The sequence below is a fragment of the Melanostigma gelatinosum genome (assembly GCF_949748355.1).
Source record: "Melanostigma gelatinosum genome assembly, chromosome: 10".
NCBI classification, from domain to species: domain Eukaryota; kingdom Metazoa; phylum Chordata; class Actinopteri; order Perciformes; family Zoarcidae; genus Melanostigma; species Melanostigma gelatinosum.
The window spans coordinates 24,208,958-24,280,567 of NC_136643.1; the positions used below are offsets into that span (position 1 = coordinate 24,208,958).

The 71,610-nt window shown below is 45.0% G+C and overlaps 8 protein-coding genes across 9 annotated transcripts in view; 3 read left to right on the forward strand and 5 right to left on the reverse strand.

Moving 5' to 3' along the window:
- Positions 1-15,959: 15,959 nt before the first annotated feature.
- Positions 15,960-17,281, reverse strand: LOC306783222 (trace amine-associated receptor 13c-like; the record flags this gene model as incomplete). Its single annotated transcript, XM_079276788.1, has 2 exons — positions 15,960-16,776; positions 17,070-17,281. 2 exons carry the CDS (start codon positions 17,279-17,281, stop codon positions 15,960-15,962), a joined length of 1,029 nt encoding a protein of 342 aa, XP_079132914.1.
- Positions 17,282-22,133: 4,852 nt separating this feature from the next.
- Positions 22,134-23,297, reverse strand: LOC306783553 (trace amine-associated receptor 13c-like; the record flags this gene model as incomplete). The annotated part of the gene is made up of 2 exons (XM_079277261.1): positions 22,134-22,950; positions 23,125-23,297. 2 exons carry the CDS (start codon positions 23,295-23,297, stop codon positions 22,134-22,136), a joined length of 990 nt encoding a protein of 329 aa, XP_079133387.1.
- A 4,155-nt stretch (positions 23,298-27,452) lies between these two features.
- On the reverse strand, positions 27,453-33,997 carry LOC306783554 (trace amine-associated receptor 13c-like; the record flags this gene model as incomplete). Its single annotated transcript, XM_079277262.1, has 2 exons — positions 27,453-28,269; positions 33,825-33,997. The coding sequence occupies 2 exons, from the start codon at positions 33,995-33,997 to the stop codon at positions 27,453-27,455; spliced, it is 990 nt and encodes a 329-aa protein (XP_079133388.1).
- Positions 32,985-33,669, reverse strand: LOC306783045 (trace amine-associated receptor 13c-like; the record flags this gene model as incomplete). The annotated part of the gene is made up of 2 exons (XM_079276578.1): positions 32,985-32,999; positions 33,109-33,669. 2 exons carry the CDS (start codon positions 33,667-33,669, stop codon positions 32,985-32,987), a joined length of 576 nt encoding a protein of 191 aa, XP_079132704.1.
- A 2,630-nt stretch (positions 33,998-36,627) lies between the features above and the next one.
- On the forward strand, positions 36,628-37,838 carry LOC306783439 (trace amine-associated receptor 13c-like; the record flags this gene model as incomplete). Its single annotated transcript, XM_079277083.1, has 2 exons — positions 36,628-36,794; positions 37,019-37,838. 2 exons carry the CDS (start codon positions 36,628-36,630, stop codon positions 37,836-37,838), a joined length of 987 nt encoding a protein of 328 aa, XP_079133209.1.
- Positions 37,839-50,827: 12,989 nt separating this feature from the next.
- Positions 50,828-52,087, forward strand: LOC306783555 (trace amine-associated receptor 13c-like; the record flags this gene model as incomplete). The annotated part of the gene is made up of 2 exons (XM_079277263.1): positions 50,828-50,997; positions 51,268-52,087. 2 exons carry the CDS (start codon positions 50,828-50,830, stop codon positions 52,085-52,087), a joined length of 990 nt encoding a protein of 329 aa, XP_079133389.1.
- Positions 52,088-54,493: 2,406 nt separating this feature from the next.
- On the reverse strand, positions 54,494-55,913 carry LOC306783556 (trace amine-associated receptor 13c-like; the record flags this gene model as incomplete). Its single annotated transcript, XM_079277264.1, has 2 exons — positions 54,494-55,313; positions 55,738-55,913. 2 exons carry the CDS (start codon positions 55,911-55,913, stop codon positions 54,494-54,496), a joined length of 996 nt encoding a protein of 331 aa, XP_079133390.1.
- Positions 55,914-64,099: 8,186 nt separating this feature from the next.
- Positions 64,100-71,610, forward strand: part of LOC306783906 (uncharacterized protein) — a 9,725-nt gene continuing 2,214 nt past the window's right edge. The window contains exons 1-7 of one of the 2 annotated variants that reach the window (XM_079277747.1): positions 64,100-64,220; positions 68,393-68,855; positions 69,219-69,368; positions 70,027-70,313; positions 70,806-70,946; positions 71,047-71,134; positions 71,476-71,610. The exon at positions 71,476-71,610 is cut by the window's right edge and continues 50 nt beyond it. In XM_079277747.1, coding sequence (XP_079133873.1) covers positions 68,435-68,855; positions 69,219-69,368; positions 70,027-70,313; positions 70,806-70,946; positions 71,047-71,134; positions 71,476-71,610 — 1,222 coding nt within the window. In that variant the 5' untranslated portion in view covers positions 64,100-64,220; positions 68,393-68,434. Of the gene's footprint in view, positions 64,221-67,028; positions 67,273-68,392; positions 68,856-69,218; positions 69,369-70,026; positions 70,314-70,805; positions 70,947-71,046; positions 71,135-71,475 lie in introns of those variants that run through there. The other variant, XM_079277746.1, reaches the window with a different exon arrangement.

Genomic DNA, 71,610 nt, shown 5'->3' on the forward strand with positions numbered 1-71,610 from the left:
CTGGCCGCAGAAATAGAAGCGGGGGCAATAACTATACAGAAGAATGTAAAAGCCACCAACCGCTACAAAGAAAGTGAAAAAGAGCGAGAAGCCATAGCGGCATGGATAGCCGAACAACCAAGTTACAACGCGGTTCCCGGCGAAGATCAGCTCAGCACCAACGAGACCGAGGTCTCCGTGCACTCCCAGTCAGGGGGGTCCTCGGGGTCCGACAGTGGGGACAAACAGGATAGCGGCAGCAACGGGGAGATCTCAGAGGAGGACGAACCGAGGGACGACTCAACGCTGGATAGGAGCGCCGAGTACCAACTGCTCCCGCCCTCCATGGGATCCGGGACTCCCGCTGCCGCTGCAGTAAAAAAGGTCCTGCAGGACTACAACGGCCCAGTACCGGGAAGGCACAAAAAAGCTCAGGGTAAGACAAGACACGTTCACTCCCCGAACCCAGAAGACCATCTTCAAAAGTTGAAAAAGATGCCCGAGGGGACCAAGAAATATGCGAACCAGACAGGGTTAACCGCATATAACCACTTCGGAGAGCCTTGGGACATAGACAGCCATGGACTGGTTGTCTTAACCAACTCACATCTAAAGCCTCATATCTCCCGGTTCAGAAAGAATCTGGTAAGAGAGGCAGGCAGCCTCTACAAAGAAGAACTTGAGGTGCGCCTCCCGGGATGCAGACAAAGACAGGAGGAGGTGGTGGTTACGAGCGGCGGAGAATCGAGACATTATGCGGTGCTACACGTACCGATCGAAGGATATGAGGATGGCGAAGATCAAGACGCCTATCGGGACAGCATAGAGGAGGCATTAGAAAAAGGTGTCACCCGAGCAAGTGAATTGTCCTTCAAAAGAGTCGTTATATGTAACGACGGCGCCAGGTCCGGCAACCTACCATGGGAGGTAGCAGAAGAAGCGGCAATGAGGATTCTGCACCTCCTGATGAACGCTCCTCACGGGTGGAACAAAATCCGCGAGTTGGTGATAGTCACCTCGGTGGCCCAATACCAAGAGAGAAAAGAGAGAATACTGAGACCCCTCTTCAAAACAGAGGGGCCAAACAACTGGAGGGCAGGACCGCCGGAATACAAGGACGAGAACGCCCCAGTTGCGAAAGCAGTTCTGCCACGGCTCCCGCAATCAGTAAGATTGAAGAGAGAAACCAGGACCGAGCAGAGGAGCTACGAGGAATCAACACCCGGTCCTTCAGCACGAGAGGAGCGACGTCCACAGGTCAGCTCAAGCCAGGAAAAACCACAAAAGGAAAGAAGAACTCCAATCCCCTCTCCCCGGACAGTAGCGGTGCAGACAGAAGAGGAAACCCCCGTGCCAACCAAACCTCCACGAGGGTTCCCCAGCCCAGCAGAGTCCGTCGGCGTGCAGACAATGAGCTACTCCGGAGGCGGAGAAGCGCACATGATAAGGTTCGAAAGTCCAGGCGGGAGCAGGGAAAGTCCCAGGGCTCCACAAAGAACGCCAGAACCAGTTCAGCCGGCTTCGCCGTCAGCAGAACCAGAACGAGAGGCGCAGGAAGAAGCCGCAGATGTAAGTTCAGATGAAGAAGAAACAGCGCCAAGCCTGACCTCCATCGAATACGAGGCTCCGGGAGGAATGACCGACCTGAGAATAGGAAGCAGAAAAGGCAAGAAGAACGCGCTGCCCCTAGTTTCAGTGTGCACGGCTTCGCTGAAATTCCCCCGAGACGATCGTTACGGGCCCATGACCACCAAAGACGGAAGAAAAGCCTATGCTCCAGAGGTCGGTCAAACAAATTATGATGTTCCAGAAATATGGCTGCACGACCTCGAAGGAATGAAAGGAACAATGGTCTACGCGACAAAAAGAGAATGGGCGAATTTTCTAATGACCCCGACCTACGGCTCCCTCGCAACAGCCACGGAGCTGACGGGTAACTTTCGCACAGGCTTTGTGACAATCGTGTACGACGTCATGTTGCGACGCCTGAAGAAAGCAGCCTACAAGCTGGCAGCGGAGGAAGACAAAGCGCGGAGGCAAGACATCTCGGGCAGCGAGGACGAACAGCCACCTCAAGGGCAGGGCCTCGCACGAAGCAGCTGCCTCGCCACCGCTGAAGAAGATGACTGCATAACAAAGATGCGGGCTTCCACCCAGAGCTTTGGTGAGTTCAAAAAGATCAAGGCGATGGTGACAAACCGAGACCCAAAAGAATCGGTGCAAGAATATCTGACGCAGAAATGGCTTATGGTAAAAGCTAGCTCCACAAACGATGAGGCGAAAAGATTGTGGCTGGCCCATGTGACGGACCAACCGATGGGTCCCGAAGAAACCGCGGAACAGCACTACCGAAGATTAGTGTTGGAAGACTGCGAAGACGAGGAGTCACACATCGACAAGGCAAGAAAAAGCTTAGACAAAGGGCAAACTCTCACCCAGGCATGGTACGCCTTGCGACAGGCGATTCCGCCGGAAAGAAGTGTGCAAGTCCTTAGGAAGCTGACCAAGGGCCTAATGAATGACATCGATTTTGTGACCCTAAACATCAGCAAAAGTACCACCGAACAAATCCAAGAAACAGTAAGAAAATGGGATTTGAAGAAAAAACACTTGGAAGACAAAAGAGAAAAAGGAAACCAGCCGAAGCCGCCGGCTCCCAGGCCCTCGTATGACAACGCAAGGCCCACCGAGGGACCCGGTCCTTCACAGACACAGAGAAGGCAGTCGGGAGGATTCCAGAGGAGTCCACAAAACTACGAGCGTGAGCCGGGATTCCGGAGGGGTTCTCAAGGCTACCAAGGCTACCCGCGAGAGCAAGGACCTCAGCGGGGTCCACAAGGAAGCCAGAGGGAGCAGCAAGCTCCAAGGCAAGAAGGCTTCCAGAGGCAGGGCGTTTACCACAGGGCCCAGCCGGATCAACAACAGGAGGGGCCACGGCCCCCGCCAGCCAACAAGAGCGGTTTTCTCTCTTCCGAGGATTACAACAAGCTGACGACAGAACAGAAACAGGCCCTTCGTGCCTCCCGCCTAGAAGCTGGGAGCGAAGGGCAGAGAAAGTAATGGCTAAGCGGGCGCGGGTCACAGTGGATCATGCCTACTGGGTGGGGGACGACATATACACCGACGTGGATGGAATCCCCTATCAGGTAGATACTGGTGCAGAAGTGTCGATGACCCGTAAATGCCTTGAAACAAAAGGACACCTGACTGTTCAACTAGCCGACGGAACCATCAAAAAGATTCCGTTTGGCGTCTGGAAAGGAGTTGTATGGGCTCTAGGACCCTACAATTTAATGACAATAACAGACTTAAAAGAGCTGCATAGCAGCCCAGGAAATCGAACCCCAATACAACAGCGACTCAGAGTCCTCGGGGCAAAACTAATCCAGATGGGATCATTATCACCGGAGTGGTACAAACCAGTGAACATTCCAGAAGTGACCAAGCAACAAATCGAAGACAGCGACCTTTCTCCGGAGGGAAAAGAAACGCTAGAAGACATACTTTCCAAAGCCGGAGTGGCTAGGTTCAAAAATGACTGTGGAGACATGGGTGCGAAATACACCCACACCATAGAAGGGGGTGTACACCCGCCAGTTCGCCAATACCCCCTGAATCCAGGGGCCGTTGCAGAAATGGACCTGATAGTCACGGAGCTCAGTGAACTAGGAGTGGTGCGCGAGGAGCCAAATCCCATCACAAACAGCCCAATACAGGCAGTCAAGAAGCCTGAGTCATCGGGAGGAGGATGGAGACCTGTTATCAACTTTAAGGCCCTCAACCGCAGGACTGTCGCCAATCGAGCCAGCCTGATCAACCCACAAGGGACGCTGAAGACACTAAGACTAAAAAGGTACAAATCCTGCATAGATCTGGCAAACGGATTTTTCTCGTTGAGGCTAGCCAAAGCCTCCCAGGGCAAGACAGCGTTCACCCACAAAGGTAAAGCGTACGTCTGGGAACGGCTACCGCAAGGCTACAAAAACTCTCCGAATGTTTTCCAGTCAGCCGTAATGGATATACTTGACGGCCTAGAGACAACAATCTACATCGATGATGTATTCATTGCGGATGACACCGAAGAAGAACATCTGCAAAAATTGAGAAAAGTCGTAGAACGACTAACAGCAGCAGGCTTGAAATTGAATCTGAAAAAATGCCAATTTGGACGATTCCAAGTGAACTACCTGGGATTCCAGGTCTCCAACGACCTGGGACTCTCAGACGGATTCCGGGAAAAAGTGGAGCAGATCGACCCGCCAACCTCGCTGAACGAACTACAGCAGGTGCTGGGGCTCTGCAACTACGTTAGGGACCATGTCCCTAGCTACCAGAAGTATGCAAGACCACTGTATGTAAAACTACGAAAAGAAAAGCCAGAAGATGCCCACAAGAAGTGGGAATGGACCGCAACGGATCAAAACAATTTGGAAAACCTCCAGACAGCCATTAAAGACGCTTTGCGGCTGGAGCCACGAAGCCTTACAACCAAGCTGGTGGCAGAGGTCAGTTGCAACGACGACGACGCAGTGGTAAAAGTGTGCAACGAGGGCGGGGGAATAGTCACATTGTGGAGCTACACCCTGTCCTCCGTGGAAAAGAAATATCCAGCAGAAGAGAAGGAGTTGGCAGTTCTGGCAAGGTATTGGAGCACCCTGAAAGACCTTGCTCAGGGGCAGGGCATCAGGGTCCTCACGCAAAGCCAGGTCCATCGATTCCTAAGAAAAGCCACGGTAGAGAGCACGAAGGCGACGAACGCGAGATGGGGACGTTGGGAAGACATCCTGCTGGACCCAGACCTCGAAATCGGCCCTGCACAACCCGTGAGTAAGAAAAAGACGACTCGGGACGAGAAGCCAGCCGAACCGATAGAGTGGACTCTATACACCGACGGCTCGCGAAAAGGACAAGACGACAAAGCCTACTGGGGCTTCATTCTCAAGCACAATGAGAAGGAGCGCTTCAGACAACGAGGCCAAATCCCCGGCAGTGCTCAGACCGGGGAAGTGACAGCAATATTGGAAGGTTTGCTCGAGTTGGAGCGAAGAAAGGTGAAAAGAGCTAGAGTCATAACTGATAGTTATTACTGTGCTCAGGCCCTTAACGAAGACCTGTCCATATGGGAAGAAAATGGTTTTGAGAGTGCTAAAAACAAGAAAGTAGCTCACGAAAACCTATGGAGAAAAATAGCCGAATTGCGGCTAACAATGGAGCTCGAAGTGGTGCACCAGAGGGCCCACACGCGAGCAGGAACTCATTGGCAAGGAAACGAAGAAGTGGATCGTTTCGTCCAGATGAGACAAATTGTCTTTGTTGGGATCGAGAAGTGGGAAGATTTGCCCAAAGGACGGGTAGTCCCAGAAGAGAACGTGAAGGAGGTGGTGCAAGCAGTGCATGGAGCACTTGGACATGCAGGCACCGTTCCAACGCGAAGGGAACTGGAAAAGCAGCGACTCTGGATTCCTGAAAAAGAAGTCCGCAGAATCCTTCAAGACTGTGAGTTGTGTGGTCGATACAACGCAGGAAGGAGAGGACAAAGAGTGGGAGGACTCACCATCAAAAGTACCGTACCCTGGGGTTCTATCTGCATGGATGTGGCAGGCCCCTTAGGGGTACCGGGTAAATGTGGAGAAAAGTACCTGTTGGTGCTTGTGGACTCCATGTCAGGGTATGTAACCACAAAAGCAGTAAGAAAAGCTAATGGCAACAGTGTTGTTAGCATGCTGGACCAAGTCTGTGGCTATTTAGGGTTACCTAAAGAGCTCAGGACTGACAACGGAACGCATTTTCGCAACGCTAAAGTGGACCAGTGGTGCCAACAGCATGGGGTAATGAGGATCTACTCTCCCCCATACACCCCCCAGGCTAACGGGGTGGTGGAAAGGACCATTGGCTTGGTAAAAAGTTGGATTGGGAAAAATGCCAACTCGAGAGAATGGAGCACTAAGACCCTGGAAATCGCCAAAACCCTGAACGACCGCTACCGAAGTGACAGGCCCTCCCCTGCGGAGGAGCTGATGCGCCGCCCCTTCACATCACAGGAAGTGGGGCGGGGCTCCGAAGATAAAGAGCCCAAGCTTGAGCAAAAAGTGCCACTTCGAGTAGGACAGCGCGTCTGGATCAAGGCTCAGGTCGGTGCTTCTAACTCTGCAGTCAAAGCCAAGTACGATAAATCAGACATAATTGTCAAGATATTGGACAGTAATACTGTTCAACTCAAGAAGAAAGGAATCCAAGGAGTAGGGCAGCTGAAGCCAGTTCCGTACTAGGAGAAAACCAGGAACTCAAAAATGGCCACCCACATACAAGCTTTACCACCCTTTGTCAGAGTGGCCAATGTCAAAGGGGTGGTTAACATGAGAAGGAGTACTACGGGGCTCTGGGCAGGAAGAGCCATGAAGAAGTTGGAGTATGCAAAAAAGGGCTTTCTCTCAGAAGAGAATGAAGTCTTAACATGGAAAGAAATCAAGAATGATTGTGTGGTCTGCCTGCTGCCGACCACCCTTAACCTCACATGGCAGGGACCCGGAAACAAGAAACCACACCGGGTCTCTGGACGAAGAAAGGAATTTGACCGTATGACCCACAAACCAGTGAAGGTTTTGGATGCATATGTGTGCGGTTTTTGTCGTATAGCGCTTTTACCAAGGATGCACTTCGTCATCCAGTGGGATCTGCGGGGGACAAAGCTGAACCTTAAGGACTGTGTCTGCCAATGGGATGGACACAGGCTGCTCCTCTGTGCGTCTTGCTCCGTACTCCAGCTGAATGGACTGCTGGTGCAAGCTGGAGCAGCCGACGGATGGCAGGTGAGAAAGTTTCTTCAGCCGATACAAACCCTGGCACCCGCCTCGTGGGAAGGTGAGGGTGCTGCCGTTCCTGTTGATCTATCACAAGCAGCGACTGGGGGACCTTCGGCACCATCTATGGGCCTACTCGACGGCGACCCACAAGAAGCAAGTGGAAACCGTAGTGAAGTCCCCATGAGATCCTGGTGGGAGTCAGTGCAAAGGAACTGGCCATACAGCCCAGGCCAGGCCGAAGTTATCAACCCGCCCCTGTCTTCCGTACAGATCCCAGCGGCCTTCAGGGTCTTTCGCAGCCCTGATGACCCAGGGTACACAGCCACCGCAGCAAACCTACCCGATTGCCGCTTGGAGATGGCAACACGAGAGGGGTGGCTGGGGCCCTGGGAATTAACAACCTGGCGCGAGTTAATTGAGGAGGTGTTTTGTGATCCTGATGTGCCAATACGTGAGCTTGCCCCGGTACCAACAGAAGCTGGTGCTCGCGGCACGAATCTCCAGTATTCCACCACAGATCTGGACGCCTTCCACCACACCGGTGCCAGGACCAAGGAAAAGAGTAAGATTTTCACGGTCACCCCAGAGGGATGGCGCAGAAACGGTGCTATGCAAATACCGGGCTCCTGGGCGTCCAGAGCGCCAACGCCTACATGGGAGACCCGCACAATGCGCGTCATGGTGACGCTGAAAACCGTGATGGTTCCATTCGACGGTGTGTACTCCGTCGGGGTGGAGCTGACCAGAACGGATGAGGCGGAGCCTCCTCCAAACCCACGCGCAGACGCAAAAGGTTTGACCGCTTGGGCACGGAAGTCATTTCGCAAACTGCAGCGGGGTGGAAAGCCTCGCAGTAGCAGCACTTAGAAAAGTATAGCTGCTGGAAGAAACGGAACTTGATTGTCAACATGTCGCTGCCAAACCCACCAAACAAAGATTGCAGGGACCTATCAATAGTCTCTCAGTCTCTCCTCGCACAAAGAAGGCCATATCTGCAATTGCCGAACGAAAATGTCTTTTTGGACAGACCCCAACGCGATTTTGCCTACCGAAAAGGCCTCTGTGGATCCGGCGCCTATTTCTGCAGCAATGGCGAATATAGGCGCTCGATTGACCTGTCAATACCCGGGAAGGCGGAATTGCTGACTGCTTTTCGCACAGGATGGCAACTCCAATATGACAGAGTCAATCGGACCCATCCGTGGCTGCTGCAGCCAGTCCTCCCTTGTCCTGACCAATCCCCCTGGATCCTGAATACCGTTTTCATCTCAGTTATGGGTCTGCGGTTGAAGTTGCGCTGGGGTCCTAACTATGCTGATTATTTGCAAAACGACTATGTTGATCTTTCACTGGGTGAAAATGTGATCTGGACCACCAGCCCGGTCATGCGGCGTCTCATAGCGCTCCACGTGAAAAACAGCGCGCGCTGTGTAATTGAGAACCAAGACATAGAGCTGCGTATGGTTCATTACCGCCTGCCAGGCCTTGGCCCACCGAACCCGGACCCATGCCTGACCATGAGGGAATTGCCTCCTTCCAGATTACGGACTACGGGGTTTGGCCGGCTTAACCTTCACGAACCCTTGGCAGCATGGGCTAAAGTAACGGAGCTCCAGACGGACGACGGTCAGCCGTTATACGCATCTCTTGCCAAAGTCCGGATCCTTATCGACCCAGTGGACAGACAGATCTACGCATGGCTGCGGCAAAATAATGCTGTGCACGAGGGTTGCTTTGCACCCCCCCCCTGCTCCCCCTCCTTAATCGTCACCTACTACCAGTGGGTGTGGCGGGGGTTGGACTTAGCCATTGGCAGATACCCATCGGTGCTATATCACCAGCTACTGAAGGGCAGGATTAGTCAGTGCGATCCTGACTCTCCCCCGCGCCTCAGCTCCGGATGCCTAGCTCCTCTTCCAGAGGTGCTACCGACCAGAGCACTGCAGAATCCGAAACCATGGATCTCCCACTACTTCATGGGAGAGTTCATGAATTTAGGCGATCCTCAACCTTTACCCCCGTCTCTTTAAGACGCCCCGGCAAGCGACTGGACCAATCAAGTGAACGACCTCGGAATGGAAAACGACTATGGCTTTGCTTAATGGCTAAAGTAGTAGCAGTATTAACAGGACTATGCCTTGTCCTGGCTATACTGTACTACTATGGTAGTATCCCATGGGCCCTCACTCATGTGAGGGTGTCCTACACTACCACAAAGAAGTTCGACCAGACATGCTGGACGGTCGACTCTGGAACGATCGTTCTCTCTCAACTCGCTGGACAGAAGCGCGCCTCGCCCTGGTTGGACCTTGAGGTTGGCTCTAATGCAACCCGTCAAGTCCAAGAAGGGGGTGGGACGGCTCCGAACCTGACAGCTACTATCACCGCGTGGATGACTATCTGGGAACAGAAAATCAACGATTCGAAGATCAACGACACGGGTGAAGAAACAGACTGGGCAGGCGAATTCCAGAAGGAAATAGAGAATTCGACATGGAGGATAGATGAAGTATCTACGCTAGGAGCGGAGATGAAGATTACGGTAATGATGAAGAAAGCACAAGAAGACAAACGGGCACAGTGTAATTGGATCTACCCCGAAAACGGTGTCCCAGGCTGGTACTGTTCATGGGCATGTGTCTCATGGTCAGAGCAAGGGAACGAGGGATACTGGAAACCCGAGGTAACCTATGCAGCGAGCCACCGCAATGATACGTGTTTGATGATTTTACCGGCAGACGGAATGTTCTGGGGACACTACAATCTCACCTGTGAGGCCACACAACCGCGGCGAAAACCACGACGGGTTAAAGTTAAAGTGAGGCCAGTGAGGCCTCTAGGTAACTCCACACTAGGTAACACCACCGACTGCCACAACATCACCAGCCGAGCCGTGAATGTCACGCAGGTGGAAGAAGAGGAAGAAGACGAAGTACAACCTACGGCTTCAGAGACAGCTCCAGAGGAAAAAGAAGAGCAGCCGCAGCCGCCGCCGGTATTCAAGTCAAGTGACAGTCTTCGGAGAAATCGGAGCAGGAAATGGACGAAGCACTGTAAAACCAGCAAGCTCCCTCTCCTAGATAAGTGCTTCTGGAATGTGTTCTTTTATTGCGAAGGTCAGAATTACTTCGTAATAACTCCGGTAAACAAACCACAGTATCAGGCTCATAAGTTCATCTATCTACCCGAACCTAATGCCCGGCACGAGGCCTGGCTCAACAACACCCTGCCGTGGATATGGATAACCGAGCTGAAGCATTTCAAAGGAGCCTTCACGGAGGGATACTCCCGAGCCAGCTACGGCCTTTTGGGACCACGGACAACCGACATGTATGTACAAAAGCTGCCGAAACCCGAGGATTTGATGACAGCCCCAAGAGGGGATTTCCAAAAGATTGACACTTGTGTGACCAACAAAATGTTCATCGCTCTGAACGGAACGGAGTATCTAGCCGACGGCGCCTCCCCGAGATGTACGCTCTGGCAAGAGTGGTATCGGGCTTGGGGAACGTGGCTATATGACTGCACAGGCCTGAAGACGAACAAGACGATCAAAGGAACCCTGCAGGCATGGAAAGAGGCCCACACCCGGGACGACAGTTCAACCTGGTGGGGCCTACAGAAGGATGAAGTGTTAGAATGGGTGGTGCCATGTCTAACTCAAACCGACAACTACTGGGTGAAGTATCAGTACCTGGCCACAGTGTACTCGAAAGAAAGAGACATCTGGCCTGGGGTTTGGAGCCGACCAGAACCATATGTGGGCCCACGGCCCTGGAAGATGGAATGCAATCGAGGAAACACGACCTGCAACATCAGCCTGGCCGGGGGACATTGTGAGACTGTGCCAGGATGGGAAGACCATTGCCAGACCCACTATGGAGCAGAATATGAAACCCACGTGCAAGAAGTAACCTGGGTGAAGGCTAAAGACGGGAAATGGAGACGGTCAGGGCCTCTGACTAGCAGCTGTACCAACTTAATCCTGGGCCATCGCATGAAAGACCGAGTGAACGTGAACGGCCAAATCATTCCCCCAGTAACCGACCCTACAGTCTTTCTAGCTGAGGGCCACGCCTTCAGGAAAAGCCTCTGCGAGGGTAAAGAAGACAAAGGATTTGAATGGGTAGGAGCTAACCGCCTCTACGGGAACGGAACCTGCTACGAGCCAGAAGAACACTGGCTGAGTTGCGGGAGCGGCCGACGAGAACACGAGTGCAGTTGGATCGAACTAACGGGCGCCTCCATAGCCGGGACCGCAACCATCGTAGTGGAAGAAGTGGCAGGGAAGATTGGAGAAGGATTCTCGGTCATAAAGGGATGGATGGGGAGTTTGTTCTCCTGGCTTTGGCCTTATTTGTTGATGATAATTGGAATTGTCATCTTGGGCCTGATAATCTGTGCCGCCATTAAGGGCGGGGTAGCAGCCACTGTTGCCTCGTGCTTTAAGGGGAAGTTGAAGGAAAAAGGAGAAGTGAAGAAGGGACTCCTCCCACGAAGGAAGGAGGAGTCCACCCACCTATAAAGGGTGAACAACTGGAGCGCCATAGCCATTGCAGACCCGGAACCTGAACCAAGAGCCTCTTACTGAAATAAGAGCGAATAAAACCTAAGAAAGCCAAGATGACCAACATGACCAACACCACAACCCTTGCACCTCCCGGCATGAACACCACTTCTCACCCAGGCATGACCACCTTCGGAGTGAGTATGACCAACACCACAACTATTGTGACTCCAGGCATGACCACCTTCGGAATGAGTATAACTGAAGCATTACAGAACTCCTCCGACACAGCACGCAGATGCAGGCCATTTATTCGCTTAACCGACCTGGACTTTTGGGTCCTTGAGATCATATGGTTCTTCTACTGTTGCATGGGCGAATGGTCCATGAATCAGCCGCTAAGAATACTGGCCCTGGCTGTAGGGTGTCTGAAAACAGCGATTGAAAACATCTATCGAGGATCGCTGTGGCTTACCCTGACATGGTTCGCTACATACCTCCTGGGGAGAATCCACATCGACTCTACTCGCTGCGGTCTAGTAAAAGGTGGAATGGTGATCATCTGGCTGATAATCGACGTCGCTGCAGTTTTCTACAACCCCCTGAAGATGGTCTCGGCAATCGTCGAGGCCTTTCTGGCGGTTACAGCCCTGGCGTATCTCGTGGTCATGACCATGGCTATGAAAGAAAGAGGAAGAGGGCGTTGGCTCCACAAGATCGGCGCCATTGCTCTTTGGGGCATAGGTTGGGGCATAACTGTCGCCATCTACTGGTTGGGATCTGAATCATCAATCGGGATAGCAGCCTGGCTCATGCTGTATGAGCCTTTGTTTCCAAGAAGGGTTAGGCCTACAAGCCCAGGCCTAACACCTCCTCCAATGGTGTTGGCATCTCCATGGCTGCATTCTCTGGCTCTGCGGCGCTCTGCAAAGCGCTCCAATACTGAGAGGGGGCCTTAAAAAAGAATGAAAATAAGACCACCCCCTGCTTGCTAAGCTTAGCTTGTAAAAATGCGCTGAAAAATGTAATGATTAATGAAGTCTTTGTGTTCAACAACATTCAGGAGGAGGTCTGCTGTGTCCGCTGTGGGATTCCTCCGGAGCTAATGTTGCACCTGTGGGAGGTAAACCAAGCCCTATGGTGCACCCAATGCTACCTGGGGCAATTCCCGGTAGGAGCAGCCAGCGGCCTCTTCTGCAAAGGAAGTACCCCTTATATGCCTGCGATGAATGTAGTCGACTGTATGGAATTAGAGGCTAAAGCAAAACCAGTGTGGACTTCCGCTGGGAGAACCCCACCAGAGGTCCTGCTCTATGCTGATGGTGTATACTGCCCAGTGTACACAAAAATATGGGCATATCCTGATGGCATCCGGGTGTCCAGCACCCACCTCACCGATGGCCGCTTCGTCGTCATTGGACCACGCCTGCCCGCCCTGCAGTATCCACTACCAACTCCAGAAGAAGACGACGACACGGCAAGCATCCCGGGTGTGGAACACCGAGACGTGGGTAGCCAGACGATGCTCGCAGGAGTAGTACCAAATCTAATGGGGATGTGGGGATACGACGAGGACTGCGGAGAGCTGGTGGAGGTAATCCCTGAAGGATTGATAGTTCCAGGCGAGGATGAGGACAAAGCATCAACCAGCCCCGTCCCTACTCCGGCCTCCCTCTCCCCTGACAGCATTCTGAACCAGAATGTGTTGGCCCTGGTGCTGAGCCTGGACGAGCAGATGAAGGATGCCATAGATGACGAGGAAGATGACAACGCCCTCCTGGATTTCCAGCCACCAGGTATGGAAGGCCTGGTGGTGCTCGACAGCTGGCAACACGAATCCGAGCCGGAAGACGACGTTCTCATCATCACCGCCGAGGACGACGATGAGTTCCTAGAGGATTACTTGGGGCACAATGCGGCAGCTTGAGACCTCAAGAAGGGGGTGTCAAGAAGAGTTGACCTCTCAGCGCTGCCTCGGTAACATGTCGACACATTCAAGGGAGAGAAGTCAGGCTATAAGAGCGCAAAGCATATATTCAACGTTGAAATGTAATCAAACAGAGAAAATGTATGAATAAATATAACGAAATGTTCTAATCAATTGTGTAACAAATGTTTAACTGCATAGAAGTGATTTAAACAAATGTAATGAATGTTTCTGTGTGTTCTGTGTGAGGTTGGAGCTGAAATGAAATGTATTGGGCAAGAATGACATTGCTGTAATCAAGACCAGATGTTGGGTGTAGTCAAAAGAAAGTTCTGGAAACTGATGCAATAGTTGAGTCATACCGGCAATGTTCGGCTTAACGCCCTTTCCAGAGGGAGGGGGGATGAGTAATGGACCAAACAGGTGGGGGCTGATCACAGCCCATATGAGGAATATAAGGACATGCTTGCAAAGAGCAAAGCTGGGATTTCATCGCGGATGCCGTACCAAGCGCATCGGAAGAAGATACTAAAGCCTGCAGCTGATGTATTGAGGACTTCGTCTCTGTTCACGGAAAAGAGACCTCTGTTCGTGGACATTGAGATTGAAAGACGAAGGTTCTAACTCTCCCCACCGCTCGCCTCTTAACATCTGGACAACTGAGAAAGCCGCAGCTGCCTGAGAAAGACTTTGTACTGAGTTTTGAGAACAGCTGAACGGGCTCCGTTGCGGAGCGGGAGGATCGAGGGTCAGGCCTGACCTTCGCTCCTAACAACTCTAAAAGAACTCTTTTCATCGCACCATTGGACATCCAGCTCCAACCGAGCCGTCTCGGCGACTAAAACTAATGAGTATAATCGAAGAAGATAATTAAATAGACTAATCATGTGTAGTGACATTTTATGTGAGCTGTAGCTGTAACCCTTGCAAAACTAACTAATATAACCTGCAATAAATATCTAATCTGCATTTAAAGTGAAATCCTCAAGTGCATTAATTTGCCGAAGTAGTAATGAGTTCCTCGTGACAGTAAAAAGTTAAAGCTATTGTATGTCTAACAACTGAGTTCTGAAAGGTTATCCTAGAGACCGAATCCACTTAACAACCCCTTACGGTTTTAGCAAGAATTAATCCTAGCCGTTAAAACCTAACCTGGCATTTACCAAGAGCGCGGATCCATAAGAGGGAAGCTGCCATAACCGACGCGACTGGTGTGAGCGCCCGGGGCCAGGACTGGTCTCTCGGCCGAGCGCGCTCTGACCGGAGGAAGCAGGGTAGACGTCGGGAGTAACGGCAGTTAGCGGAGCCAGGCGAGTTCCCTCGCCAGAACACCAGCTCGAGAATCTTTTAATAGAGAGCTGAGTCAGTAATTAGCCCCGTATCGGGCCAGAAGTACCCAGGATCTAACACCATGTAGAGTGCCTTTGAGTACCTTTTAAAGCGCTATACAATTAAAATATATTATTATTATCATATTTCTATAATTCAGGCAAACTCAAGCACAAAGATGAACTAGAGAAGGTGTATGTCATTTTCGTAAATTCTTTGTATACATGTTGGCAAAGTGACAGAGAACGGACCAGCAGTGAAAACAGAGATTGAGAGAAAACAGTCGTGTGCATTTGCTTTTACTTCAACATTGTTTAAAAACATTGTCAACATTTATTTTCAGATGTCTTCATGCTTTTCAAACATCTTAAATGCACATATTTAGATTAGGGAAATCATTTTTTCCTCGGGGCATGCCCCCAAACCCGCTTGTAAGCTCAGTTTTTGGACCTCTGTATTTCTGTGTAAAGCTTTGAGCTCGGGTTTATTGTGTAAGCAATGAAATAAAATACAGAAATAGCTTCTATTGAGAACCACACAAACATAATATGAAATCTGATTGATATTTGTGTAGAGCGAGGACTGTTACAATTTGGTAGGTCAGCTAAGGCAAAGTTGATAGCCTTCTGGTCTGCAGGACAAAGGAGAGCAAAGGTGACCAAAACTCCACTTGTAATGAAAAGATGTGCAGATTAGAGTGTGACAGGGAAAGAGAGACAGAGTTAATGTATCTGTGTGTTTCTGTGACAGAGGAAGGGGGAGAGGGAGGCAGGCTCACATTTTGGTTGTCCTCCAACAGCGGCAGATCAAAAATGATAAATATTTAGTGTTATTTTCAGAGTCAAGGTACATTGGAGTGATTTTGTAAACTTGCATACGAGAGAACAGATTTTATTCCTTCACACACTGTATGGGCTAACCAAACTGAGGAAAAGTAAGTACATGTGCTGAACACAGTTTCACAACTATCTGAAAGAGATAATCAATAAAAAGGTCGACCAATGAAAACATTTTTGCAGACCATTTGTAAAATCTGTAAAAGGCCCCTTGACATGATGCTGCAGGCTCCTTTTTCCAAAGAGAAAAGAGAGAGATGCATTAAAGTCACGCAGTTTAACTAAAGACCTGTTGGATCCAAGAAAACAGTATTTCTATATCAGTGCAAAGATTCTTTAACTTATTTGTTGTATGTTGGCCTTACAGGAGTCAGAAAACACATTTTCTGGAGTAGAGTAGTAGTAGATTTCAGTGTTGCATTGAAACAGTCCACAATGTAAAGACACATGTATGATCTGCATGTAATAGTGTTCATACAGAGGTCACTGTACCAAGACTTTTACATCTGTTACTAAATGCTCACCACCATGACCAAGTACATTTTTCTGTCTTATTACAGCCACCATGCAGTGTTTCTCTACAGCATGTTGGTCTCACATGAGCCAGGCTGCAGTATCTTAAGAGTAACAATGAGCCTGATGCATTTTCTAAACCAGGGGTAGAAAAAGGCATAGATCACAGGGTTAAGACAGGAGTTGAAGTAGAACATACATGTTACAAAGGTAGCAGATGAGGCATTGATTAAGGTGTCCTGGCCAGTGATTGAAACACAATAATATGGGCAGAGGCACACTAGAAAGACGACAATAACAACACCAAGAGTCCTGGCTGCTTTCAATTCAGATTTTTTAGCAGTTACACTGACTGAACACTTGAGAGTCAAAGCTGCAGTATGAGACCGCATGGCACGAGCATGAGACACGGCCACCACAAATACTCTCATATACAGAACTATGATGACAGTGACAGGACCAATAAAAGTCAAAAAAAGATCTGCAAGTCCAGCAATGTAGTTCATGACATAGACACACTCTCCAAAGCAGGAATTATACCTGCCTGGTTGTTCCAGTTTATCCTTCATCAGCAGACTGTCAAACAAAACAGAACATATCCAACACAGACAAACACAGATCTTAACTCTGTTTTGTGTGACTTTGTTGGGATAATGTAGAGGATCACAAATAGCCACATATCGGTCAACTGATATGAGCACCATGGTTCCTACTGATGCAGAAGTAATGATGTATTCTAGATACTGATACAGAATACACATGAGGTCACCGAAGGACCAGCAGCCGTCTATGAGCATAATTTGATAGAACACGAGGAAGCCCACGAAGAAATCTGAGACAGCCAGAGAGAGGAGGAGGAGGTTTGTAGGTGTGTGGAGCTGCCTGAAGAAATAAGAGAACAACATGCTTATCATTAATGGTAGTAAATTTATAATTATATATATATATTTATATATATATATATATATATATATATATATATATATATATATATATATATATATATATATATATATATATATATATATATATATATTATATTAAGAGATAAAAGCATTGACTGAAACACAAAATCATATTTCCTTTACAGTCTGAGATCTGATATTTAGTTTTGTTCCATTAATCATTGCTTTCTGTACAGTTACCACTTTTATAAATTGATAAAACATGAATACTTGAAGTGGGAGATGGAGATGATGACGAGCAGGTTGAGAGTCACAGTGAGCAGAGAGATGGAGGAGAGTAAAATGTAAGTGAGCATAGATACAGAGTGAGGACGCATGGTCTTCCTGCAGGAGGAGTTGAGGAGTTCTGGAAAGCAAAGTTCGGCTTCTTCAAAGCTGTTCATTGTCAGAAAGAGGAGACAAGATGCTGCTGTGCTCGTCATACAACTGAATAATCTCTTTTCATCCTCCAGATCCCTCCTTGCTCTTTTACTCTGGTGACAACTTTCTCTTCGTGGGAGTGACTAAACTTCACCATTACTGTTTCATCTACCTTCATTGGGCTTTTCCCTGTATTTCACCTCCCCCTTCTCTTTTTAACTTTTTTTTCGAAACAATTACAAGTTCCATCATGCTCTGCAACGGGGAACAGCAAGGCACATCACAACACAGCCAAAGTTTCCTTTTTAGGACAGTTGTCTAGACGTTATGGTTTTCACACTACATGACTCACCAAAACGACGTGACATGGCCATAATCATGCTTAACGCATGTTCAAATATTAGCCTGTTTTAAACACTTAGCATGCTAGATATGTGAAATTAGTCTGCAATGCCCTCGCGAGCCTCCCGGCTCACATCTTTAAACAGTTCACGCTTTGCAATGAAGCACTGTGTGCAAGTGCTGAGCCAACACAGATTTACCTCTTACCTTGGGTTTTTGTTGGGGAGCTCCAAAAACTGTGCACAAGTTGAAAATCAGGGCTGAAGTGATGTGGTGTGTAGTAGTTGAAAACCAGGTGTCACATGATGCTAAAGTGTGCATTGGTATCAGATGCTGAGGAATACTGACCACGCTTCTATATTTGAGAAATTGGGAATGAGAACGGGTTTGCTCCCTCATTGCCAGTTTGTGTGATTCTCGTGTAACTTGGTTTTTGCCAATGACTCCTCTCCAAGCCGAGTCTGGAGGTTTTGTTGAACCTTAAAGCCTGCCGGCAGTCTTCTTGTGTAGTGCCTTCTGTGATTCTGGCCTCTTGTTCTGTGTCCCGAGATGCTACACCTATGTGAGCCAACAGAACCACATAATCTGCAAAGAGAAGAAAAGCAAGGTCAACAAAGTGGACACTCTCTTAACCCTGGCTGCACCTTGAGATCCTATCCATGAAGATCACGAACAGAATGGTTAACAAGACACAACCCGGGTGAAGCCCAACACCCACTGAAATCGTGTTTGACATTGTTTCAAGAATACGTTTTGGGAATTATTTTAAAACATCTCACTGATTCTGAAAGTCTCAGATCTTCAGGCAGGGACTTCCATAGTTGAGGGGCAATGATTGCAAAAGCTCACTTAGGGACTTAGGTACAGCCAGCAGAGCCTTGCCTGTGGATCTTAGGCTGTGCTCTGCTCATAGGGCGGTAGCAATTCAACAATTTAACTGGGAGCTGAACCGGGAATTGCTTTAAAAGTGAAATCTTAAAATGTATTTTAAATCCTGCTAGTAACATGTGCAGGGAGGCTAAAACGGGGCTTGGGTGATATTTTTACCTGTTAGTTATCAGTCGAGTAGCTAAAGGCGTGAGATAGTTTAGGATTAACCCTCAATACAGTGCATGTTAATAATCTAACCGGGATGAAATAAAAGTCTTCTCAAATTCAGGTCAACAGTGGAGAGACCAGATTTTTGAAATGCTCCTCAACGGATTTAAACATGATTGAATGAATTTTGTAATTTGTTTTCTAACAGAAAGATCAAATTTGACATTCAGAATTAAATTGAACAATCACCAGTATCAGCTTTGCGTAAAAGATCAGTTGTTACTTTAATGAGAGCAGTTTTAGTGCTGTGACGTGATGGGAAACATTATTACAATTTTAAAACTTTTCTAAGACTTTTGATAAGAAATTTAAAATCCAGAGGGTCAACGCTTCTTCATGCTTGAAGCAGGAAGGAATACAGCCAGTGGACAGAGAGTTATTTAGAATAGATTTTACAAACAAAGACCATGCTAATAACGATGTTGAAGTAAGAGGGATGGACTTCGGAGCGAAAGGTGGTTGAGGGAGGAAGGGATGAGGGTTGTGGGATGAAGCGATAGGGGTCGTGGGATGAAGGGATGTAGGGTAGGGGATGAAGGGATGAGGGTCGTGGAATGAAGGGTAAGGGATGAAAAAGGATGAGGGTCGTGGGATGATGGGATGTAGGCAAAGGAGGAGGGGAAAGAGGGTCGTGGAATGATGGATGGAGAAGAGAAATGATGGGCCGCTGACGTCCGATGACTAGTAGGAACTGGAGGAGTGGAGACTCTGGAGTGGGGGCCGTCTCTTTGAAAGCTCGGATTATGCAGTACTCAACGGAGGAAGGACAACGGAGAGGTACCGGTAGTCAGGGCGGGTGGGAAGGACTTTGGAGGCGCTGGTGATGTCAATCATAGGCTACCAGGCTCTTTGACCTGTGAGGCAGATGAGTGATGTAGCGTGATCGATTGTTGTGTAGTGCATGGAGTGGTCCGGGCTGGGAATTAGGCTTTTGATGCTTGGGACGGTGGAGCCCTGGGGTAATGAGAGGTCTATGATGAGTCTCTCTTCCTTGAATATTTCCTAGTAGCTACGCCGAATGGACTGATCAAGAAAATTGGGAAACATGGGCGAGTGAGTTGACCGATCAATAATGCGTCGTGGACTACCTGGGCCGGTGGTTTATCGACTGTGTTGGGCTCTGAGATGGCTGATTGCACATTTTTAAATGTCTAGGAGGATTCTATCAACCTGCAAACCTGGGTGGAAGCCAGAGGTGAAACCTTGTCTGAGGAGCATTAACGTTAATTGGGTATTGTGATACTTTCACGGGTTGTGCTTGGTTGGATTGTGGGGACAGGTTGGTGTGCCGTGGCGGATATGGAGGAATCAGCAGCTAGAGGTGTTGCATCCTAGGTCGTCTGAGTTATACAAACCATCCTACCGCCCTGGTAGAGGAACAGCCTTCGGTTGGCTGGGTGGTGGCTGGTTTAGGATTGATGCATGGTGGGGGGACTAGAGGCAGGCTGCAGTCAATGGTGGGCTTTGTTTACTAGGAGCTGAGGTAAAAGGCAAGGGGGCTGTGAGGTTGCATGTGGTGGCCAGCTGGGGTGGCGCGCCCCGAAGCTCACAATTCGGGGAAGAGAAAACCCAACTATTTAACTTAGGGTCTGGTGTTCCCCAGTATGTTCCCTGATTGAACTTCTGCAAGTGACCAGCAGCTTCGAATGCAAATTTAACATGATGTGTCTAAAAAGAACAACAAGGCCAGGTCAAGAATCAGCAAAAAGTAGTCGTCCAACTTGGGCCTGTAGTCTGGGAAGGCAGAGCAGATGATGTCATGGTACAGGGAGAAAGAGGACTCAGCCCTTCACAACCTAGCACCTTCATACCTTTCGGACCTCCTGCACCAACGCACTCCCACCCACAACATCAGATCCACTGACGCCAATCTCCTTACCCCCCCTACTCTGTCAACGTATCGGACCTTGGGGGACAGGGCCTCCTCCGTTGATACACCTCCCTCTGGAACTCTTTTCACCAGCACCTCAGAAATGATCCATCCCTCGTCACTTTCAAAACTGCACTTAAAACTCATCTATTTAAATCTGCTTCTAACCTGTGATGCTAGTTATGTATGTTTTTGTTCAGTTTATTACTGTTATAATGTAATCTCTCTGACATTTTATATTGTTATTGCTTTTATTGTTTCTGTCTTTGCCATGTAGAGTGCCTTTGAGTACCTTTTAAAGCGCTATACAATTAAAATATATTATTATTATCATATTTCTATAATTCAGGCAAACTCAAGCACAAAGATGAACTAGAGAAGGTGTATGTCATTTTCGTAAATTCTTTGTATACATGTTGGCAAAGTGACAGAGAACGGACCAGCAGTGAAAACAGAGATTGAGAGAAAACAGTCGTGTGCATTTGCTTTTACTTCAACACTTTTTAAAAACATTGTCAACATTTATTTTCAGATTTCTTCATGCTTTTCAAACATCTTAAATGCACATATTTAGATCAGGGAAATCATTTTTTCCCTCGGGACATGCCCCCAAACCCGCTTGTAAGCTTAGTTTTTGGACCTCTGTATTTCTGTGTAAAGCTTTGAGCTCGGATTTATTGTGTAACCAATGAAATAAAATACAGAAATAGCTTCTATTGAGAACCACACAAACATAATATGAAATCTGATTGATATTTGTGTAGAGCGAGGACTGTTACAATTTGGTAGGTCAGCTAAGGCAAAGTTGATAGCCTTCTGGTCTGCAGGACAAAGGAGAGCAAAGGTGACCAAAACTCCACTTGTAATGAAAAGATGTGCAGATTAGAGTGTGACAGGGAAAGAGAGACAGAGTTAATGTATCTGTGTGTTTCTGTGACAGAGGAAGGGGGAGAGGGAGGCAGGCTCACATTTTGGTTGTCCTCCAACAGCGGCAGATCAAAAATGATAAATATTTAGTGTTATTTTCAGAGTCAAGGTACATTGGAGTGATTTTGTAAACTTGCATACGAGAGAACAGATTTTATTCCTTCACACACTGTATGGGCTAACCAAACTGAGGAAAAGTAAGTACATGTGCTGAACACAGTTTCACAACTATCTGAAAGAGATAATCAATAAAAAGGTCGACCAATTAAAACATTTTTGCAGACCATTTGTAAAATCTGTAAAAGGCCCCTTGACATGATGCTGCAGGCTCCTTTTTCCAAAGAGAAAAGAGAGAGATGCATTGAAGTCACGCAGTTTAACTAAAGACCTGTTGGATCCAAGAAAACAGTATTTATATATCAGTGCAAAGATTCTTTAACTTATTTGTTGTATGTTGGCCTTACAGGAGTCAGAAAACACATTTTCTGGAGTAGAGTAGTAGTAGATTTCAGTGTTGCATTGAAACAGTACACAATGTAAAGACACATGTATGATCTGCATGTAATAGTGTTCATACAGAGGTCACTGTACCAAGACTTTTACATCTGTTACTAAATTCTCACCACCATGACCAAGTACATTTTTCTGTCTTATTACAGCCACCATGCAGTGTTTCTCTACAGCATGTTGGTCTCACATGAGCCAGGCTGCAGTATCTTAAGAGTAACAATGAGCCTGATGCATTTTCTAAACCAGGGGTAGAAAAAGGCATAGATCACAGGGTTAAGACAGGAGTTGAAATAGAACAGACATATTATAAAGGTAGCAGATGAGGCATTGATTAAGGTGTCCTGGCCTGTGATTGAAAGACAAAAAGATGGGCAGAGGCACACTAGAAAGACGACAATAACAACACCAAGAGTCCTGGCTGCTTTCAATTCAGATTTGTTAGCAGTTACACTGACTGAACGCTTGAGAGTCAAAGCTGCTGTCTGAGACCGCATGGCACGAGCATGAGACACAGACACCACAAATACTCTCATATACAGAACTATGATGACAGTGACAGGACCAATAAAGGACACAAAAATATCTGCAAGTCCAGCAATGTAGTTCATGACATAGACACACTCTCCAAAGCAGGAATTATACCTGCCTGGTTGTTCCAGATTATCCTTCAGCAGCAGACTGTCAAACAAAGCAGAACATATCCAACACAGACAAACACAGATCTTAACTCTGTTTTGTGTGACTTTGTTGGGATAATGTAGAGGATCACAAATAGCCACATATCGGTCAACTGATATGAGCACCATGGTTCCTACTGAGGCAGAGGTAATGATGTATCCTAGATACTGATACAGAATACACATGAAGTCACCGAGCAACCAGCAGCCGTCTATGAGCATAATTTGATAGAACATGAGGAAGCCCACAAAGAAATCTGAGACAGCCAGAGAGAGGAGGAGGAGGTTGGTGGGTGTGTGGAGCTGCCTGAAGAAATCAGAGAACAACATGCTTATCATTATTGGTAGTCAATCTATGTTATATTAAGAGATAAAATCATTGACTGAATCAGAAAAACATTTCCTTTAGAGTCTGAGATCTGATATTTTGTTTTGTTCTATATCATCAATCATTTCTTGTACAGTTACCAAACATGAATACTTGAAGTGTGAGATGGAGATGATGACGAGCAGGTTGAGAGTCACAGTGAGCAGAGAGATGGAGGACAGTAAAATGTAAGTGAGTATAGATACAGAGTGAGGACGCATGGTCTTCCTGCAGGAGGAGTTGAGGAGTTCTGGAAAGCAAAGTTCAGCTTCATCAAAGCTGTTCATTGTCAGAAAGAGGAGACAAGATGCTGCTGTGCTCGTCATACAACTGAATAATCTCTTTTCATCCTCGAGATCCCTCCTTGCTCTTTTACTCTGGTGACAACTTTCTGAGTGGGAGTGACTAAACTTCACCATTACTGTTTCATCTACCATCATTGGGCTTTTCCCTGTATTTCACCTCCCCCTTCTCTTTTTAACTTTTTTTTTGAAACAATTACAACTTTCCATTATGCTCTGCAACGGGGAACAGCAAGGCACATCACAACACAGCCAAAGTTTCCTTTTTAGGACAGTTGTCTAGACGTTATGGTTTTCACACTACATGACTCACCAAAACGATGTGACATGGCCATAATCATGCTTAACGCATGTTCAAATATTAGCCTGTTTTAAACACTTAGCATGCTAGATATGTGAAATTAGTCTGCAATGCCCTGGCGAGCCTCCCGGCTCACATCTTTAAACAGTTCATGCTTTGCAATGAAGCACTGTGTGCAAGTGCTGAGCCAGTGCTGAATATTGTATCCATGTATGCTATGTCTCAGTGGCAGCATGTATAGATAAGTAAGAACAAGGAGTCAATGATGGAGCCTTTGGGAAGCCCACAGGTCAGAGGTGCGACAGAAGAGGAGGTATCATCCATGACAAGTGAGAAACTTCTCCTTGATAAATAAGACTTAAAAGAGTCAAAAGCAGTGACCCTGATGCCAACCCACTTTTCAAGGTGATGTAATAGAATAGAGTGATCAATAGTGCTAAATGCAGAGATCAAATCTAGAAGAATTAAATTGAACAATCACCAGTATCAACTTTGCGTAAAAGATCAGTTGTTACTTTAATGAGAGCAGTTTTAGTGCTGTGATGTGATGGGAAACATTATTACAATTTTAAAACCTTTTCTAAGATTTTTGATAAGAAATTTAAAATCCAGAGGGTCAACGCTTCTTCATGCTTGAAGCAGGAAGGAATACAGCCAGTGGACAGAGAGTTATTTAGAATAGATTTTACGAACAAAGACCATGCTAATAACGATGTTGAAGTAAGAGGGATGGACTTTGGAGCGAAAGGTGGTTGAGGGAGGAAGGGATGAGGGTCGTGGGATGAAGGGATGTAGGGTAGGGGATGAAGGGATGAGGGTCGTGGAATGAAGGGTAAGGGATGAAAAAGGATGAGGGTCATGGGATGAAGGGATGTAGGGTAGGGGATGAAGGGATGAGGGTCGTGGAATGAAGGGTAAGGGATGAAAAAGGATGAGGGTCGTAGGTTGAAGGGATGTAGTGTCGTGGGATGATGGGATGTAGGCAAAGGAGGAGGGGAAAGAGGGTCGTGGAATGATGGATGGAGGAGAGAAATGATGGACCGCTGACTGTCCGATGACCAGTGGGAACTGGGGGAGTGGAGACTCTGGAGTGGGGGCCGTCTCTTTGAAAGGTCGGATTATGCAGAGTACTCAACGGAGGAAGGACAACGGAGAGGTACCGGTAGTCAGGGCGGGTGGGAAGGACAACGGAGGCGCTGGTGATTTCAATCATAGGCGACCAGGCTCTTTGACCTGTGAGGCAGATGAGTGATGTAGCGTGATCGATTGTTGTGTAGTGCATGGAGTGGTCCGGGCTGGGAATTAGGCTTTTGATGCTTGGGACGGTGGAGCCCTGGGGTAATGAGAGGTCTATGATGAGTCTCTCTTCCTTGAATATTTCCTAGTAGCTACGCCGAATGGACTGATTAAGAAAATTGGGAAAGGTGGGCGAGTGAGTTGACCGATCAATAATGCGTCGTGGACTACCTGGGCCGGTGGTTTATCAACTGTGTTGGGCTCTGAGATGGCTGATTGCAAATTTTTAAATATCTAGAAGGATTCTATCAACCTGCAAACCTGGGTGGAAGCCAGAGGTGAAACCTTGTCTGAGGAGCATTAACGTTAATTGGGTATTGTGATACTTTCTTGGTTGGATTGTGGGGACAGGTTGGTGTGCCGTGGCGGATATGGAGGAATCAGCAGCTAGAGGTGTTGCATCCTAGGTCGTCTGAGTTATACAAACCATCCTACCGCCCTGGTAGAGGAACAGCCTTCGGTTGGCTGGGTGGTGGCTGGTTTAGGATTGATGCATGGTGGGGGGACTAGAGGCAGGCTGCAGTCAATGGTGGGCTTTGTTTACTAGGAGCTGAGGTAAAAGGCAAGGGGGCTGTGAGGTTGCATGTGGTGGCCAGCTGGGGTGGCGCGCCCCGAAGCTCACAATTCGGGGAAGAGAAAACCCAACTATTTAACTTAGGGTCTGGTGTTCCCCAGTATGTTCCCTGATTGAACTTCTGCAAGTGACCAGCAGCTTCGAATGCAAATATAACATGATGTGTATAAAAAGAACAACAAGGCCAGGTCAAGAATAAGCAAAAAGTAGTCGTCCAACTTGGGCCTGTAGTCTGGGAAGGCAGAGCAGATGATGTCATGGTACAGGGAGAAAGAGGACTCAGCCCTTCACAACCTAGCACCTTCATACCTTTCGGACCTCCTGCACCAACGCACTCCCACCCACAACATCAGATCCACTGACGCCAATCTCCTTACCCCCCCTACTCTGTCAACGTATCGGACCTTGGGGGACAGGGCCTCCTCCGTTGATACACCTCCCTCTGGAACTCTTTTCACCAGCACCTCAGAAATGATCCATCCCTCGTCACTTTCAAAACTGCACTTAAAACTCATCTATTTAAATCTGCTTCTAACCTGTGATGCTAGTTATGTATGTTTTTGTTCAGTTTATTACTGTTATAATGTAATCTCTCTGACTTTTTATATTGTTATTGCTTTTATTGTTTCTGTCTTTACCATGTAGAGTGCCTTTGAGTACCTTTTAAAGCGCTATACAATTAAAATATATTATTATTATCATATTTCTATAATTCAGGCAAACTCAAGCACAAAGATGAACTAGAGAACGTGTATGTCATTTTCGTAAATTCTTTGTATACATGTTGGCAAAGTGACAGAGAACGGACCAGCAGTGAAAACAGAGATTGAGAGAAAACAGTCGTGTGCATTTGCTTTTACTTCAACACTGTTTAAAAACATTGTCAACATTTATTTTCAGATTTCTTCATGCTTTTCAAACATCTTAAATGCACATATTTAGATCAGGGAAATCATTTTTTTCCTCGGGACATGCCCCCAAACCCGCTTGTAAGCTCAGTTTTTGGACCTCTGTATTTCTGTGTAAAGCTTTGAGCTCGGATTTATTGTGTAACCAATGAAATAAAATACAGAAATAGCTTCTATTGAGAACCACACAAACATAATATGAAATCTGATTGAGATTTGTGTAGAGCGAGGACTGTTACAATTTGGTAGGTCAGCTAAGGCAAAGTTGATAGCCTTCTGGTCTGCAGGACAAAGGAGAGCAAAGGTGACCAAAACTCCACTTGTAATGAAAAGATGTGCAGATTAGAGTGTGACAGGGAAAGAGAGACAGAGTTAATGTATCTGTGTGTTTCTGTGACAGAGGAAGGGGGAGAGGGAGGCAGGCTCACATTTTGGTTGTCCAACGGCGGCAGATCAAAAATGATAAATATTTAGTGTTATTTTCAGAGTCAAGGTACATTGGAGTGATTTTGTAAACTTGCATACGAGAGAACAGATTTTATTCCTTCACTCACTGTATGGGCTAACCAAACTGAGGAAAAGTAAGTACATGTGCTGAACACAGTTTCACAACTATCTGAAAGAGATAATCAATAAAAAGGTCGACCAATGAAAACATTTTTGAAGACCATTTGTAAAATCTGTAAAAGGCCCCTTGACATGATGCTGCAGGCTCCTTTTTCTAAAGAGAAAAGAGAGAGATGCATTAAAGTCACGCAGTTTAACTAAAGACCTGTTGGATCCAAGAAAACAGTATTTCTATATCAGTGCAAAGATTCTTCAACTTATTTGTTGTATGTTGGCCTTACAGGAGTCAGAAAACACATTTTCTAGAGTAGAGTAGTAGTAGATTTCAGTGTTGCATTGAAACAGTACACAATGTAAAGACACATGTATGATCTGCATGTAATAGTGTTCATACAGAGGTCACTGTACCAAGACTTTTACATCTGTTACTAAATTCTCACCACCATGACCAAGTACATTTTTCTGTCTTATTACAGCCACCATGCAGTGTTTCTCTACAGCATGTTGGTCTCACATGAGCCAGGCTGCAGTATCTTAAGAGTAACAATGAGCCTGATGCATTTTCTAAACCAGGGGTAGAAAAAGGCATAGATCACAGGGTTAAGACAGGAGTTGAAATAGAACAGACATATTACAAAGGTAGCAGATGAGGTATTGAGCAAGGTGTCCTGGCCTGTGAGTGCAACACAAAAATATGGGCAGAGGCAGACTAGAAAGACGACAATAACAACACCAAGAGTCCTGGCTGCTTTCAATTCAGATTTTTTAGCAGTTACACTGACTGAACACTTGAGAGTGAAAGCTGCAGTATGAGACCGCATGGCACGAGCCTGAGACACAGACACCACAAATACTCTCATATACAGAACTATGATGACAGTGACAGGACCAATAAAAGTAAAAAAAAGATCTGCAAGTCCAGCAATGTAGTTAATGACAACGATGCACTCTCCAAAGCAGGAATTATACCTGCCTGGTTGTTCCAGATTATCCTTCAGCAGCAGACTGTCAAAGAAAACAGAACATATCCAACACAGACCAACACAGATCTTAACTCTGTTTTGTGTGACTTTGTTGGGATAATGTAGAGGATCACAAATAGCCACATATCGGTCAACTGATATGAGCACCATGGTTCCTATTGAGGCAGAGGGAATGATGTATCCTAGATACTGATACAGAATACACATGAAGTCACCGAGCAACCAGCAGCCGTCTATGAGCACAATTTGATAGAACACGAGGAAGCCCACGAAGAAATCTGAGACAGCTAGAGAGAGGAGGAGGAGGTTGGTGGGTGTGTGGAGCTGCCTGAAGAAATAAGAGAACAACATGCTTATCATTAATGGTCGTCAATTTACATTATATATATATATATATTATATTAAGAGATAAAAGCATTGTCTGAAACACAAAAACATATTTCCTGTACAGTCTGAGATCTGATATTTGTTTTGTATCATTAATCATTGCTTTCTATACAGTTACCAGTTTTATAAATTAATAAAACATGAGTACTTGAAGTGTGAGATGGAGATGATGACGAGCAGGTTGAGAGTCACAGTGAGCAGAGAGATGGAGGACAGTAAAATGTAAGTGAGTATAGATACAGAGTGAGGACGCATGGTCTTCCTGCAGGAGGAGTTGAGGAGTTCTGGAAAGCAAAGTTCGACTTCTTCAAGGCTTTTCATTGTCAGAAAGAGGAGACAAGATGCTGCTGTGCTCGTCATACAACTGAATAATCTCTTTTCATCCTCCACATCCCTCCTTGCTCTTTTACTCTGGTAACAACTTACTGAGTGGGAGTGACTAAACTTCTCCCTTACTGTTTCATCTACCTTCATTGGGCTTTCCCCTGTATTTCACCTCCCCCTCCTCTTTTTTACTGTTTTTCCGAAACAATTACAAGTTCCATCATGCTTTGCAATGGGGAACAGCAAGGCACATCACAACGCAGCCAAAGTTGCCTTTTTAGGACAGTTGTGACCAGGACAAGAAGAAAGGAGTGGACAGTTTATGCCATGAACCTGAATGAAATACAGAAGTCATTGTGGTTTTCACACGAAATGACTGACCAGAATAACATGACATGGCCGTAGTCATGCTTGAACACATGTTTAATGTTAGTCTGTTTTAAACACATCTTTACCATGTGATCAGTCACGGTGTTATGCGTTATGTTTATTCATGTATACATCCAACGCCTGAGGTTCAACAACAACTTTGGGCTGTGTTGCAAATCAAACAAATACAAAGTTATTTTTGTTACAGGCGACCCTCCGTCAGGTTTCTCATGAACCCGTGTCTCACTCTCACATTGGTTTGAGGTAACTGCCTTCCCGACAGGTCCAGATATTAAGCATGCTAGATATGTGCAATAAGTCAAATACATATAAAGTGTTCAACGAGGGTCTTTTACTCTTGGGAGAACTTCTCCCTTACTCACTAATCTATCTTCATTGGCCTTTTCAATGTATTTCATCTCCCCCTCCTCTTTTTTCCTTTCTTCAAAACAATTACAATTCTCATAATGCTCTGCATCGAGGGACAGCAAGTCACATCACAACCTAGCCAGATTTCCCTTTTTAGGACAGTTGTGACCAGGACAAGAAGAAAGGAGTGTACAGCTTCTGGTTTCTATTAACCCATGAATCTGTCTAAAATATAGATCTTTGGATTTTTTCAAACTTCTTCCAGTAAAGAGGTTTAACTTGAACTCAAGCCCCTCCAGTTGTCACTGATTCCCTGTTGGCCCACCTCAATAGTTGTCTCTGATCACTGGTCAGGAAACCCCTACATATCTACGGTTGGCCACATGCTGTGGTCTCCAGCCAGCACCAACAGGCCCCCAATTGCGCCGACATTTAAGTGGATATTCCTTCCAGTCATCGGTCTTTTGTCGGGAATTTGCGAAAACTGTCCGTGAGTGGAAAATCAGGGCTGAAGCTTTGTGGTGTGAACTGGGTCGTAGTTAAAAGCCTGGTGCTTCTCATACAGAAGCTAAAGGGTGCATTGGTATCAGATGCTGAGGAACACTGACAAAGCGTCTGTATTTGACAAATTGGGAGTGAGAACAGGTTTGCTCCCTCATTGCCTGCTTCTGTGACTCACCTGTAACTCAGTTTTGCCAAGGACTACGCCCAACAAGCTGAGTATGGAGGTTCTGTATGTCCTTAAAGCCTGCCGGCAGTCTTCTTGTGAGGTGCTTTCTTTGCTTCTGGCCTGTTGTTCTCTGTCCTGAGCTGTTCCTCCTATCTGAGCCAACAGGACCACATCATCTGCAAGGAGAAGAAAAGCAAGTCTTTGGTCTCAAGTCCCATGATATATATTTATATATATATATATATAGCGCTGGTGGGGGGTCATGTAACACAATTTCTCTCCCCACTAATTGGTTTTGGATGGCAATTAATTTGACGCATCCTCCATGCGAACACGCAAGCGCAGTGGCAGTGGGTAGGGAGAGTGTGTAGGGGTTGGTTTGAGAAAAGCCTCCAGATGAACTGTATGAGGTCACGTTAGACCATTGTGCAATGTATGAGGTCACATTACATCTTAATGCAATGTAAGCAATCACGATAGACGTCGATGCAATGTATTTGGTCACTTTAGACTTTGATGTCATGTATGAGGTAATGTTGGACGTCGATGCAATGTATGAGGCAGTGGTCGGCCGTCAGGGCCTGCAAGTCCTTCTCTGCTGGCCGAAACAGAATCACAAAGTTATAGCTATTTTATAATTTTATATTTTTCTGAAATACACTACATGTATTACAATTCATAAAAATATTTTTTCCCATTATCTTATTTTCCCATTGCACAGCTACTGTCTTTCTCAGTTGCTCTGCTTCCAGTGCAGCTTGTTTTAAGTAGAGCTTTAATCCAATCAGATTTCACCTCTGTGTCTCTAGGTAAGAACAGAGGCAGAGGCCTGCAGACTCACAAGTGCATCCATGTGCAGTTTAAGTGAATGGGGACGATATTGTTGATTGTCATAGTGTTCAACCAATCAGATCTTTAGTTGGACATGTTGGGCGTATTCTTTGATGTGTCAGAGCCTGCTAGCTGGCCTACAACTACGTCAGCATTACGTGCAGCTCAGTTTCCATGTGCAGCTCTGCAGTGAGGTACAGCGTGTGCTGTGATTGGTCGTGTGATGCAGCTCAGCCAATCAAATATGGGCATTCTGACAAGTTTCCCGACTCGAGTGAGATGTACACACACCATGACACAGGGGCGAAATGATGCAATGTATGAGGTTGTGTTTAACCATGATGCAAAGTGTGAGCACCACATACTAGAATACAATGAATAGGAGTAATTGGCAGAAGTCTATGAATTGTAGTAATTAGCAAAATATGGCCGGCCCTTCTTTGTAGAGTTTGCATGTTTGCCCTGTCCCCCTGCATGGGGTGGAAGAAAAGTGTTGCTGCCTCAGCTAAGAGAGTGTATGAACTAACCGCCCTGTCGTTGCCCAATTCAATCCCTATTTAATCCCTTTCAAAGAAACACCTGCCAGGATGGGTTTGTGAGTGCATTTGCCAAGCGGAAAGGCAGTGGGTAGGGAAAGGGTGTGTAGAGTGGTTTGAAAAAGCTGATTTCATAGACGTGTGCATAAAACATTTAATACATTTGATAGTGCTGGCTTATTGTGATGAATCAAACTCCAACGTTTCCCATGCTCTTTGATGAACCCAGTTGCGTACTACCTGGCTTCGCTGTGGCCATATTTGTTCTAAAGAAGTAGGTGGGCTGCGGCAATTAACCTTTATCCAGTCAGGATCAGTTTGGTTGGAGTTATGTTGCAGCAAGGCCTACATTATGGGCTCCGCCCACTATACCCATAGAGTGCCGCAGAGGGCAGAGCCTGTGTGAACGAAGAATGAAGGTTATAATATTGAAACCCCAGTTCAACAAGCACATGCTGAGTCCTCTACCAAGGGGTCCCTGTCAGTCCTCTGAAGCTTGCTGAAGAGGGTGTATGATGTCCAGCAGTGATGTGTACTTGTGCTGCTGTATACAACATGTCACCCATCATTAAATGGTTGTATCAGAAGAGTAAAAGGAAAAACAATCTTATGAAATTAAGGTAAATTCAGTGTGCCACTTTTCTGTGTTTACTAGTGGCCACAGTGGAAGCTCTTAATCCGAGATTCAGTTTACTCAATCTATCAGTTTACTCAATCTATCAACCAGCCTGAAACGGAATATAGTGCCTTGGGCCCAAAAAGGGCTTAAATCGACCCAATTTGAAATTTCTGAGGGCCAAGATGAGAACTCACATGGACTCATATGGCCTAACCTAGTGGGCCTATATGGGCTTTTTGTGGGGGACTTGCACTCAGTTGAAACAGACTCAAAACTAAATAGATGATTGAAATATGATGCCTTTAATTTGGCCTTGAAAACAGTTTTTACAGTGTATACAGCTAATCCACTTTACCAGCAAGGACGATATGGAAATCATGATCCAAAAAGTTAAAGTTGTCAATGACAAAATGAACCAAGTGCGAGATGGAGGGAAGTAAGTGATGAAAATCAAAATGAATATGACCAGAGAAAGTGAAGGGGAGGGACGGTCTCTACTAGAGAAGAAACAGCAGCAGTAGAGAACTCTGCCTCCTTGTACCACCTTCCTCAGTATATTATGTATATACAAGTTATCCACTTTAATCTTTACATTATTCCAAGTTTAGCTGGATCTTGTAAAGCTTAATATTGAACTAGTGATATGTGCGCTGCATAATATATCTGTGTTTATACAAAGTTCACTGGACCAAAATGTTTACATGTCATTCAATTTACCACCACCATGACCAAGTACATTTTTCTGTCTTATTACAGCCACCATGCAGTGTTTCTCTACAGCATGTTGGTCTCACATGAGCCAGGCTGCAGTATCTTAAGAGTAACAATGACCTTAATATATTTTCTAAACCAGGGGTAGAAAAAGGCATAGATCACAGGGTTAAGACAGGAGTTGAAATAGAAAAGACACATTACAAAGGCAGCAGATGAGGCATTCATTAAGGAGTCCTGGCCTGTGAGTGCAACACAAAAATATGGGCAGAGGCACACCAGAAAGAAGAAAATAACAACACCAAGAGCCCTGGCTGCTTTCAATTCAGATTTTTTAGCAGTTACACTGACTGAACACTCGAGAGTCAAAGCTGCTGTATGAGACCGCATGGCACGAGCATGAGACACGGCCACCACAAATACTCTCATATACAGAACTATGATGACAGTGACAGGACCAATAAAGGACAAAAAAAGATCTGCAAGTCCAGCAATGTAGTTAATGACAATGACACACTCTCCAAAGCAGGAATTATACCTGCCTGGTTGTTCCAGATTATCCTTCAGCAGCAGAGTCTGAATGAAAGCAGAACATATCCAACACAGACAAACACAGATCTTAACTCTTTTTTGTGTGACTTTGTTGGGATAATGTAGAGGATCACAAATAGCCACATATCGGTCAACTGATATGAGCACCATGGTTCCTATTGAGGCAGTGGTAATAATATAGTCCAGAACATAATACAAAATACACATGAAGTCACCGAGCAACCAGCAGCCGTCTATGAGCACAATTTGAAAGAACATGAGGAAGCCCACGAAGAAATCTGACACAGCTAGAGAGAGGAGGAGGAGGTTGGTGGGTGTGTGGAGCTGCCTGAAGAGATAAGAGAACAACATGCTTATCATTAATGGTAGTCAATCTTATATTAAGAGATAAAATCATTGACTGAATCAGAAAAACATTTCCTTTAGAGTCTGAGATCTGATATTTTGTTTTGTTCTATACCATTAACCATTTCTTGTACAGTTACCACTTTTATAAATTGATAAAACATGAATACTTGAAGTGGGAGATGGAGATGATGACGAGCAGGTTGAGAGTCACAGTGAGCAGAGAGATGGAGGACAGTAAAATGTAAGTGAGCATAGATACAGAGTGAGGACGCACGGTCTTCCTGCAGGAGGAGTTGAGGAGTTCTGGAAAGCAAAGTTCGGCTTCATCAAGGCTTTTCATTGTCAGAAAGAGGAGACAAGATGCTGCTGTGCTCGTGATACAACTGAATAATCTCTGTTCTTCCTCCACATCCCTCCTTGCTCTTTTACTCTGGTGACAACTTTCTCTTCGTGGGAGTGACTAAACTTCACCATTACTGTTTCATCTACCATCATTGGGCTTTCCCCTGTATTTCACCTCCCCCTTCTCTTTTTAACTTTTTTTTCGAAACAATTACAAGTTCCATCATGCTCTGCAACGGGGAACAGCAAGGCACATCACAACACAGCCAAAGTTTCCTTTTTAGGACAGTTGTCTAGACGTTATGGTTTTCACACTACATGACTCACCAAAACGACGTGACATGGCCATAATCATGCTTAACGCATGTTCAAATATTAGCCTGTTTTAAACGCTTAGCATGCTAGATATGTGAAATTAGTCTGCAATGCCCTGGCGAGCCTCCCGGCTCACATCTTTAAACAGTTCACGCTTTGCAATGAAGCACTGTGTGCAAGTGCTGAGCCAACACAGATTTACCTCTTACCTTGGGTTTTTGTTGGGGAGCTCCAAAAACTGTGCACAAGTTGAAAATCAGGGCTGAAGTGATGTGGTGTGTAGTAGTTGAAAACCAGGTGTCACATGATGCTAAAGTGTGCATTGGTATCAGATGCTGAGGAATACTGACCACGCTTCTATATTTGAGAAATGGGGAGTGAGAGCAGGTTTGCTCCCTCATTGTGTGTTTCTGTGACTCACCTGTAACTCAATGACGAGTCTGGAAGTTCTGTCCAGCCTGACAGCCTGCTGGCAGTCTTCCTGTGTGGTGCCTTCAGTGCCTCTGACCTGTTCTATGTCCTGAGCTGTTCCTCTTATCCGAGCCAACAGAACCACGTCATCTGCAAAGAGAAGAAAATCAATTATTGGGTTCACCAAGTGGACACTCTTCTCCCTCCGGCTGCACCTTGAGATCCTATCCATGAAAATCCCAAACAGAATTGATAACATGGGACAACCCTGATTGCCAAGCATCCATGGAAAGTGTGTTAGACTTTGTTCCAAGAATGTGGACACAGATTTCACTGTGGTTATAATACAATTATACAATAATAACAATAAATGTCACTTATTCTGCAAGTCTCAGGTCTTCAAGCTGGAACTTCCAGAGCTGAGGGGAAGTGAATGCAAAATCCCGCTCACCTTTCATTTTGTGCTTACTTTGGGGAAGGAAGAGATGGGGAACAAGATGAGGAGACTGAGAGAAAAAGAAAGAGAGAAGGTGATGGAGATGAAATGGGAAGAGCAGGTACTGCGACTACCCAAGCTCAAGTCTGGCCAGCCGAATTTCCCCGCAGGATCCCCCGTTCGTCACAGGAAAAGGGGCCACACGGTCCCGGGTTCACCACCACTTTCGCCATATCTTAGCCAGATCCGGAATACCCCCCAAGTCTACCCAGACCAATCTTTTCCGCATTGGCGTTTCCTCAACCGCTTCGAGCCAAGGAATTCCCGCCCACATCATTATGATTCTTGGTCACTGGTCTTCCCCCGCGTACCTCTCCTACATCAGAAATTCCCACCGGCATCCGAGTTCGTCATTTTTGCGGATCTTTTTGGGGACTCTGTACAGCCAGAGCTTCCAAAGAGACGACCCCCACTCTACAGTCTCCATTCCCCCAGTTCCCGCCAGCAATCGGACACCAACGGTCCCCCATTGCTCGCCCAACCTTCGTTCTACGACCTTCTCTACCCTCCTCGTTTCTTCTCCCCTACACTCTTACATCCCTTCATCCCACTACCCCTATCCCTACCTCCCCCTACCCCTTCATCCCTCTACCTCGACCCCTTCATCCCACTACCCCTATCCCTAACTCCCCCTACCCCTTCATCCCTCTACCTCGACCCCTTCATCCCTCTACCCCTATCCTTCATCCCTCTACCTTGACCCCTTCCGCTTCCTAATTCTAACAATCACTCATCACGCAATAAATCTCATATTATTGTTATTATTATTATTCAATAAAATCTCATATTGTTGTTGGCATAGTCCTTGTTAGTGAGTACACCTTGGCAGAAAGACAAGAGACCGAAAGGGACAATCGGTGAAAACAAAGGGTGAGATGGAACAGTGAGAATTAGCTTATACGTCTTCAAATATCTTAACATGCACAAATTCAGATCAGGGAAATCAAATTGTTTTCAGGGTTTTCAGTTTTTGGACCTCTGTATTTCAGTAAAACCCTGTGTACAGCCATGGTTGTGCTTAGAGCTGAGCCCACCAAACTATAGCTGGTACCACTCCACCTCCTGCACTAGCTCTGGTTTCCTTCCCCATCAGAGAGGTGACGTTAGAATCAGTAGTCTAAAATGTGCAACAAATCTACTTTACCGTTAAGGATGTAGTGGTAACCATAATCAAGATTCCTACAGTTGTTATTCAGTTGATGACAAAAAGAACAATGATAGACGGAATATGCCACGTGAGAGATGGAGGGAAGTGATGAAGACTGAGATGAAGATTACTGCATGTAGGAAAGTAGAGGCGAGGGGTTTTAAGTCTCTGCTGGAGAGAATAGACAGCAGTAGCAGGAGGGATGAATCAGCTGTTTATCAGAGAGAACTCAGCAGCTTCTCACAACCACTCTCAGGAAATGGAGGCACCAGAAGGAGCTGACTTCTGTTTTCCACTCCTCCTCAACAACTCCTGCAGGAAACCAGTGCCGCCTCAGTCCGACGGCATGCTCGTTCTGCTGTCTTTCATCTCTCTGCTCACTGCAGCTCTCAACCTGCTGGTCATCATCTCTATCTCCCACTTCAGGCAGAGATTAACCCTCAGCATCAATCAATGCATGTTCTGACAATTTACATGAATTACATGTCTTCCTTCAAGTGTTCTAGTTAATAATATATCTCTTTGTTTTAACGAGCCTAACTTGAAAATATTATGTGTTCAAATACAATGTTGGAGTCCAAAATATATGCATTGATGTTACCAACAAGCTAACATTGATAATCATGAATAATAATATTATTCCTCTCCAGGCAGCTCCACAGCCCCACCAACCTCCTCATCCTCTCCCTGGCTCTGTCAGATTTGCTCGTGGGCCTCCTGCTGATGCCGGTTGAAATCCTTTTAACAGAGACTTGCTGGTTCCTGGGTGACCTCATGTGTGCTCTGTATTATGTTGTTGATTTCATCATTACTTCTTCTTCGGTTGGAAATATGGTGCTCATATCAATTGATCGTTATTTGGCTATTTGTGACCCTCTACATTATAACACCAGAGTTACTCTGGACAAAACGAAAATCTGTGTTTGTCTGTGTTGGATTTACTCTGTTCTCTATAATAGTCTCATTTTGATGGACTTTCTGAGACATCCTGATTCACATAATTCCTGTTACGGAGAGTGTGTAGTTGTTCTTAACCATATCACAGGCTCTGTTGACTTCGTCTTCACCTTTATTGGCCCCATTACTGTCATCATAGTTCTATATGTGAGAATATTTGTGGTGGCTGTGTCTCAGGCTCAAGTCATGCGGTCCCACATTGCAGCGGTCACAAAACAAAGTTCAGTGGGTGTAACTGCTAAGAAATCTGAGATGAAAGCAGCCAGGACGCTTGGTGTTGTTGTGGTTGTGTTTCTGATATGTTTCTGCCCATATTACTCTCCATCCCTTACAGGTGAGGTTATTGAAGACAGTAGTTCATCCTCAACGTTTGTAGTGTGGCTGCTGTATTTCAACTCCTGTCTTAACCCAGTGATCTATGCCTTCTTTTATCCCTGGTTTAGAAAATCTATTAAACTCATAGTCACCCTCAAGATACTGCAGCCGGGCTCTTGTGATGCTAAAATACTGTAGAGACAGACTGATGAGTAACTGTATTTGATGAGGAAAGGGATTTTCTGTCGTTACTGAGTCACTGAAGCAAACTCGAAAGGCTTAACGGCCGGGTAATATGTAGTTACTTTTTTTTAGATATTTTGATTCTGTAGTTGACATGTAGCACATTAAAATGAAGTCACTTAAATGCTGTTTTGTTACTATGTTGTTCTATTGTTATGTTTAAATACACTGAAGCACTGTCTTTAACTTAAAGTGACCTGGCTGAATAATATGGCCACAAACACATCAGAAACCCGACAATAAGAAACCTAAAGCTGCCTTCAGCTCAGATTTCTTACACTCACTGAACACTGGAGTGTGACACCTACAAGGTTAGACTGCATGGCTCATACCTGAGACACATCCACCACCAATACTCTCATATACAGAACGATGATGACATTGTAATGTCCCGCAGCATAATCAATAACAACAGCACACTCTCCCAAGCAGTTGCTATACCTGCCTGGTTGTTTCAGGTTATTCCTAAACTGTACAGTGTTAAAAAGAGCAGAACATATCGCACACAGATAAACACAGAACTGGACTCTTGTTTGAGGGACTTTGGTGGAGTAATTGAGAAGAATACAAATTATATGAACTGATATGAGCGACATGGTTCCCTTGTAGTCCGAAACATAAAAAAACAACGCGCGAGACGTCATCAGTGGTGACAATTTTAGATTTATTCAGACACGTAGCCCAGTCATTTTATTTAAAATTATTCAGTTGCAAACATTTTTTAAATACATGAGGTGTACAAACTTGCAGCCTTCCTTGCAGCCACAACACTGATGAAACCTCATCACACCTGACTTGTCAAAAAGAGAGACTTGCTCAGTGCTGGGTTGGATGGGGAAAGTCATCCATGACCTGTGCTGTCAAAGGGAACAAAAGGTTAACCACTGCTTTAGAAACATTACATAAGAACGCCTCATCGTCTCCAGTTACTCTCCTCCTTTCCCAGGCTATACTGTGGTTATTTAATCTGTTGCTCACAACACACTACATGAGTTTCTTCTATGAACTAATTGTATCCGTTTTATATTCTGCAATTTTTAAGCAATTTCTATTTACATCCTATATGTAAATGATGGCCCTAATATCTGTTGAATACATTGAACAAAACCACAAGCCTCATGAATCACATATCATATATCGGGTCCTTTTTTTGCTAGTTATTTTGCAAAGCCCACGGCAATATGCATGAACGATGCAGATTTATTAAGTCCTGCTTTGCAAGACGACAAGCAGCAGTATGAAACACTTCAAGATCAGCCTAAATAGCCAAGCAAGTGTGAACACATGCAATGGACATGCAGAACATCATTCATTGTCCCTTTCAGTGTTTAACCCTCACTCTACCAACATATATAGCATACAAGAACTACTAACTGGAGTACTTGGGGAAGAAAAACTGATTATATGAATTATTTTACATTTAATTAGCATATTGTGTCAACGGTTTGCAACCCACTGTGAGGTGGTCGGGATGAGTCTCCAGGTCTGAGGACATGGTTCTCTGCCCTCCGGTTTGGAACTGAGCCCCTGCCCCAACCAAGGGCGAGCAAATGGAGCCGGAAGGCAAAGCTCTCGATTCATCAGTCCATCTACGTTCTGACCCTCACCTACGGTCGTGAGCTTTGGGTAGTGGGCGAAAAATGAGATTGCAGATACAAGCGGCTGGAATGAGCTTTCTTTCGTAGGGTGGGCTCAGCTTTAGAGAGAGGGTGAGGAGCTCAGACATCCAGAAGGAGCTCGGAGTAGAACTGATGCTCCTTTGCATCCAATGTAACTTATGAAATCCAGACATTGAGATGTCCTTCCATGCACGAATGTAAAGCTCAAGTTTAAAAGGATTGTGGAAAACAGGAACGTTTGACTGACTGAGTCAAACGTAGCTAAATGCATGGAAATAGTGTGCTGTTATGTCATATTTACTGGAATGTGGAGTTCATGTGCGTGCTTTTGTGACGTGACGTAATTCTCTGAAGCTCTTGTTTGGTCCTCGGTTTGTGACTGGCTGGCCACACCTGGCCTTGGCATCTGTCTATTCTTCCCTGGAGGTACAACTCAGCAGTGACAGCACTTATAATAGAACTGTCAAACTCTGTCCTGCACTGTTGCATTCCAGACCACATCTCTCTTGGTTTGATCTGTACAGTTGAGCTTTAGGATGATTTTCTTTTGTCTTGTGTACTTTTGTAAGCAAACCACATGTCCAACCAGTTACACATCACACACATGCAATGTGTACTTCAAGACTAAATATAGACATGACACAGACTTGTTTTTTAAACCAAAGAAATATATTTGATCACACAGAGGCCATGTCAGTACTGTATTATCTATGCTCTATTATATATTGTATGTTTTATTGTATATTTTCATTAAATATATGGCTCTTTAAAGGGACAGTTCACCCTAAAATCAAAAATACATATATTCCTGTGTGACATGCCTGGTGTTGGAAATATTGGCTGTGGAGAGGTCTGCCTTCTCTCGAATATAGTGGGACTATATGGCACTCGGCTTGTGGCGCACAAAGCGCCAAGAAAAATTAAAAACCATGCAATTCAAGCATATCTCTTTCCAGAAATGATGGCACGGTTCTAAAAGAATGACGTTTGGGGTATTTTTACTGCTGTCAAATGTCAAAACGGGTCAAATTTGACGCGAACTGTATGGAACTTTAAATTAAAGTTGATAACTATTACATTGGCATGTTCAATTGGCATTACGTGTGGCATCGTAAAGGGTTTACGATGCCACACAGGAGCCGAATGTAATCAATGCTAACGTGATAAAAATCATTTTAAGCTCTTAATCAAGCAATAGGAAATGAGGCAATGTCATGTCCACATGCATGCTTACGCGTGTGTTACAACCCAGCTCAAAGGCTGCAACATAAACAGCAGACCAGACACATTCATTTAAAGAATAACCTTAATTAACAAAACAAACATGGAGAGTCAGTAATCAGTAATGTCAGCATGTGTGGACGAGTGGAGCAAACTAAACTAAACAGCAGCCGAGTTTTGTTGTGATTGTTAGAACCCAAAAAGGACTGAACTGGGCTTGCTCATTCTTCTGACCAGGTTTGACAAAATTGCAAGGTCCTGCAAACAACGTGGGAATTAATTGACATTCAAATTTAGGTCTGCGCCCTCAACAAAACAAAAACATGCTGTATGCTTTATCTACCTTTATTATGATAGTGTAGAAGCAATAAAAACACATAAATGTATGGGAACATACATGAGTTTTGTGTTTTTTTTGTGAGACACAATTGTAACTCCATCACAGCCTAATTCCCTCTGCTGCGTCCTTAAGGTACTTGTGCTTAATTTAGGATTAGAGATGTCATGTTTTATTAGCTTTGATGGAGCATGTTTCACCGCAGGTATCCCTGCAGTACTGTGTGTAGTACAGTACAGTGAGTATCCCTGCAGCAGTGTGTGTAGTACAGTACAGTGAGTATCCTTGCAGTACTGTGTGTAGTACAGTGAGTATCCTTGCAGTACTGTGTGTAGTACAGTGAGTATCCTTGCAGTACTGTGTGTAGTACAACCATCCTCTGTCTCCCCTACCTGACAAAGGAAATAATTGATATCTTCTGGGTCCAGGCTACAATGCTAATGACACCAATGACTCTCTCCAGGAAAAGTCGGGGCCCTGTATGCAGCTAGCTGCTTCAATTCCTGTCCTGCAAGTTTATAGAAAAAGAAAGGTGAGGCTGCGAAGAAACAATAGTAAACATGCAAACTTATCAAACTTAGCATACATTCCTCGTCAGCCTGTCCAAATAAATTGGGCAAAGAAAGCTTTAACCACATTAAACTTAGCTTTATTAAATGTCAGGTCTCTGTCAGGAAAAACATTTTTAATCAATGATTTTATTGTTCGGCACAAACTGGACATTTTGTTTTTAACTGAAACTTGGTTAAATCAAGATAACAGTGCAGCTGTTCTTATTGAATCAACACCTCACAACTTCAGTTTCATGAGCGAAACAAGAGCGCATAAGAAAGGAGGTGGAGTTGCTATTTTATTTAATGATTCTCTTCAATGCAAGCAGATGTCCTTTGGTCATTTTAGTTCTTTTGAATATGTGGCTCTGAATTCCACTCAAGCTTTATTCCTAAACATTTACAGACCGCCTAAATACTGTGCAACCTTCTTTGATGAGTTTACTGAACTGCTGTCTGTAATCTGTATTGATTTTGACTGTGTTGTTATTGTTGGTGATTTTAATATCCATGTTGATAATCCCCAGGACAGAGAGTCTATAGAACTATGTGGTGTCCTTGATAACTATGATCTGACTCAGCATGTGACAGGACCCACCCACAACAGGGGGTACACTCTGGACCTAATCATCATCAAAGGTGTAAACATTTCCAAGGTTGCTGTGACTGATGTTGCACTCTCTGATCATGTCTGTTTTCTTTGAGAGTGCAATCTCCTTGCACACAAATGTCCAAACCAAGGTTGTGACAAAGCGTTACATCTCTGAAAACACCAGTGAACTATTTATTCAGAAGTTCTCCTCCACACCAGCCCTCTCTTGTCTCTCAGTCAATGAGCTTGTAGATGGCTTCAATTTTAAAGTTAAAAATAGTGTTGATGCCATTGCACCCACTAAAGTGAAGGTTGTCTTGGGTAAGCAAAGATCTCCTTGGAGAAATGCTACGCTGGTCAAAATAGAGAAACGAGAGTGTCGGAAAGCTGAGCGCAGGTGGCGAAAAACTAATCTCCAGGTTCACTGTGACATCTATAAAGAGAGACTTCGCAAATATAATTTGGAACTTAGAAATGCAAGGCAGTCATTCTTCTCTGACATCATAACCAAAAACAAGAACAATACACGCGCCTTATTTGCTACTGTCGATAGGCTAACAAACCCTCCAGTGTCGGTAGCTGCTGAACTCCAATCCACCTGGGCATGCAATCAATTTGCCACCTTTTTTACTGACAAAATTCAGAAAATTAGACAAGCAGTCAGTGCCTCCACACCAACCACAGGATATGTGTTGTCCCGATCTAACATCCATTCAAATATCATGACACAATTTCATTCAATCGACCGTAGAAGCCTAGAAGACATCATACAACATCTGAAGTCATCCTCCTGCTGCTTGGATATTCTACCAACACACTTTTTCAAAAATATTTCAAACTGCATGACCACTGATCTTTTACAAATTGTAAACACATCCCTTCTCTCAGGTGTCTTCCCACAAGCCATAAAAACTGCAGTTATTAAACCACTCCTAAAGAAAGCTAGTTTAGACTCCGCAACGATGAAAAATTATAGGCCAATATCAAACCTCCCATTTTTAAGTAAAATAATTGAAAAAGCGGTTTTCCAACAGCTGACCGACTTCTTGACCGTAAATAACTGCTTTGATGTTTTCCAGTCAGGCTTTCGACAGCACCACAGCACTGAAGCTGCTCTTGTTAAGGTTTTCAACGACATCCACTTAAACATAGACAATGGCAGAAGTTCAGTCTTAGTGTTACTAGATCTCAGTGCTGCATTCGACACGGTCGACCATGCCATACTCCTAGAAAGACAAAAAATCTGGGTGGGACTCTCTGGCACAGCACTTAACTGGTTTGAATCCTATTTGAAGGGCCGAGAATACTTTGTGTCTGTAGCTGATTACACATCAGAGCTGACTAAAATGACATGTGGTGTTCCCCAAGGTTCAATACTGGGGCCTCTTCTGTTCAACATCTACATGCTTCCACTAGCTCAGATTATGGAAAACAACAAAGTGTGTTATCATAATTATGCAGACGACACACAAATCTACATAACTATGTCACCAGGGGACTATAATCCCATACAAGGGCTGGGTAACTGCATTGAACAAATCAACAACTGGATGTGCCAGAATTTTCTTCAATTAAACAAAGATAAAACAGAAGTAATTGTTTTTGGTACCAAGGACGAACAATTGAAAATCACCGCTCAGATTCAGTCACTGATGTTAAAACCCACAAACCAAGCCAGAAATCTAGGTGTAGTTATGGATTCAGACCTCAACCTGAACAGCCATATCAAGACAATTACAAAATCAGCCTACTATCACCTGAAGAATATATCAAGGATTAGAGGATTTATGTCTCAACAGGATTTGGAAAAACTTGTCCATGCATTTATCTTCAGCAGACTGGACTACTGTAACGGTGTGTTTACAGGTCTCTGTAAAAAGTCCGTCAGAAAGCTGCAGCTGATTCAGAACGCTGCAGCTCGAGTCCTCACTAAGACCAGGAGGGTGGACCACATCACTCCAGTTCTGAGGTCTTTGCACTGGCTTCCTGTCCAACAAAGAATTGACTTTAAAATCCTGCTGTTGGTTTACAAAGCACTGAATGGTTTAGGGCCAAAATACATCTCTGATCTGCTGCTACCTTATGAACCATCCCGACCCCTCAGGTCGTCTGGGACCGGTCTACTTTCTGTTGCCAGAGTCAGAACTAAACATGGAGAAGCAGCGTTCAGTTTTTCTGCTCCACATATCTGGAACAAAGTCCCATAAAGCTGCAGGTCTGCTGAGACCCTCAGCAGATTGAAGACCTTTCTGTTTGCTGCTGCCTTTAATTGAACCACGTTCAAATAATATATTAATCAATTTCCTGCATTTCTGCATTTTACTACTGCATTTTATTTCTTACACAGTTTTTTAATTGTTTTTCAAATCTCCTTTTCTTTTGCCTTGTGTTTTGATGCTTTTAATGGTTTTATGTGAAGCACTTTGAATTACCTTGTTGTTGACATGTGCTATACAAATAAACTTGCCTTGCCTTGCCTTACAGTGAGTATCCTTGCAGCAGTGTGAATATTCCTGCAGTACAGTGAGCATAATTCCTTCTATGGTGAATGTGTGCTCAACCTTACAGGGCCTGTTGATCTAGTTATCAACTTTAACATACCGTTTACTGCCATCATAGTTCTGCACATGAGAGTATTTGTGATGGCCGCAATGTCATGTCCATATGCTTATGCGTGTTTGTTCAAGTTTGGTAAATATCCGTCCACTGTACAGAACTTCAAAGTTTGGTCTCGTTGTTATGGACGTAACACACACACACACACACACACACACACACACACACACACATATTGTTATGAAGACCCACTGGGCTGAACAGCTCTCAGCCTGCAGCCCATTAACTGTCGCTGTGTGTCTCTCTGGTGAAGACAATTCTCACACCTGCTTTCATTAGTGTCACACGCTGACATCAGCGCAATCAGAGGTGTTACTGTGAGACGAAACAAACTCTAAAGCAAGCTCTGACATCAGCACATGATGCAATCATTGCTAAACAGACCAACAATTCAAAGTTAACAGGTTGTTGTTGATCATTTCTTCTCTCATCACTAAACTTTTGTGATGCAACCTCGACACATGAACACATCATATGATCTTCATCTGAAGGATTTCATCACACACATCACAGAAAATACAGTATTATTATAATTCTGAGAAACAAAAAGGACTTTTTCTTTCACTGGTGAATGTACTGTGCTTCACATGAAGAAATCCACTGAACAGCTGAAATATGTGATAACATCACATACAAACAGCAAAGCAATTACTTTATTCATTTGATGACGTTAAACACACTGAATGTGGATTCTTACGAAGCCATAGAGGCCTAAAAACATCCTTGTTGTTAAACCATCCTTTATGTTTGAGCAGCACTCGTAATCTCATAACCATAATGTGACTGACTTATCACTTTTGTAATATGATCATTTGATCACAGCACAACTGTAGGAACAGAGTTTACAGCTTGTTGCAGCTGTTAGGTCACTACGGTCGGTGTGGTTCCACGCTTTCTTGCCCTTATTGGTTAGAGTACCCATTCATCTAACCTAGTGCAAACCTAATCCTGCTGTTGCATCATATCGCTCACACTTTTATTGTGACAAACTTAGTGGGAAACAAATCTTTAGTCTGAGTCGTAGTTCCATGTTGGAGTGACAAGTCATTTCAGACAGCTCCATTTCCTCCCACGACAGAAGTATCAGCTGAAACCTGGCTGCAAAGGCTCCATAGCTGCCGATTGCATGTAAATAAACTTTCACAATAATTATTACAGTTGAAAAAGAGCTCCACACTGTTTATTATATACTTTCACTTGTTATTGAGCTGTCATAATTGAAGCTACTTCGGAACATTTTGGGAGCAGGACCAGATCTCTGCCATGCCCCTTCCGGCATTCCGGTCAATACCCACCTAACCCAGTCCTCCCGCTCCGCTCTCGCTTTCCAGACCACAACGAGAGCCTGTAACACCATTCAATCACTTACGATCTCATTCCACAATCACATTTACTCACCTCGTTCCCACCATGGAGCACATCTTGCTGTCCCCTTCCGACGACGATCTCTTTAGAAGGGACCAGAACGAAGGAGTGCAAAGTATACCAAACTTGTTGGAACACAGACAGTTCTCGTGACAGTGTCGATGTCCCCCTTGAACTCTGTCGCCACTGTCCCATAAAAAATAGACACAGACATGGCCTGAACAGTTTCACAGTTTCAAGATTCCCTAAAACACCATTTTCCTTGATTTGACCCACACTGGTAGATGTAACATCCATCTCAATAGATACGCGTCAAATTTGACCCGAAACAGCCTCAGTGTACAAAAATGTGTAGCACCTGTACAAAAGTATATCATTTTAAAATATTTAAATTTTTGTGTATTTTGGGTCACTTTCGGAAAAGTCATACATTTCATGCTAAAAGACGTTTGGGGTATTTTTACTGCTGTCAAATGTCAAAACGGGTCAAATTTGACCCGAACAGTCTGTAAGGCCATGCAACTTCACATCCTCTACACATGTGTTGGTTCGCCACCTTCAGCTGCAGCCTTTGCAGTTTTAACAGATACAAATGCACAAATGTTTGCTATGGGTGCCGAATTAAAGTAGGACACACTGTCGTGCAGTATTCCTGCAGTACAGTGAGCACAGTTCCTTCTATGGTGAATGTGTGCTCAACCTTACAGGGCCTGTTGATCTAGTTATCAACTTTAACATACCGTTTACTGTCATCATAGACATGAGAGTATTTGTGATGGCCGTGATCCCACAACGGGGCTGAATATAATCAATGCTCACATGATAATAATCATTTTAAGCTTTTAATCAAGGAATACTAAATGAGATATCATGTCCATGTGTGTGTTTGTTCAAGTTTGGTAAATATCCGTCCACTGTACAGAACTTCAAAGTTTGGTCTCGTTGTTATGGACGTAACACACACACACACACACACACACACCCTCACACACACACACACACACACACACACCCTCACACACACACACACACACACACACATATTGTTATGAAGACCCACTGGGCTGAACAGCTCTCAGCCTGCAGCCTATTAACTGTCGCTGTGTGTCTCTCTGGTGAAGACAATTCTCACACCTGCTTTCATTAGTGTCACACGCTGACATCAGCGCAATCAGAGGTGTTACTGTGAGACGAAACAAACTCTAAAGCAAGCTCTGACATCAGCACATGATGCAATCATTGCTAAACAGACCAACAATTCAAAGTTAACAGGTTGTTGTTGATAATTTCTTCTCTCATCACTAAACTTTTGTGATGCAACCTCGACACATGAACACATCATATGATCTTCATCTGAAGGATTTCATCACACACATCACAGAAAATACAGTATTATTATAATTCTGAGAAACAAAAAGGACTTCTTGGGGTCCACAGAAAGGACAAAACATAATACATATAAAACATGAGGTAAAACATACAGTTTAAACAGTACAGTCAGTTACGAAGTACTGACAGAGACCAAGATTTATAGAATCAGAACTAACCATATACATTATGCATCCATAACTTCTTCAGAGAAGGATCAGGAGTCTACAAAGCCAATGTAGTGTAGAGTGGTCTGAGCCTTAATTGTTTTTTAAATGACAGTTTGTTACCTATAAGTTATATGAGGAGGTAGTGAGTTCCAAGGTATTCTATAGATGACTGTGCGTTTAAGGAGGTTTGTTCTTGGAGGTTGACGGTATCAAGTGACCTGAGCTAGCGTTCCTTGTGTGATGGTTATGTCTGCTGCATGTGTTTTTTTACTCGGCTGAAGAAATATTCAGGTGTCTAATTAAATACTACAATTCTGAAAAACATGAGAAGGCTATAGGGGAGTTCAATTTCCACTGAGAACCATGACGGGCGAGAGTGCATATATCTGGCAGCTCCGTTTTGAACTAGTTTATTTATGTCTCTCTTTGCTTCCGCTGACCGTACGACTGGACGGCATTGCAGGTGATAAAAGACCACGGTTTGTAATACCTGACAGATTTTAGCAATCGTACAAATAATAGAGCTCGGTCGATAATTATTCACATCAGATAAATCTCCACCTTTGAACAGGGGGTGACGCTGACACTTTTCCAATTGAACAGCAGATGGAGACAAATTCAATACATCTGCAAGAGGATAGAATAATACATGAGCGGCAAGTTGAACAACTTCTAACTTTGAACTTCGACACATCATGGTGAATATCAGTAGGCAAGATTTTTACAAAGGAAAATGTACAATTAGAGGGAAAGTTTGAAGAGGCAGCCGTTCCATAGGAATTAAAGTATATTGGAAAGCACAAATAGAGGATAGATATTCATTAAAGGTATGGGAAATCATCAGAAATAATGTAATTCAGTGTGTAATTCAGTGTGGCACAAGGCAGTAAAACTGCCTTGTGCCACAAAGCACACTTTATATTATCCACCGGGCTGAATAATAATCAGCTTTATCCAAAAGTTTGGCGCGGCTCTCCTCACACAGCGTTGCCAACACGGGCGTGAAAAATACATCAAAACGTGCGGCCTGATCGGGAATAGTGTGCTATCTATTTTTCGGAGAGATTCGCCAAGCGGTTTTCCCGTAAATCCCAAAAAACGGAGCCCCATTCACTTGAATGGGGTTTCGGCGTGAAGAGAGCTAAAAAAACACTTACGGTAACTTTGGGCCCATATTGACGAGCCGTACTTTAACGTAGAAACATGATTCAAAGTTTAAAACGTAGACAAAACGCTGCACTTTATTGAGCCAAAGGGACATTTTGATGGCGAGCACAGTTTTCATGAAGTCACAGATTAAGTTTCAGGAAAATGTTGGGTCTGTTTCAGATTTTATAATGGGTGTGTATTGCGCAGCTGGTGAAGAGCTGGAGTGAGAGCATAACTGTCAGAGTGGAGCAGAGCAGGAAAATCTTCTGTGATTTTTACAAACAAATTGCTCCAGCTCCCACAATTTTTACTCTTTATACACCATTTTTCCCCAAAAGCTTGGAAATGTTGTGCTGGTCGCAGTAAAGTATCTATGGAATCCAACGGACTTACACATTTGGCTCAAAGAGCATGGCAACCAGTTCTCACGCTGTCTCTCTCTCTCCACACACACACATGGCTTGGAAGCATGGACCTCCTGTCTGTCTGTCTGTCTGTCTCTCTCTCTCTATCATACAGGTCTTAGATATCTTTAGAGAACCCCCCCCCCCCCCCCTCCCATTTCAAAATAAAAGCTCCAGAGAGTGAATTCTAACTGGAATGCTCGTGATGAAGCCTGTCATTGAATGACCTCTGTGTTTGTGTGTCAAATATTATGAATATGTCTCCTCTCCCCCACCCAGTCCCACCCTTTCAAAATAAAAGCTACATAGAGTAACTGTATCTTAACATGAAGCTCAGAATGAGGCTCTACAGAAATGACGTGAGCGTTAGCTCCCATCATTTCCAAAGGCTTCTCAAACAAAGATGAACATGTCCAGTACAGAAATGACGGGAGCCATTTGTGGACTGTCCATCACGAATACAAGATTCAATCCAAGAGTATGAATCTAAAATGCAGAAAAGAGAAAAGCGACATATCAATCGAACCTCAACGATACTACCGGCGTGTGTAGCTATATATTGCGACTTCTTCGGGCAGTAGAAGCCACACCGTCAACATTTCTTTAGGAATTTTCTAGTTATTAATTGGTATCTGGTTTATAACGCTTTTTTTGTTTTATTGAGAATACTGTTTATTTGATTCCAAATCTGTCCAGGGTTATGAAAAATCCTGAGATAGTCGTCAATGGTAGTCCGATTTTGCATTCTTTGTTTTGGTCTCGCATAAGTTCCTCAAATATCTGTGGGCTTCAAGCGAAATTTGGTCCAGGCTTTATCCCTTTTGTTTGAAAAGGCTGATATGATATGAGTTGATCCAGGGAAGTTTAATTGATTTCAGTCTGCGAGCTACACCCAGGCAGCAGTCCAACACGACCCCATGGTTGAGAAAGTCATTCAACCCGGCAGCAACACAGGACGACTTTCAAGCCCCCACATCCTCACACGGATGCAAGAAAAACGAGTGGACTTTAAAGGGGGAAGTTGGACCATCAGTTCCTATTCTTTGTCCAACCGGTTCCTGTTCTCACAACCACAGACATCATTTTGGGAACCAATTGTAACCACATCATTAAGTGATCAAATTACTGTGTGGAATGTGTCGATTGTAGAACCACAGAGAATGCTCAGCGGACTCTGCATCCCCGCCGCTCTACAGAGCATTTTAGTGTCTCTCACCTCGTTGTTTTGGTTGGTAAAAATCTGTAATATGTGTGCAATGTACAAATTGTACACATTTTGGGGATAAATAAAGTACATATCTATCTATCTATATATATATCAATGTTCAGGTTGTTATGGATTTCTGCCTCCAGGGCCAAGAACCTGATAAATATTGCTTGATGAATTAACTCAGAAACCGATGTCAACATTGAGGGACGAGGGACATCGCTCCCCAGCTGCATGAAAACACCAGCTGTAGCGTGCAGAAGAGGGGGAGTGATAAAAGAGCAGTGCATCCAGAGAGCTCTGGTCAGAAGGCTGCCCCGCTTCAGCGGCTTCTCTTTTCGAACGATGGAGACCGTGCCAGGAGCTGATCTCTGCTTCCCACAGCTAAACTCCTCCTGCAGGACGCCCACACACCCACACACCGAGACCATGCTGATTTATGCTCTGCTTTCATCCATTTCTCTGATCACTGTCGCTCTTAACCTGCTGGTCATCATCTCCATCTCCCACTTCAGGTTCATCGAATCATCTAAAATGCTACGATTTATACAAACACCTTGACCAACATGAGGAAATTGTTTTTGATCTGGAATATGAAAGTTAACACACTGAGACACGAGAGCTATGTTGTGGTTGTTTAATAACAATGATTTACAGTGTGTGATGATAAATAATGTTTGTTTTTCCATTCAGACACATTACTACAATACACAGAACTGTATGGGATTTATTTGTAATGGCTATATGAATACAGTATGTGTAGTGATGACATTCTTCCTCTCCAGGCAGCTCCACAGCCCCACCAACCTCCTCATCCTCTCTCTGGCCGTCTCAGACCTCCTTGTGGGCCTCCTGCTGATGCCGGTTGAAATCATCTACATAGAGGCCTGCTGGTTTCTCGGTGACATTATGTGCACGCTGTATTATCTTGTAGACTACATCATTACATCTGCATCAGTAGCCACTATGGTGCTCATATCAGTTGACCGCTATATAGCTATTTGCGAGCCGCTGCATTACACCACCAAAGTCACCAAGGCAAGAGCACAGAACTGTGTTTGGTTGTGTTGGATGTGGTGTGTTATCTTTCGGATTATCCTTTTACATGATCACCTGGAAAGACCAGGCAGGTCTAACTCCTGTTTTGGGGAGTGTGTGGTTGTCATTAATTATACTGCAGGAGTAGTTGACCTTGTTTTCACTTTTATTATACCCATTCTTGTCATTATAATTCTGTATCTGAGAGTGTTTGTGGCGGCTGTGTCTCAGGCTCGAGCCATGCGGTCTCATGTTGCAGCTGCAACAACCCAACGATCAGGAGCCGTAACTGTGAAAAAGAGAGAGATGAAAGCAGCTAGAACTCTTGGTTTTGTTATAGTTGTCTTTTTGTTTTGTTTCTGCCCCTACTATTACCCCACGCTGGCAGGCGAAGACACTTCAATCGATGCTTCGTCAGCTGCATTTGAGATCTGGCTGGCACATTTTAACTCCTGTTTGAACCCTGTCATCTATGCCTTTTTCTACCCCTGGTTCAGAAAATCCATTCAGCACATCCTGACACTTCAGATTCTGAAGCCTGGCTCCTGTGATGCAAACATACTATAGTATAGTTTCAACGTTGACTCTAAACTGAGACGTTCTTTATGAAAGGGGATAGATTGTGTTGTTCTTGTGCAAATACATCGAGGTGAAGATCAAGTGAAAACCTGTTGTCTTTTAATTGTATTATAATCTTAATTAATCTTGGTCTCTATTAAAATTTCTGCTATCAATATTTGTCCCTGACCTATTTATATGCCAACTGACATATATGTGATTCAAATACTTCGCCATGAACACAATGACAGTTACTTTAACTGATGTGAAATGTAAGATCAGTTGTATTATCGTGATCGTGATTGATATTGGGAGGCCTGTGTGGTGATTTGCTTTTTTGGTGTTCAGGCTGTTGGGGCTAAAGAAGGAAACAAGGTGCTCATATCAGTTGACCGCTCCGTCGCTTTTTGTGATCGTGTGTTCATCAAAGCCACTCTGAAAACAGCCGGTCTCTGCATTTCTCTGTGTTGGATATGTTCTGCTTTTCACTGCAGTTAGGGATCTTTTGATAACAAACAGAACAAATATCATTGCTATTATGGAGAGTGTGTAGTTGTAATTAATTATGTTGAAAGATATCTTGCCCTTGTTGGGACCTTATTTGGCCCTATAAGGGCCTATATCGTCATCATGTCCCAGGCTTTCTCATGTTGTAGCTATCACACTCCTGCAATCAGTTAAAGTAACAGATAAAAACATCTGACATATGGAAGAGAATGTCAGTGATGGGGAGACAAAACATTGTTCTCTGAAGGAGAAATCTATTTCCTTGTTGTTGTCAATACATAAATTAAAGCGACTTAAAGTCACAACACTTAAATGAAATATGGGGAAAACGACTATGTTCATAGAATACAACATTGTGCCTGCACTGGAAGTGTGAATGTGTCGTGTTGTGTCTATTAACATCTAATGCTTGTGACACATTTACATACTGCCCAGTTTCCTATGGGCTTATTGTTGTGTAGCACATTATGACAAATCATATTATCAAAAAAATAGACATTATATTACAGAGTTGGGTGAATGCATGTAATTCAATTTACTTCAAGATCAAACAAACAAAGAATCATCTGGTTTAATGATTGTTTGTGAAGAATACACATATTTTTAATAGTGCTGGGCAAGGTAACACGTTAATTTCGCGTTAACGCATTCATTAATTAACGCGACAATTATTTTATCGCGCGTTAACGCATTTTTAAAAATTTATTTTAATTTTTTCTTTTTTTTCTTTTTTCTTGAAAGACAAGAGACAATACATATACATAACAACAAGAGGATGACAAGAACAGTGGGATGAAAGCCAGGAAACATCCGATAGTCAGCTGCGGTAAAGCCAGCAGACACTCAGATCTCCGTGGTCAACTCAGCCGACACTTACGTGTTAGTGCACCTATATGCTGACATTCACGGTAAACGCATTTAAACGGCACAGATCGGGAGCGAGCGAAGGACTTTGAAAGTTAGCGGACAGATTAACGTGAGACAACATCCGGTTTCTTCAGACGAACATCCGGTTTTCAGAATAAGATGCCAACAAAGTATGAATTATATTCACATTAAGTATAAAACATGCGACCTGCATCTCGTGAACCAAATGTTATTGCCCTTTTGTTCATATAGCAGTAATTTTAAAATAAAAGTGTGCAATACACTACTTTTGAATTCATTATTGAACTTTGCCATAACAATGCGATGAATCGCGATTAATCGCAAAAAATCCATGCGATTAATCGCGATTAAATATTTTAATCGTTGCCCAGTACTAATTTTTAATACTGATAACTTAACTTCTGTGCAAATTGGCATCAGAGCTTTTGATACTTTTCGCCACAGAAAATGATCTTATAACCTGTCAATCATCATTAGGTAATAATCATTTCAATAAAGGAGATAATAACATAATCATCACTTTATTGTCATTGCAGTGTATCGCATTTTCAATTTTGCATTATTTATTTGTTTATCACTTTGCTTGATTTCTCTCTGTTTCCAAGAGGATTTAAAGATGCAAATGATTCACTTAAATAATAAGTAAAATATAAAGTACCAGTCTTGCTGAAGCAACTTCAACAACATAAAGAGAAAAAAAATGTAAACTATCATACATGTTAGTTAACATACTCAGAATAAATGATTAAATGATGATGAATGGTTGTTGAATTCAGTCACCTGATGACATTTGTAAAAAAAAAAAAGAAATAGTCAGGTGAAAAAAGACTTGCTGGATAAATCTGCTCTTTATTTACCAGTTACAACACCTTGACAAAGGTTCTGAGCTGAAACATATCACGAAGAGCCGACTCTTGAAACTCTTTTTCATATGTTGTCCTTTGTTCCATCAGCACTTAGTTGGCTGTTGAAGTAGCAACAACAAACTTTTCCATCATATTATTCACTCTACATCCATATCTACATTATGTTGGCATCACAGGAGTCACGCTGCAGTATCTGAAGTGTGACAATGAGTTTAATAGATCTCCTAAACCAGGGGTAGAAAAAAGCATATACCATTGGATTTAGACAGGAGTTACAATAAAGTAGCCAGACCCCAAAAATTGAAAACGCCACACTGGTTGACATCTCCTGGCTCGCAAAAGACGGATAAAAGTAAGGACAGAAACATATTAGAAACACAACCACAACAACGCCAAGAGTCCTGGCTGCTTTTCTCTCCGATTTCTTAGCGGTAACTGTAACAGAACCCCGGAGTGTAACAGCTGCGATATGAGACCTCATGGCTCGAGCCTGAGACACAGCCACCACAAACACTCTCATATACAGAACTATGATGACAGAAATGGGGCCTACAAAGGTCATCGACACATCAACAGCTCCTGTTATGAAGTCGATTACAACCACACACTCTCCATAGCAGGAATTATATCTATCTGGTTGTGTCAGGAAGTCTATTAGTATCAAAACATTATAGAAAACAGAAGAAATCCAACACAGGCAAATGCAGATTTTAACTCTTTTCTGAGTCACTTTGGTGGGGTAACACAAAGGGTCGCAAATGGCCACATATCGGTCAACCGATATGAGCACCATGTTTCCTACTGAGGCAGATGTAAGGATGAAAGAGGCGTAGTAAAACAGTCCACATATCATGTTCCCCAAAAACCAGCAGCCCCCTAAAAGGAGGATTTGAAACGGCATCAGCAGGAGGCCGACGAGGAAGTCTGAGACAGCCAGGGAGAGGAGGAGGAGGTTGGTGGGGCTGTGGAGCTGCCTGGAGAGGAAGAATAACATCACGGAACATGTTATTATCTGCAGCAAATGTAGACGTCATGAGAACATTATAATCTGTAAAAGTATGAATGGTCAAATAAGCAAAGATTGAAAGCGCTTATGGCTCCTTGTGTCTTAACTTGGAAACATAAAGTTTTCTATAAATTGTACATTTCTAGGTTAGAGAGCATGCAGCAGCTTAGATTCCAACATTAATATCCTTAATGCATTCACACAGTTATAGTTGTAAGAGTACTATTAGACGTATACTTTTTGCTCAATCCAACACATTTAAACATCTCATCTCAAAAAGTTATTTTCATAAACTGCGTTAATATCTCTATTGTCCCAACTCTTGTAAAATGAAGTGCTTGATATTGAGGTGAACAATATTCTACGATATGTTTGTAAGTTTTTCTTTATGCCTGAAGTGGGAGATAGAGATGATGACCAGCAGGTTGAGAGCCACAGTCAGCAGAGACATGCAAGACAGAAGGACGTAAAGGAATATGGTCTCAGCACGATGCTGCATTGCCTTCTTGCAGGAGGTGTTGAGTCGTTGTGGAAAGCAAAGTTCAGCTCCTTCCAGTGTCTCCATCATCAGAGAGAAAAGTAGGCGAGAGGCTGCTGAGCTCTGGCAGCTTTCTGACCCAAGTTCTCAGTCATGAAGCCGATAGTATCTCACTCCTCCCACTATTCCCATGACTGGAAAAAAACAAGAGTGATTGAGCCCCTTAGCAATGGCTTGCCTGCAGAATTACTAGCATCATCAGCGCTAGTCCGTGCAATGGCAGTTACTGTTTACATCCCCGTTGACAATGTAGGGACCCAGGGTGTTGTTGGGATCTAAAGGAGCGTGTTTGGGTTATCAGCATTTAAGAAACTGAATTCTTGACATCAATAGAATTATTGATGTATGTAACAATTATTAATGATTATTAATATAAACGGGGCACCACCCTGCGAACAGGGACCAATAACCAAACGATAAAACTAAGTCTCATAATTAGTAGTCACTCATAATGTCAATAGTCTGCGTATGACTACACATTCAGTGACAGTGAAGGTTTAAGTTCGAGCACAGGCTACTACATACAGTCTTATCAAATACATATGCACAAGTAATCACAGACGACTGCTCCTGAAAGTATAACAGAGTTTATTGAATCAAAATAATAAATGATCAAATCAATTAATATTGCAACCAACAAACGTTATCATACAATTTTATATGCCTAAACTAAAGAATGAATAAAGTGGATGAGGGTGTATGTCTGTGTGTGTATGTGTATGTGTGTGTGTGGGTCTGTGGGTGAACAGGAAGGAGTCTTACAGCTACGCTAAAGACTACAAAGATGGCGGCGTCGAGTGACGCTGGCCAAAGGGGAGGGGCCTTAAGAACTACAGCTAAAAACTACAAAGATGGCGGAGTCGAGTGACGCGGACCAAAATGGCAGTTAGGCTGCTGTATGTAATTCACGTGTGCCTGGGCAGGACGTGATGTGAGGCGCTCGTTTGAACGAGGTTCCCCAGGGGTAGAGCTAGGAGCTGTGTGTGTGCGTGTTTCGTGAAAGGAGGAAAGAGGAAAAGGAGCGAGAACTCGAAGTGAATCACGCTTCGGCGTGCGATGTGGTAGGGAGCCTGCTTGCTGGTTCTATCATGCATAAATATACCGCTGTCGTCTTTGAACTGCCGGTAACTTATGCCGTGATAAACCACGCACCTCAGCTCACTCACCGAGTCGAGTTAATGAAAAGAGAACTTCCACACGGAGTGGGAGACAATGAATGAAAATAATCCCAAAAGAAACAGTCATAGTTGATACACCAATACAGCGGAGCTTCTCTGCTCCGTAATGATTGCGTAATACCTCAATATCACGCGACAGTCTTAAACACACAAAAACGGGAATATCAACATATACATGAATGGCCTGAATTAAATTTAAGTTAATTTAAGCTAAGCTATGCCCAAATGCCAAGAACCTTACTTGTAGATGCTTCGTTGCAACGTTGAAGTGTTTGTGAGCAAAGTGGTCCGTCTTCCTCGTCGGGAAGGGGGACAGGGGGGAGCTCCTTGCAGCGCGGCTTTGCAGCGGGCGCTGTGTGTCGCACGGCGTTTGCTGGTGCGGCTTCGGTCCGTCGTGGCGTGGCTCTGGAGCAAACGCAGGTCCGATCTGTACTCGCTGCAGGGAGGACAGTTTAACTTCGGCTGAGACGACGTGGTCCGTAGGTCTCCCGGTAATCATCGGTCAGGAGAGGAGCGAGGCTTCGTCGGCTCCTCTGTGCCGGTTTGTGCACAAAATAAAAAGAAGCAGAAAGCACTGAACGAATGCTGATGCAGATTCGTTATCGCGGGCTGTTTCGTCCAGCGAAATGGCTCGTGACCTGTCAGGGTTTGATGAGGGTTCGAGGGGCTCCCTCGTGGGGGGAAAGCTGGTTCTTCTGTGGCCTGGACGGGGGTGTCCGAGCGAAGAGAGCGTTTGCGTGCTCCCTAACTCAACCGAGGTCGAAGGGGGAAAGCCAGGAGGTGTGATCTGCAGGCACTTTTGTTGGACAGTGGTTGAACCACAGGGGTCCTGGGGTCTCTTGGCCTTCGGCCAATGAGATTGCAGCGGTGCATTCAGGTGACTTCAGGAACCATAGTTTTTTGGGGGGAGGGGGAATTCACACCCTAGTGTGACATTCCTTTGCTCTCCTCAAACTACAACTCAGGATGAGACCTTTGCTTGAAACAGTGAAGGCCAGATTCTCTTTGTCCACAGCACATGTTTAAGCCATAGGCCAGAGCCCAACATCCCCCCTTTGTTCTGAAGAGCGAGGTGTTGGCTTCGGTCTTTAGAGCAAACCAAGGGCTGGCATGTGCATCCATGTGGTGGGGAAACCTGAAGAGGTGAGACAGTCCAAGTGTTCCTGAGACCAAAAGCAGTGGTTAAAACAGGCAGTGTTCATTGTTCATAGAGTTCAAGGTTCATAGTGGTCAAGTTCATGGTGTTCAAGTTCAGAGTTCATTGGCATCTGGGCAGATGACTAAGGTGGCATCTGGGCAGATGACTTTAACTACTTCTACCTACATCTACTATCATACACAATTCAAATCATAGGTGAGCAAAACATTATTCCCAAATAATTCAATCGCTATTATGATGTTGTGATAATCTAGCATTGCGGCACAGTGTCAAAGAAAGTAACAACCCAAATAAAACAAAAACAAAACACAAAAGAGAGAGAAGGTAAGAATAGAAAGACAAGAAGCAGGTGAGGGGCAAACAGTGGTTACTGGTTCAACTCCTAGACAGGACTGGAGTCCGTCGGCGGAGCAGTCGTAGGTTGGCTACGTGGTGTTATGAATAGGAGGGAATCCAGTTAGTCTGTCGCTTCTGGATCTATTGGTACATGATATGTGCGTCTATCTCTCTCTGATCGGTAGATTTAGAGCGAGTCCTGTGTCTAAGTTTTAGAATCTATCGATATTGGAGTTGCGTTGCCAAGACTATAGGCCAGAGGTACCTGTGAGGGTTGCATAACAGTAGTGGTAGCAGATTTACAGATTTCATTAGCACGGCTAGTGTGACTAGCTAGGCTGGTCTTTCGCTGCTCCCGCTGTTGACAGCTGAGCCTTCTCGGATGAGGTCCTGGGTTAAATCTGACTGCTACGGCAGAGGTTATGTCCTCTTTGGTTACTTCTGGTAGAGTCTATAAAGCATGCAAAGGGTTCTCTATGAGAGTGGAGCATCAGTTTACAGTCGCAATGATTTGTCAGGTCATGCAACTGTTCTGGTTGAAGTAGGCTGTGTTAGCGGTTAGTGCATGTCTACAGGGTGAGTTGAAGCATGCAGTTAAACGTCAGTAGTCAATAGTAAGCTGCCATTCTGCCGGTTGGTTTCGGCACTGGCGAGATTAGAGTGTACTTCCTGTGAAGTGCATCTCTCTAAGTTTCTGTTGTCAGAGATCCCACCCCCCTCGCGCTGTTTGAGTGGCGAGGGCAGATATCCCACGTTACCGTCAGCACTCAGGGAAACGTCGCGAACAGTTTCACTCTGGAGTGTGTCATGACGGGCTGGTGATATCTCCCTCCCCCCACCCTCCTAATTAGAGATGGAGACAGGTCCGGCGCACAGGTCAAGTTCAGTTACCTACGGCACTGGCGACTTGACAGGCCCGGGCGATGACTCGGCTGAAAGAAGGCGGTGGCTTCGTGGAACAAGCTGGAGGTGGATCATGCTGAGAGAGCAGGAGAACAAGGCTTAGTTGACGTAAGATTTTACGAGCTAGGGTGCTCGAAGGGCGCTCGAAGGGCCTCTAAGGTTGTGGCACCCTAGAGGTGTATGCGAAAAGGTGGGGGAACACATGAGGCTCGTTTCTGACCCGGAGTCGGGTAGAGCAAGAGTGTTATGACCCCCCAGTAAGACTGAAGAATATGTATAGATATATACATAACGGGCATTGCCTTTGCGAACAAGGTCGCCCAAGAAGGTTGAAGAACGAGGTGCGAAATGGGAGTGGTCGTTTCCGGAAGTGTGCTGAGTTCTCTTCCCCCCCCCTACCACGTCGACTTGGCAGCAGGGGGAAAGGTCACTCGGCTTAGTCAGGTGGGCTGCGAGTCAGCGTTACCTGAGGTGTTGCCCTTGAGGGCGTCTTTCACCCCCCTGGTTCCGTTGGTCTTTCGACCGCCAGGGTCGTTTGTTCCTCGGGGGTGACCAGGGCTCGCTAGGCCAAGTCCTCTCGTCATCTTCCGACGCTAGGTCGGAGTCGCTCGACTGTTGGATGCCTAAGACTATGGCGGTGTCTTCGTACCGATTTGTCGGCCGTCCGCGTGTCTCCCATGCAAGTTGCGCGTATTTCCTAATCTCTGGCATGGTGAGGTTACTCGTTCTGCAGTGCATAGTAACATCGTATCTCACGTTGTCGTGAAGATTGTGCAAGAATAGCGACTTGAAGGCATGGTCTTCTACTAGACCTGGGGCGTTACGTCCTTGGAAGTACGCAGATCTCAAGCGCCTGAAGTAGTCTCTCGGAGACTGTAGCCTTTCCTGGGAAATGGCAAAGGCGCCGAGGGTGGCAGAAGCTGGGTCGGTGTACAGGGAGTACTCCTCCCTAAGGGCGTGACAAAGGGATGAATAGCGGTCGCGGATGCTCGGCTGGAGCGTTTCAATGAAAGCGTGGACGCTTCGCGCAGTGGTTTTCCACACTAGCTTTAGCTTTTCGCGCGATGAGGGGCGCGATAGGTCGAGGAGGCAGCGATCGATCTCCCTTAGGTAGTCATCGATGCTCGAGTCGTGATTATCGTGATTAAAGCGCTCTACGTCTTTTACCAGAGACTCAATCTGTCGAGTTCGCAGGCCTCCAAGGTTGATGGGGCCTGAGCCGTCCGAGTCTCCATACTCGCGATGGTGGTAACGACTATCATCCTCCCTCCCTGAGGGGGATGGGGTCAGTTCTTGTCGCGCGCGTGAACTGCGTGGAGGATTGCGGTCGACTGAGGTGGTTTTGAAGCCACCTGGGCCGACTAGGACCTGGTGTTGGTCCTCTCTCCTCCTGGTTGGGGATGTCGCTTTCAAGAAATGCAAGGTGGTTCGGGTCTCGGGGAATGAGGGAGCCGAGACCAAGAAATGACTGGGCTGAAAGGCTCGGTGGGGGGTAGCGGTACCTACCGGGGTTGCTGGAACACCTTGAAGCGCTTTCAGTTTGTCATCACTCTCTGATGCTTTAGAGAGTTCTAGGTTGACCTCTCTGAGGTCACTGCGCAGGCTACTATTTTCTGACTGTAGGGCTCTACAGTCACGTGACAACTCCTGAACCTCTGTTCGGAGTGTCCAGATCTCGCGTTGCTGCTCGTCGCTCTGTGCCCGGGTTCGGGCAGCTTGCAGCTGCATTTTCTGATGGTAGATGAGCAGTATTTCGCCGATTACGTCCTGAATCAGGCATTCTCTGTTACCTGCTGGGTTATTTACATAAGCCACCAGCTGCTCTAATTGCTCGTCGCATAGGACAGCAGTGTATTTTGCAAAGTACTCTCTTTCCTTTGCTGTGAGTCCGAGGACATCAGCCACCGCATCTCGTAATGCGGTGTCTTCTGGAGCTACAGCTCCAGGAATGGGGAATTTCTCGTTGCTCATTCTCTCTAATGAGTGCGACTCCCAGTGGTTGTTAATTCCCTAGTGTTAGAACGGAAACTGTTAGTGTTTACGGTTCTCAGTGAAATGTCTAGTTCTGTAACTTAGGATTTCTACTGTTAGATGTTTATTACTGTTAGTGTTACGGTTCATGCAGGCGCACAGTGAAATGTCTAGCTCTGTGACTTACGTTTCTACTGTTGCTGCTCTGAGGTATCACTACTGCTTTGCAGCCAGAGGTGCGAAAATGCTAATGTGGTTTAGCACTTTGGGCCTGTGACAGCTGTGTGTAACTTCTTTGAGGGATTTAAGAAAGCAAGCAAGGTATTACAAATAAAACGATCAAATCTACTACACAGCTGGCTGTTAGTTTAAGAAATGAAACGAATAATTAAACCTGGAAAGGAAACGAAATAAAATTTCGAGAAGGGAATTAAAGATTAAGATTAAAAATCAAAATTTAAAATCAAAAATTTAATTACAATAAGACAAGATTTTGAAGATCAAAGCCTACCTATTTTGGGAAATAAGTTTCAGGAATTTGGATCATTCAAAAGAAGAAAAAAAATAATTTTTCGAAAAAAAAATGTTTTTTGGAAAATTAATTATTCAAAAATAATTATGGATTAATGTGCATATATACTGTAACAAAACTGGAATAACGTACCCTCACACGGGGCACCATTATGTTGGGATCTAAAGGAGCGTGTTTGGGTTATCAGCATTTAAGAAACTGAATTCTTGACATCAATAGAATTATTGATGTATGTAACAATTATTAATGATTATTAATATAAACGGGGCACCACCCTGCGAACAGGGACCAATAACCAAACGATAAAACTAAGTCTCATAATTAGTAGTCACTCATAATGTCAATAGTCTGCGTATGACTACACATTCAGTGACAGTGAAGGTTTAAGTTCGAGCACAGGCTACTACATACAGTCTTATCAAATACATATGCACAAGTAATCACAGACGACTGCTCCTGAAAGTATAACAGAGTTTATTGAATCAAAATAATAAATGATCAAATCAATTAATATTGCAACCAACAAACGTTATCATACAATTTTATATGCCTAAACTAAAGAATGAATAAAGTGGATGAGGGTGTATGTCTGTGTGTGTATGTGTATGTGTGTGTGTGGGTCTGTGGGTGAACAGGAAGGAGTCTTACAGCTACGCTAAAGACTACAAAGATGGCGGCGTCGAGTGACGCTGGCCAAAGGGGAGGGGCCTTAAGAACTACAGCTAAAAACTACAAAGATGGCGGAGTCGAGTGACGCGGACCAAAATGGCAGTTAGGCTGCTGTATGTAATTCACGTGTGCCTGGGCAGGACGTGATGTGAGGCGCTCGTTTGAACGAGGTTCCCCAGGGGTAGAGCTAGGAGCTGTGTGTGTGCGTGTTTCGTGAAAGGAGGAAAGAGGAAAAGGAGCGAGAACTCGAAGTGAATCACGCTTCGGCGTGCGATGTGGTAGGGAGCCTGCTTGCTGGTTCTATCATGCATAAATATACCGCTGTCGTCTTTGAACTGCCGGTAACTTATGCCGTGATAAACCACGCACCTCAGCTCACTCACCGAGTCGAGTTAATGAAAAGAGAACTTCCACACGGAGTGGGAGACAATGAATGAAAATAATCCCAAAAGAAACAGTCATAGTTGATACACCAATACAGCGGAGCTTCTCTGCTCCGTAATGATTGCGTAATACCTCAATATCACGCGACAGTCTTAAACACACAAAAACGGGAATATCAACATATACATGAATGGCCTGAATTAAATTTAAGTTAATTTAAGCTAAGCTATGCCCAAATGCCAAGAACCTTACTTGTAGATGCTTCGTTGCAACGTTGAAGTGTTTGTGAGCAAAGTGGTCCGTCTTCCTCGTCGGGAAGGGGGACAGGGGGGAGCTCCTTGCAGCGCGGCTTTGCAGCGGGCGCTGTGTGTCGCACGGCGTTTGCTGGTGCGGCTTCGGTCCGTCGTGGCGTGGCTCTGGAGCAAACGCAGGTCCGATCTGTACTCGCTGCAGGGAGGACAGTTTAACTTCGGCTGAGACGACGTGGTCCGTAGGTCTCCCGGTAATCATCGGTCAGGAGAGGAGCGAGGCTTCGTCGGCTCCTCTGTGCCGGTTTGTGCACAAAATAAAAAGAAGCAGAAAGCACTGAACGAATGCTGATGCAGATTCGTTATCGCGGGCTGTTTCGTCCAGCGAAATGGCTCGTGACCTGTCAGGGTTTGATGAGGGTTCGAGGGGCTCCCTCGTGGGGGGAAAGCTGGTTCTTCTGTGGCCTGGACGGGGGTGTCCGAGCGAAGAGAGCGTTTGCGTGCTCCCTAACTCAACCGAGGTCGAAGGGGGAAAGCCAGGAGGTGTGATCTGCAGGCACTTTTGTTGGACAGTGGTTGAACCACAGGGGTCCTGGGGTCTCTTGGCCTTCGGCCAATGAGATTGCAGCGGTGCATTCAGGTGACTTCAGGAACCATAGTTTTTTGGGGGGAGGGGGAATTCACACCCTAGTGTGACATTCCTTTGCTCTCCTCAAACTACAACTCAGGATGAGACCTTTGCTTGAAACAGTGAAGGCCAGATTCTCTTTGTCCACAGCACATGTTTAAGCCATAGGCCAGAGCCCAACAGTGTGCTGTACCCTCTCACTGTTCTAGGTACCCTCCTGGTGAGCTTCCCGCAGGTTTTGAGGAGAGGGAAGTCTCAGCCACAGTTTCATCCCAGACTGGATTGAGGCAGCTGATCTAACAGCACTTACCGAGCCGGAGCAGTGTCAGGTCAGGTTCTCACTGCAAACGTTCATTGATGTCTATTCTGCCCATGAGATATAGGTTGCACTATTCCCCTTTGATATTCCTTTAGTGCAGCGGTTCCCAAACTTTTTAGGCCACGCACCCCCTTCTACATCCCGACCGGGTTCACGCACCCCCAATCCCCCCCCCCCCCTCACACACACCTTTAAAAAAAAGCAACAGAGCCTATTTATAGCCACATAAAAATCGGACCAATGAGAGAACAGTTTGCTCGCGCGTGGCGTTTGTTTACAAGATAAAAAACACAAAAACTCTTCCTGCACCGTGCCTTCGAAAAGGTAACGGACGTACACCAGACGATTGGCCAGATTGGCCTCATCTGTAGGCTCGTCTACTTGCAGAGAGTAAAACTCACTCTTTTTCACGCGACCGACTAATGTAGCCAGGATGTCTTCGGACATAGCATCGATGCGGGGCGACACTGTTGTTGGACGCGGGATCACGTCCAACTTTTTCGCTTCTCTCTCTCCAATCATACATTCCACCATCTCTTTAACATTTTTCCCTCTCCACCACCGCCTCTCCTTCTCCCTATTACGCGGTCAGAATACTACCACAACACGCCGCCTGTCTCCGGCAGAAATGCGCTCATCCACGCACGGGAACAGCACCGAGTTGTAATATATACCTCCACAACACCCCGCCACTCTCGGCTCATACCTCCCCAGCAACGAGGCACATCACCCGGCCACAATACCTCCAGAATGTCCCCCGGGTGAAATCCGGGACTTGGTTTTATGGTTCCAAGTGGCGGGGCGCTCTCCCGTCACCCGGGACGCCAATATATATTTATTTCTCCTCTTTCTCAATTTACACATTCTTTGATTTTGACTTTTATGCTTTTCACTACCAATGGACAGGCCTGATTTGTTTGGTATTGGTAGGGGTCGGGGTTTGTGGTTTGACTCACCATTACCGACCGTGGGTGGGCTTAGGGAGAGAAAGCCTGTAACATCTACCCCTCATCATCCGATGGTGATTCAGAGTACATGTGATGACACATATGAGGCTGCTGATGTCGGATCGAATGAGCAGTCTGCACCGTCTGTGGCTCAAGATGTGGAGCATGTCCTAGTGGATGTTCTCAGTGACTTAGTGAAGCAGATAGGGACCAGCATTGGAGAGAATATTGTCTCATGTCTAAAGTCAATTTCAGCCAATGATGTCAGTGTGGCTCATTCCACCATTGCTGATCTCTCCAAGGTTAACCTAACAGTGAGCAGCCACAGTTATGAACCACATCCTTTCAGGGGGGACGGTACTGACAAAATTTCATTTCTGAGTGGGAGGAATCTGTCAAAGTGTATCTGGTTAGGAGGGGCATTGAGGTATCTGAACAGGCAGAGGAAGTATTGAACAAGCTGCGAGGGAGGGCGAGTGATGTTGTGAAAGTTGGGCTACGTAGCAAACCATCTTTAAACTTACAGTCAGGCCCTCGACCCATTTTTGACATACTTAAACAACACTTTAGTGATAGTGTGACTTCTTTTATGCCCCTAGCTGACGTTTATGACACCAAGCCATTCCCCACTGAGACTGCTGTCGACTACTGGATTCGGCTTAACATAGCCATTGACACTGCTGTTGAGGGACTGAGAAGACAAGACAAGACACTTGACAACCCCTCCCGTGAAGTAACGGTCATGTTCATCACTCACTGTCCTGATCCTGAACTGTTGCTAGTCTTCAGCTGCAAGCCGTTTGAGGACTGGACAACCACTGATGTTCAAGTCCGGCTGGATGAACATCACCGTAAGAAGCGTCTCCAGCAGCGTCAGTCAACACGCCCAGTCAGTGGCTTACAATCCGCCCAGGCAGCGGATGTTCTGCACAGCCATGTTCAAACAGCAGAGAGCCGTCCTGCTCCTCAACCAACTGCAGCTGGTAGGCCCTTTCCAAGTGATGGTCAGTCTCTTGAGCATGTTATCACTCTCCTGGAGCCGCCGAGACCCAGAAATGACAATCGCACCAGGTTTAGGGGTCCGTGTGTCATTTGTGGCAGCAACGACCATGACACTGTGTCCCACTGTCGGACTGAACGTCTGTGCTTTCGCTGTCATGCTCCTGGACATCAAGCAGTGACTTGTTCTGTTACCCCTGGTCCTGACTCACCTGCTGTTCGATCTGGCGCCCCTACACAGCAGGAGGGGACTTGTGGAGGGCCAGACAAAAAGTCCCCAATTGATGATGTTGACCGTGAATCTGTTTACTCTCAGTTCTGTGCCTCAACAGATTGCAGATCCACAGTGGTATTTCAAAACACACAGAGACTGGCTGCAACAGATGACCTTTTCTACACTGTGCGCCCAGCTTTCATGAACGAGTCTGAAGCAAGCTGTTCTCATGTGTTCCGGAGCTTGTGACCACAACGTTGTCTATGAGAGTCACTGAAGCTGTTCTGTCTTTTACCAGCTATATTCTGTCCGATGAATAAACGTCTGGTTGGAGCCATCAAAAGATATCGTGTCCTGAATTAAACACAACGCAACGGAGAGTACGCAACTGCTACATTAGTGTACTGTGTTACCTGGACTGGAGGCAACATTTAAAAGTCTCATGTTCCTTTTGTTTGTGTGTGTGTGTTCCAATATGTCTCTGCAGCCACGGCAACAGACACACAGAGTACCGACTCAACCTAGCAACAGGGATTTAACACACACACACACACACACACACACAGAGGGCAGTCTTTGTAAGGGGGACAGCAGGTACGTCCAATGTTTGAAACCGGAAACCGGAAACGGAAATGCGTCACCCATCCAGGAACGAAACCGTTGTGATGGCAAAACTATGCTGTTGGTCAGACGTATTCTCGAGTTTATTTCGAAAGAAACTGTCTTTGAGAATGAAACTGGATCCTAAGTAGTGAACCAGTGTTTAACTAACGTTATAGCTCGCTGGTGTTATGAATTCGGTGGCTACCTGACGTTAGCTAACGTAACGTTCTATTAGTGGGTTAGCTTCAGCTAGCTTAGCTAAGTTAATACCCAGATAGCGTCACAAACACACACAAGTGGTAAGTAAAATGTTTTCTCTTTCATCCTAATAGTTCAACAGATAGAGTTTCTTAACCGAGACGTTACTTTAAAGGTCCTAATCTAATTCAAGTGTTGAACTGTCAGGCTGCACAGCCAGCTCTGCTCCCAGTAGACCATACAAACACGAACAACATGATTAAAACCTGCAATATAAATACACTGTGCAGTACAGACATTATTCTGTCTGTATGTATAACATTGCAACACAACAATTACTCTGTCTGTATCTATAATGTTTCAGTTATTGTGGATTTTATACTTTTTTAATATTATTTACAGTTTTATTACTTATTTATAATACTTGTTTTGATCTTGTTTTTTTTACTATGTCTCTAGTTTGTTATCTACTTTGCTGCGGTAATCCTGTACATTTCCCCACTGCGGGACTAATAAAGGATTATCTTATTTCACCTCTTATCTTAAACTACAAGTCAAAGATGTTTCTGTGACGTCACCCTGCATTTACACAACCTCACATTCATTGCACCAACAATTGTGTCACAAAATACATAATCTAACAACCTGCTCATAGTTCTTTGATTTGCACCAATAACATTTTGTGATGGCCTATTAACTAATGCAGAGTATTAATCTGATGTTTGCTGTTATTCTGCTGTTATCAGTTGTATATCATGAAATGAACACGATATCGTGTGTGAAAAGCTCCATAGTATAATGGTATTGGCCGTATGAGTGCAGTGCAGACTGGTAGTGATTAGCTAGCAAGCCGGGCACAAAAGATTGACTGTTGCATTCAAATGAATGTAAACAAAGAGAAGCTTTGATTACAACAAGCGACTTCATTCAAGTAGAAATGACTCCACCAGATCTAAATAGAAGATTTAACAAATATTTGAGACTAAGTGTTTGATGTAATTTATTTTATTTCCTGTATTGTAATATTTTTTAAATTTTCTTTCTATTTAGGCAGTTGTATGAAGTGAAATATTTGTAGACAGAGAGTTGTTTGAATCTGCTCACTCCATCGAAAGGTTGGAGAAATGTGTCCTATATTCTGTCTGATATCAGGAAAGACAAAGAGCTTAATAATTATTATTATATTGCACTTCTAAACTGTGATGTAATTGTTGCATGCAGGTAAAACTTTGAAGAGGTCTTGTCAGCGGTCTCTTCCAAAAAATGGATGTCAGTATTGCCGTGACGCTGATTCGAGGCCAGATGGGTGCCGTGGTGGAGCGAGCGGTGAACGGGGCCGTGGAGACCGTGCTGGCCGAGATGCTCAAAGTGGTCGGAGTCAAGTTTGAGGAGCTGAAATCCCAAGTGGCGCTGATGAAGAGGGACATCACGTCGTTGCAAAGGGAAAAGGTCCAAAAAGAGAAGGAGAATGACAACATTCGAGCCAAGCTGCGCTACACCGAGCTGAAGCTCAAGTACTACAGGCAGGGAGTGGAGGAGGAGCTGCAGCAGAGAGCCTCTGCCTCCGCTCTGGTCCGCATCCACCCGTCCACCTCTCTCCAGGCGCAGAGAGATGGTGCAGGTGTTTCCTCCACCGAGGCCTCTTCGTTATGCTCCACTCAGACCAGGACTTCAAACAACCAAGGTAAAGACTACGGAAATGACCGACTCCTACTGGGCTGTCCGTCCCATGGATGTATCGTAAGAACTGGATACCAGACCCCGACATGGCCCTATTCAGCCCAACCGATCTCTGGCGAATTCTCCCTTTGCCCATAGACTTAACATTGTATAATTAACAAATATCAAACCTCTACGGATAACAAATTCATAATAGCAGACTCATAACTGACCTAGTTTGCAGTTCGATGTATCTTAACCGTCGTACAGACGTTTCTTTTATAATTGAATGGAAACGAGGCAGAGTGGCGGTGCAGTATCCAGTTCTGATTATACATCCATGGTCCACTCCGAAGTGTCTAATCCCCTCCTGTGTTTGTGCTCCCAGAATGCACCTCTTCATACAGCACGAGCAGGCATTCAATCAGAGTGCGTGGTAATTCAGACGTGGGAGTTGTTAGCTGTGACACATCCGACTTACTGCTGCCTGTCTCCCTCTCTGTGAACACGCCGACAGAATCTCTGGACAGCAGTGCAGGTACAGAGCCGGGGGGGGGGGGTGGGTGTGTGTTTGTGTGCTACTTTATACTTCTACTCCACTCCATTTCAGAGGCAAATAATGTTCTTCTTACTTACTAGTTACTTAGCCGATTCAGATTAATAACCTTTACCAGCTTCAACATTAACTCATCAGTGATTATAATCCAATAAAACAATTCATAATTATTGTGAAATGGGCCGTTCTGCATCATGAGTACTTTTACTTTTGGTACTTTAAGTATATTTTAATGTTAATACTTTTGTACTTGTTGTACTCTTTTACTTGTAACAGAGTACTTCTACACTGTGGTATTAATACTTTTGCTTAAGGTCAAGATCTGAGTACTTCTTCCATCTCTCCCGTCAGTAAGACTACGGTGGAAATACATCAATATCTAAATGTCAATTTATATTTTAATGCAGGAAAAATGTTTGCCCCCAAAATCAGTGTCAGCTTCTACCTTAAAAGATTCCCCTCTGGTGAGGCTCTCGTCACCAACAACTAATGGCAATTATCATTTTAATATTCATGAAGGATGGGTCTCACTGAATCACAGCTTGCTCGTGCCTCCAGATATAAAGATGAGGGTGAATGTTGGACGTTTTGTCACATCATCGTCGCAGTGTATCCTGTAATCACTACTATGTGTGTGCAGTCTTCTTCTGTCCCGCAGAGCGAGACCCCGCTCAGAGCAAGGCTGAGGAGGACGACTGTGAGTGGACCATCACTCTGCCGCCACACAGGGAAGGCGTGGACACCGTCTCGGCCTCTCCCGTCCGGGCCCCTCCCGTCCAGGCCCCTCCCGTCGAGGCCCCTCCCGTCCGGGCCCCTCCTGTCCGGGCCCTCACTCTGGATCCGGGGCAGCAGTCAGCCGCTGGCTCTTGGTCCCCTGATGGTTCCACCCAGGCTGACAGCTCCACTCTGCTCCACTCTGCTCCTCAGGTGACAACACACGTCAAAATAAAAGACCAAAAAAAAAGTGCTTTTAAAGATGATTTTTCTATTCAGCGTAGTACATAGTGCTGAAATAATAATTACAATGAATCAATAGAAAACAAAACGGCAACAATTTAAATAATTGATGAAGCGTTTAAGTCATTTATTGAACGAAAACAAAAGATGTTCTTGTTCCAGCTGCAGAGTAACATGCTTCTTCAGTGTTTCTCCAGATAAGATAAACCTTCGCAACATCAAAAGAACATATCGTCAAATATATCAGCATAAATATAGTCAGACGATGTAGGAGAGGTGTGTGTAACATGTGAGTCTCTGTGTTGTGTGGTGTCATTGAGGTTTTTCCTTCTATTTGTTCACAAAGCACTGACACAAAAAACCACTCCGAGGCCGACCGAGACAATAGATGACCCGCATCTTCAGAAGTAAACGAGTGAAGGTTTGACACACTCGTCCCTGTTGTCTCCTGTTGTAATGCAGGTGAAGCAGGAGGCCCAGGAGCAGCAGCAGGAGGAAGAGGAGGTGATCTGCATCAAGGAGGAGCCAGAGGAGGTGCAGGAGGTGATGGCCACCCTTCTGCTGGACTGCCAGATGCAGCAGGGTCATCTTCCAGAGTCAGCGGTAAGGCTAGCGCTGAAGATCAAATCTGACTATGCTGAATATCCCAGACTTTTCAGAACAATCTGTGGAAGAGAATGAATGCTTGAGTCTGTTCTTCCAGGCTCAACGGTCAGTGACGGAGTGTTTAGGACTTCCAGCGAGCCAGAGAAATCACCCTGCAGCCTTCAGCTCAGCCGCAGAAAACACCTGTGAGTAGATCAGCAGACGTCAGGCGTCTGAGTTCACACTGCTTGGCTAGTTGCAAAACTGCATTTATAGTATTGATCTCAAAGACGTGGTTCCCCTGCTCATTCCCTCTGGTCAGAAAAGCCCGATTGATCACTGCTTTAGTATTCACATGTGCAACAATGCCTCCTGTGTGCTGGAGTCCAACTCGAGGCTTATTTGCAGCTGTTGTCCATAGTTAGGCTTTGATAACTGGAGGCCAACATTGATTTTCTAGACCTGCAACCTGGTATATAGATCTACCTCTTGTCTGTACTGCAATTTGTTAAAACAGCCCCGTCAATGCAAACCTCTCCCTGTGCAGCCTCCCTGCAGTCAGTGCTGGCTCTGCCATCCGGCATCCCGCCCCACCAGGCGGTGCGGCCCTGGACCAAAGATCTCAGTCTGTACGAAGAATACAAGCTGCGCAGGAACGAGCTCCGCAGGCGAAGCATCAACA